At 41.2% G+C, this 72,089-nt stretch overlaps 1 protein-coding gene across 2 annotated transcripts; it reads right to left on the reverse strand.

Annotated features, from left to right (window-relative positions):
- Positions 1–7,449: 7,449 nt before the first annotated feature.
- On the reverse strand, positions 7,450–45,961 carry PIANP (PILR alpha associated neural protein). 2 transcript variants are annotated; one of them, XM_087716429.1, is made up of 6 exons: positions 45,733–45,961; positions 20,053–20,120; positions 18,597–19,168; positions 18,227–18,308; positions 11,896–12,123; positions 7,450–7,616 (listed from the first exon to the last, which is right to left on the reverse strand). In XM_087716429.1, the coding sequence occupies exons 2-6, from the start codon at positions 20,067–20,069 to the stop codon at positions 7,595–7,597; spliced, it is 921 nt and encodes a 306-aa protein (XP_087572555.1). In that variant the 5' UTR covers positions 20,070–20,120; positions 45,733–45,961; the 3' UTR covers positions 7,450–7,594. The 2 variants fall into 2 exon arrangements, with proteins under 2 accessions (XP_087572555.1, XP_087572556.1); XM_087716430.1 differs by lacking the exon at positions 45,733–45,961 and adding an exon at positions 45,551–45,676.
- Between the last annotated feature and the right edge of the window lie 26,128 nt (positions 45,962–72,089).

Raw genomic sequence — 72,089 nt, forward strand, 5'->3', positions numbered from 1 at the left:
GATAAATGAACAGCAGTTTTCACCTCATTCTACTACTCTTCCTCTGTTGTCACATTGCTTTCTCCCCTTCTCTGAAATACTTACCTGCATATCTCTAAGCCTCACTTGACTTTAGTTACAGCACAAACAGGCTCTGCAACCCCATTTTCAACATCTTTTGGGTAGTGTGGGGACATGTTCCCCTCTGGTCCTTGAACACGATTTTATATGGCCTTTATATGTCATAGAACCCTGAACAGCCACCATCTAGGTGTGGTGATGGGGCTGCTGCATGGTGAAATGGGACAGAGGAAGTCAGCTCCCTGCTGCTTCATTGCACAATTCTTTCCCCATGACTCTCAGCTATTGTTCTGGCTGCTTTTGAACCTGGGTTTAGTGCTCTTCTGTGCATCAGCTGATATCAGGAAGCTTTTTAGTACACTCACAGAATGCAAGTGAGTTTTGATAGATGGCTAAACTGACTGGTCCAAATATCTGTTAAAATTCACTTCCTTTGCAGCCCCAATGTTAAAGAGAGTGGGTGACAGATGCTTTCTTGCCAAGTTACGACCTTTGGTGGAAGGGGAGAGATATAAACTAGAGGAATTATCCAGTCCTTGTCCTTAACTTGCTCTGTACATTGTAAATACGTTTCATTTGTAGATCTAAAGCCTGGCATTGTGCTTCTGGGAAGATAGGGATCACCAGTAGGGCAGCAAATGTTATGCTATTATAATTTTCTGTCAGCCGAAGGATAGCCCTTTAAGATGATACGAGGAAGCACCTGCAATCAATCTCTTCCCCAACAATGGACAGTTTGTCATTGTTGGAATGACTGATTATTTACCATGAGGGAGGTATAAGAGGAATTTGAAACTGCAGATGCAATTGGGACAGTGTCAGAGTCAAACAAAATTTTATTGTTTTATCATTTGTGAAAATATTTATAGTGAAGGGCAGCATAGACATTCATAAATGAGTAACTGGGATCCATGGGACCTTTAGCTTCTTCTCTTGGTTCAACTGAATCATTGTTCAGAGGTGCAGATTTAGACTTAGTGCATATATAAATAAAAAAAAACAATTAGTGGGGACTTCTAAGGAAAAAAATGGCAAACTAAAGACAGCCCTGCAAAAAGCAGAGCTGCTGGCCATAGTGGAAGAAAGAGCTGGCGAGTAAATCAGCTCTTCACAATTCCTCTATGGATAAGGAGAGGAACTAAGATCACCCATAAGTGCTCCAGCCAGTTGCCATCTGCAAGACACTGGTGCTCGTGGTTTAGCATTCTGGGAGATGAGGGAATAGCCATCTTACTCAAACCATAGTCAGTGCTTTTGAAACACTAAGTTTATATAATTCCTTTTCTAATAACTTTCAGACATTGCTTCTTAATTGTTTTTCAGCTGTTAGGATATTTCGATCCACATGTTTTATAGCACAGGCTGAGTTTCTTTCAATACTTAGCAGAATAAATTTTAAATTCAGTTTAAGGACCTTTTTTAATGGAATGAAAAGAAAAAGGTGATTAAAACTTTGGTTTTTGAAAGTTACAAACAGCCTGAGGGACGAGATAAATTTAAAATAAGGTTTTTGGAATGAAATATAAAGAATCCTTCCTTTGGGAAAGTGCTTCTATTTATTTTATTTTTTTTAAAAAAATGGATAGACTTTAAAAATTGGACATTAGAGGGAACAAGAAAGAAGTAAGGTTTACAATTGAAAATGAAGCCCCAAACTCAACTTACGGTAGTAATGCAAATGAAATGAAGCATTTTAACCCTGAACCTGTTGGAGGATATTTTTGAACTATGGACACAGAAGTTTTACGGAGGTTTGTCTGTGTAGATAGTGTTTAGAAGATGATACAGAACAGGAACAAGTGTTACTTTGCATGATTGAGACTGATTTCAAAGTGGATTAAAAATGACAGGCTATAAGAATGAGAAAAAGAAAAAGGTGTTACACTGGCCATACTAAAGAAACCAGTTGGTGCCTTAATAACTAAAGATACTATAAATAACAAATCAAAAGGGTGAACTAGATAATTTTCCTATACTAGATTTAGAAAAGAAGTTTGTTAAAGAAACTGAAGAATTTTGTGAGAAGGGGCAAAGAAAAAATGAAAAGGATTCAAGTTCTACACCACTATTTGAAGGGACTAAAGATGAAAATTGCTGGAGGTGAGAAAAAGGAATATAAAGTCGGTTTATTTGATCAAGGTTAAAGTAGTTTTTTTGTTATTTCTGGCAATCCTTATTTAGACTTTTGCTGACATCAGGATTGAAATTACAACATTTTATGGATTTGTTTATAGATAAGAGATGAGTTATGGGAAGAAGAGCTCATGTGTTGTATTTTAAAAGAAGGTGATAAATTACTAAATTGTTTATACTTATTGGGATAAATTAAATTATTTAATTGACAACAAGTAGACAGGAAAAAATATAACTTTTCCTTGGAAAATAAAAACCCAGATCGTTTTTGTTTCATGGGTTATTTGGGTCCCAGTTGGCATTTGCCTGATGCTACATTATAGCTCTCATGTCTGCAAAATGGCCAACAAGAGAATTAGCACCCGACAAAGAAATCTGATTACACGTAGCAGGAATAGAAAGTACATTCATTGTGCAGTGTAACCACCCCCATTGGGAAGCTCTGCATAGTTATGCACTTACAATTAACAGCATTTAATCTATTATCACTGATGCAGAGGCCAACAAAAATAAATAATGACATAGAAGGCTCTGAGGGCTCCAATGCGGCAGAGTTAAAGAAGCTTTTTATGCAGCTGTACATACCGTCACGGAGGCAGAACTGCCTACAATATGTATCCTTATGGCAGAGTCATTCTCCCATGATCAGATCCGTTAGACCTCAGTCATAACCTACCATAGTAGTCATTGTTGGCTTCTTTTCCTTCCTATTAGGTAGCAAAAACTCTTTATCTTTATCCATTCCAAGTACAACTATGGAAGGAGAAGTCTCCTTCTGCTCCTCTGGTTTAGCTGGCTCAAGGCAAGGGCAGGAGGAACCATAATGAATAGGAGGTGAGACCGCCCAACCAGGGTCTTCAACCATGCATTTCCCCTGAAAATCCTTGGAGCAGCAGATCCAGGGCTTGTGCATAGCTTTGCCATGTGCCAAAATGAAGTATGGATCCAAACCAGGAAGATACGAATGCTGGCTGCTGCCCACGACATGGCTTTTCCTCAATCTCACCCACTTCATTTTTCACTTTTGCCTTACCCTGCCTGCTTCCTTTGGTGGCATCTCTGCTTTGCCTGCCTGACAGTTTCCAGTGTTTCTCCTCCTATTCCTGCTGGGAGAAATTATTTTAGAACAACTTGGCTAGGATCGTTGCAGCTGCTTCGTCTCTTTTCCCCATATAAATAACCCATTGAATGCTAACATGGATTGTGTTTAATGTCTTAAAAGTAACACTTGAGAGCTATTTTAAGCTATGAGCTGCTTGGAAGCTGGGGATAAAAATTCTTCTACCTCAGGTGACTGGAGAATCAGTGGAATTCCAATTATTACCCAAGAAAGTAAAGCAAAGCGCAAAAAAGGAATTTTGGAAAGAAAAAAATATAAATAATTGTAAAACACGTTAGATTTTGGACCAGTTATGTTCAAACAGCTATACCAACTGTAGTCCTGGTAAAAACGAGTCAAAAAGCCCTTAGAAACAAGCACAGTATATAGTTATATATTGGCCAGGCTTTTTAAAGCTGGCTTAGAGTCAAGCAGGCATGACCACAGGACAGGAACAGCTCCAATAGTAAGCACAGAAATGCCCTTAATTACAATGAGGCATGTAGAAGAAAAGTCTCTGGTGAATTTAGCCAAGGACTGAATCCCGGGCTAAAGATTTTTGCATTTTCCATTTCATTTGCCAAAACATCTTTAGTCAGACTTGCTGACATCACTCTGATTTAACAGCATGAGGATTAATATTTTTAAAGGTTAGAGAACACAATTTTTTTGAGGAAGAGTCCTCGTCTTCTGCAAACACATATAGATGGAGGAGAATAACAGACATAGAAAAGGTAAACATCTACTGTAAGTAGTTAAGCACCTAACCAGTTTTTCATTTTTCCTCCCAAAGTTTAGATTGGCACAATTTTTTCTTAACTTCCAGTGATGGACAATCTTAACAATATTTCTGCATGCCTTTTTCTTTCTTTACTTCACATGCTACAGCACCATCCATTCCAACTTCTCTATAATGTCAGTGGCGGTGGAGGCATTAGGTCTTAGGTGTTGCCAAAATAAAAGCAGCTTTGTGTACACATATATGAGAGTTATAAGCAAGCTGAAAAGAGCTCAGCTGATCGATTTTGGCGTATCAAATTCAGGCAAACAGGGTGCAGTTATGGTGGGGGGTTAGGGGTTGTTTTTTTGGTTACTAAGCATGCCTGGGTGGTCTGTAGTTTCCACTAGGAATCTTGGTAGTCAAGTTCTAACTCTGTGCTATTGATACAATTAATAAAATATAGAGTTTTATAGTACTTAAGTAACTAGGTGATGATTCCTTTGCCCCAAACAAGCAGAAGGGATTACTAACTTCATATTACTACATAAAAATAAACTGTAAAGTTATTTCACTTGAATAAGAAATTTATGCTGGCATTATTATCGCAATTAATTCTTAATTTAAAAATAGTTGTAACTCCATATTGAAATAAATGGCACTTAAAAATAAGTCTTTTCTGTGTATCATATATCCTTAAGCAGATGAAAGAATGCAAACATTTTAATTGATATTAAGTATGCTACAAAGAAAGGAGAGGGATCAAACACAATTAACAATGGCAAGTTTCCTTCATTTCTTCCTTAATTAAAATAAAATGACAGCAGCCCTCCTCCCACCTTTCCATCCCCCATTTTCAATACTACAGGGTCCCTATACTCCTTTGTTACTTGGTAATTCTGAGAGTGGAATTCTAAATGCAACAATGCACTTTAATTCTGAGTGAGTGTTCAAAGGATAGAAGTGACTTGAGATATGAAATGTTACTTATGCTTTTTTCTCCAGAACTTAAGAGGACCGGTAAAACCCCAAATGCCTGGCTAGATCTCCATTCAGGCTGGCTTCAAATCTCTGATTCCACTCAGATAAGTGTGGGCCACTCTTCACTTTCTCACTTCACAAGAGTTGTGAGGCTAAAATTGACAGGGTGGCACCTACTCATTCAATGAGTTTCCTTGGGAAAGAACAAGATATAAACATTACAAATGTTTGTACAGAGTATCTCATAACTATGCAATCTAGTATCTGGGAAGATGGGTATAAAGGAATCTGCCCCTTGTGGATTTATCACAGAAAAACGGCTTTACGTTGGAAGCTCAGATATAATTACCGGAGGAGCCTTTGATAAAGAAGTTGTGCTTGTCAGAAACTGAAGTAATAAAAAGAACACATAAGTGCTTCCTCAGGGCTTTGGAACAGATGCCCGTATTTCAAAAAAGCAGATTTTGGTTTTGTCCCGCTTATACAACACAGTTCTGCAGATACTGTACAAAAACTATAAACATATACCTTTACTATTTGTTCTAAGCTAGAGAATCCACTGCAGAAAATATGAAACACCCAGGGATAATGATGTTGGCATTGCAAGGAAGTAGCTTTTTATCCTAAAAAGAGTCAGACTGCTCAGGTAGCTGGTCTGTGCTTTAAAACAAAAGCAGACCCAACGAAAATGAAATGGAAAATAAAAACACATTTACAAAAAAAAAACAAAAAACCCAAAAGCAGACCCCAGAAGGCTTCATGATGAGCCTAAGGTTAGGACTGAAATGTTTAGCAATGCAAATTTAAGGGGCTCCAGTGGCTACGTGTGGTTTATAATCTTTGGTTTGCCCATCTTCAAATCTCTACCTGAAACTCTATCTCTACTACTTCCCTACTTGGAAGAGCACAATACACACTATATGCACCACCTAGCATGGTCAGGAGTGATAGCTCAATTTTGGAATCCCTTCCTAGAAGAAATGCATTTGGCACTGACTTTACAATGCTTTCGGAGGCCACACTTATTGCAAACCAAAGTTTTCATTGGGAGCATCAGGACAGGTAAGTCTCATCCGATAATTGTAGTGGGGAACTCAGAAGTAGAATGAAATGCTACGGAAGGGCAAATGAAGGGGGACATAAAAGAAATGTACCTTCTTGGCACCATAGCAATAGCAAGTAATGTGCTTAAAATTCAAGAACAGACAGATGGTATGGGTTTCTTACATACCACAGTGCATTATGGTGCTAAGGAATTACCTTTCTGCAGTTGGCAGTAAATTTAATTAATCAGAGATTTTACATATACAAAAGGAACAACACTTGCTGCTATCAAGAAAATGTTATCATGTTTATGCACAAAAAGGTTCTGTTTAGTGAAAGTTCCTAGCAATATAAACAAACAATTTCTTCTTTTAATTCCTCAATAGCTAGTTTTCTGCCACAGAGGGAAGGGATATAATTCCACATTTTTTAAAGACAAAAAAAAAAAAAGCAACTAACAAACCCGTCCGATGCATTTTTGTTCTTCTGTCAAAACAAAGGCTGCATTGGGTTGAAGAGAAGCTATTCAGAGGGCCATTAATAGCTTTTCACTTATCTCCCATTCATTCTCATTATGAAGCAATCAAGCATACCGCACCTGCAGCCAGGAAATATTTGATGGGAGGCACAAGACCCTATCAAAGCTTCAGTTATGGTTAGCCTGTCATTGGTAGACAACATAGTCTTGCAATTGTTCCATCAAAATAGCCATTGGCTTGTTTGTTTACGGCCATGTTCTCCGATTATCTCTGGGCAGAGGTTTTTGTTCTGTGTCAGCTAACTATAAACAAGCAGTGGTTTTCAGAGGAAAGTGAGTGGCCTGTAAGTGGCACATTTAGATTAACCAGGTCCTAGGTTCAAAATGACACTTGAACACAATTTAAAACAGATGAACAAGGGATGGGAATTCTAGAGACAAGGTTAATCTGAAAACCACCATAGGAAATTGAGTGTGGTATATTTGTGTTACTGACCCTTTGTAACTAGTTGCCCTTCATTGTACTTTTGCTTCCTATATAGTATGTTGATTCATCCCCATTCCACCCCACCCCAAATGATACTAAGCACTGCCCTTTTGGAAGACCCATCAGATAACACGAAGGGGAAGAGAACAAAAATTGGGAGGGAAGGGAAGACACACAGCATCCTGCCTCTTGGTATCAAGCATGCTTACTAATAAATATCTGTATGCAACTGTTTGTGTCAAGATACAAGGGAGACATGTTAAAGTTATTATGATACTAGTAGCTTTCATCCACTTGTTCCTCCCCCCGGCTTTGCTGGCATGACACTGCCCTAATCACCGTGCACCATGGGGCTTCTGAAAGCCCAGCCTGGCAGGCTGCGCCTGACCTCATCCTTGTTTCTGTCGGGTCCGCAGTGATGATGGAAGGACGTGACACAAAGGGATCCACAATAGCTCTTCTGTTGCACCAGAAGTGGCATTGCAGGAAGATGGGACTAAAGAAAGGGCTGCCGCTTCTGTGGGACTCCCTCGAAGATTCAGCATTTGAGCTCATTACAAGGACATCAAGCCTTATTCCTTCTAGTGCATTCAGTCACAAGTTCACCAGTGGGATCCTGGGGGAGACAGAAGTAGAAATGGAGTGGGAGAAAATTAGAGACATAAATAAAAAGTATTCCCCAGTTCTTAGATGGTAAGAATGGAGTGGCTTTATCTGCTCTCTTGCAATGCTAACATAGCCTGGATGAGATTATCCCTAAAACCTTCTTAGTTCTCTATAAAAAGGGGTAGCATGTAAGTCATTGCACTATGCCAAAATGATAATTTTTAGGAATGTTGACCGTATTTCCATCAACTGCTATATTTAAATGAATTTACATTATCCAACATTCTGTTCATGCTTTCATTGCTGCATCCTATTGCCTCCCGTTTGTTGGAAGAAGCCCCTATAAATAGGCATCTTCAGAAAGAGGAAGGATATAAAACTACCCATGGGACAAGGAGATGGCCCCCTGATGGAGAGGGGGCACGGTCATGTTATTCCCATGTATTCCCAAAGAACCCAGCACACCACACAGGGCATCAGGATGGAGAGGTCTTCCCATTGATGACAATAGCAAGGAATGGAATATCCTGATTAGAGGAATGGGTGGTCAGAAGATATTCTTTTATCAAAAATACTCTCTCATAATATGGATGTCTGTCTTTAACCTGTGATTCTACCAATAGTCCTTGACTTATGACCACAATTAATTCCAACATTTCCATTGCAAAGAAAGATAATTGCTAAGTGATTTTTCTCTCCATTTTACAACCTTTCTTGCCACAGTTGTTAAGTGAATCTGGATTCCGCATTGACTTCGCTCGTCAGACGATCACAAAAGGTGATCATATGACCCTGGGACACTGCAACCATCATAAATACATGACATTTGTCAAGTGACTGAATTTTGAACATGTGGCTATAGTGATGCTGCATGAAAAACAGTCACAAGTCACTTTTTTCAGTGCTATTGTAACTTCAAATGGTCACTAAACAAGGTGACCAATACAGGTAACTCAAGGTCTACCTGTATTAATATTTGATTCTTGCTAATTAACTGTAATTTTTGATGGATATCCAGCTGCTGTTATATATTTACTATATAGAAAGTGAGCGGTTTCCGGCATTCACTACAGTTGGTTTGCTCATGGGCGTGCCACGCGCACATGCACAGTGCAATAAAAATTGCTCTGCACATGCGCAGAAGCAAAAAACAAGATGATGGCACTTATGGCGCCATCCGGAGGACCAGTTCGGGGGCGTGGCAGGCCTGGGCCGCTGCTGGTTCCAGTGACCCAGGCCGCCAAACCACTACCGGTTCGGCTGAACCAGTCCAAACTAGTAGGAACCCACCACTGATATAGAACCAAGATCCCCATAGAAGTTGTCAAATGTATTACAGTATTAGTAATATTCACCTTCAGTCACTTTTACCCTGATATATATTAGAGGTCTAAGTAATTTTGTTACCACCTATTTGCATGGTGGCAGTTAATCTCTGATTTGGCTTTGGGAACCCAACCCATGATACAGAAACCAATGCATTCTGCTTACATACTATTACAAGGGAGGTGGGGTGGGAAATGCAGTCAAGTAATGTAATTCTTGCTACCTCTATTGCCTTGCCTGGCGTTTTGGACTCTGCTTGTGATAGGAAAAACGAAAAGTAGCGAGATTTCTTTTCCATTATTTGTAAAACTCATAATTTTTTTGTTATTCCTTCTAGTGAAGACCATTTTTAAAAGTAGTAAAATAAGTGTTCTGACCCAGCTCCACAAACACGACAAACCCTTTGACGTGAACTCAAAAGATTAATTTATTAGGAATGCTGGCAGTCCCAGCAAAAAGTTTCTCTTGCAGGCTAATAAGTCCATCAGGCTGGAAGATGAATAGTTGTCTGCCACATCGATTCATCTCCACTCCCTGCCTTTTATCTCCAGATCTAGGGTGGGGCTTTGCTAGCAGTGGTGGCTCTTCCTTCCCCAGGCTTTCCACTGCTCTCCTCTCCTCTGCCTTCTTTGCAGCCGTGCATTAAGCACCAGACCTGCCAGCTATTCTTCTTCTTCCTCCTCCAGACCTGGGGTTGACTCTCCATCTGAGGGCTGATGGATGGCCCAGGCTCTGCCCCTGTCTCTCTCTCTGTCAGCTCCATTGCCTCTTCCCCCCTCGGAACTCCCAAGTTGCCCTGATGCTGACTCTGACTTCCACGTCGTCTCCTCCTCCTCCTCCTCCTCCTCCTCCTCCTCCTCCTCCTCCTCCTCCTCCTCCTCCTCCCTCCTCCTCCTCCTCCTCCTCCTCCTCCTCCTCCTCCTCCTCCTCCTCCTCCTCCTCCTCCTCTGATTCGGCTGCTGGAGGGGCCGACCTTAACAGGCCACAACAATAAGACTACTGCTTTTGCTATATCAACAATGGGACCTGCAACTTCCAGCACCCTTTATCGTTGCCAACTTGCATAAGGCTACTTATGAAGAGCCGAGGTGGCGCAGTGGTTAAATGCAGCACTGCAGGCTACTTCAGTTGACTGCAGTTCTGCAATTCGACTGTTCAAATCTCACCGGCTCAGGGTTGACTCAGCCTTCCATCCTTCCGAGGTGGGTAAAATGAGGAGCCGGATTGTTGTTGGGGGCAATATGCTGATTCTGTAAACCGCTTAGAGAGGGCTGAAAGCCCTATGAAGCGGTATATAAGTCTAACTAATTGCTATTGCTACTGGGAACTATAGTTCATCCGTCTCCAGGGACATGGCCTATCCCAAGCCTATCACAGTGAGGCATTATTTCAGGACCATTTGAAAAGTGGGAGGAAAGAGAAGAGGTCCACCATGCCGCATGTAGGTAGGCTCAGTTACAGTGGCAGTGAGGGCACTCGTGGGAGAACCGAAAGGCTAAGTTAGGGGTGGAACCTTCATGAAGAAAATCTATATGGCTGCTAAGAGTCAGCAGCAACATAATCAATCAATTGCTTTTTGATTATTTTCCTTGAGGTTTCTGAAGTCTTTGTATCCCTATGTTTGGTTTGTACTCACAGAACTTAAAGTTGTACAAATACAAAAATAAAAAGTCAACCTTCCCTCTCCCCTAATTCTTGAGGGGATCTTTGCTAATGGTTTATAAGTAAAATGGAACCCGGAATAAAGTGACAAAGCATAGTTTAGGTTTAGGTTTCATTTTATTTATATGCCGCCCTATTCCCAGCGGGACTCAGGGCGGCGCACAAACCCAAGGAGGGAAGGGGGACACAAAAACTACAAATACAAGGCATTTAAAAATGACCAACAGCCACACAGATCGAGAGGGGAAGGGAACTCATCAACCCCAGGCCTGCTGACACAGCCAGGTTTTAACGGCTTTTCGGAAGGCCTGGAGAGAGGTGAGGGTCTGAATCTCTGCAGGGAGTTCGTTCCAAAGGGCCGGAGCTGCCACAGAGAAGGCCCTCCCCCGGGTAGTAGCCAGATGGCATTGGCTAGTAGACGGAACCCGGAGGAGGCCAGCCCTGTGTGATCTAATGGGTCTTTGGGAGGTAATTGGCAGCATAGTGCGTACAGATTAAACAACTGAAGCGCTCTATCTACAACTTGTCCTCTCTAGGGCATAGTTTTTCAACCTCAGGGTTCTGTGAGACACTAGGAGAAAAAATATCACTCCAGCACAGCCAATCCATCAGTAGACTGTTTCCTTTTGTTCAAGGTTTCTTTTTCTAACAGGTTCCACAGCCTAAAAGAGTTTGAAAAATTCTGCTGTAGGGATATTATTGCTAGTCTTTTTTTTATTACCTTCTGAGTACAAATACTGCTACCACAAAGATGTCTGTGTAAAGTTTAGCAAAGCATTTCATATCATGGAATAGAGGAGGAATTTTAGTACAAATTGATGACTTTCCATGCCACTTGAAAAAAGCCATAGCATAGATGAATGTACTGAAAAGGAGAACTGCATATCTTCCAAGGAACAAAAGCTAGGGGGAGGGGGAAGAACAAGAATAGATAAAAATGGTTATGTAGTTTGAAAACAGTGAATGAAATTATCATATTCCCCATGATAGTCTTTAGAACTGTGTAATAAAATGGACAAAGATTTTACAAAGTCCCTCTCTATTTAGAAACCATCCCTTTTCCATTGGTTTCTTCCAAACATCATGTCTGAGAAAACCTAGAGTATAAACATTAAGGGGGCACAAAATCATCATCGAAAAGTCGAATCTATTTTGACATGTGGTTCAAATAGAGGTTCGTTAGCCCTGCACACAAAATCAGCTGCTCACATACTTCTGGGTTTGTTTGGTTTTTTGGCTCTGATTTTAACCTTCTCTTCTTCTGCCAAAAGCAACATCCAATTATTGTCCATGGTTCTTACCTGTTGAGCTGGAAGGCACTGGACTTCCCGAGACCCTCCAGCTTCTCCAAGCCTTCCAGGACTTGTCCACTTTCCACCATCTCTGGCGTAGGAACCTGTGAATCGCTGTAGGGCCCAAGGATGCTGACCGTGGCGGGTGACAGGTCTGTTAAAGGCTGTTGGCTCTCCTGCTGCTGCAATTCGCTTTGCTGACTAGAATGGCGACGGCGCTTTTGATTCCGGTCCCAGCTAAGGTAGGTGGAGAAGAGGATTACCATCAAGGCAGCATCCACAGATGACCTCCAGGGGGTCGTTCATTGCTTAGTTTTAGAAAGGCATTCCATTATCTTTCTTCTACATGTTATACCTTTTGAAAGGACATTATGTCTCCCAGCGTTCAAACTATTATCTTGATTAGTGGGAAAATAAAAAGGCCATTTGTATAGCTGAGAGAGAACCTGTCCTCTTTTTATACCATACAATACAATACAATAGCAGAGTTGGAAGGGAACCTTGGAGGTCTTCTAGTCCAACCCCCTGTCTAGGCAGGAAACCCTATACCATGTACCAACCCTAACCCTAACCCTATACCATTTCAGACAAATGGCTATCCAACATCTTCTTAAAGACTTCCAGTGTTGGGGCATTCACAACTTTTGGAGGCCAGCTGTTCCACTGATTAATTGTTCTAACAGTCAGGAAATTTCTCCTCAGTTCTAAGTTGCTTCTCTCCTTGATTAGTTTCCACCCATTGCTTCTTGTTCTACCTTCAGGTGCCTTGGAAAATAGTTTGACTTCCTCTTCTTTGTGGCAACCCCTGAGATATTGGAACACTGCTATCATGTCTCCCCTAGTCCTTCTTTCTATTAAACTAGACATACCCAGTTCCTGCAACCGTTCTTCATATGTTTTAGTCTCCAGTCCCCTAATCATCTTTGTTCCTCTTCTCTGCACTCTTTCTAGTCTCTCCACATCTTTTCTACATCGTGGTGACCAGAACTGAATGCAGAATTCCAAGTGTGGCCTTATCAAGGCATTATAAAGTGGTATTAACAACATTTTTGAATGCTTCAATACTCAAACATCTCAGAGTATTACAATACAGGGTGCTGCTTGTGGAAGTTTGATAGGCATCTATTGAACCGTCCCTATGAAATGCACACCATGGTGTGTGGGTCAAGCTCAACAGAAAATGGCTATTCAGGTAGTCCTCAACTTACAACAGTTTGTTTAGTGACTGTTCAAAGTTACAATGGCACTGAAAAAAAATGACTTATGACTGTTTTTCACACTTACAACAGTTGCAAGATCCCCATGGTCATGTGATCAAAATTTAGACCCCTGGCAACTGCTCATATTTATGATTGTTGTAGTATCGCAGGGTCATGTGATCAACTTTTGTGACCTTCTTTCAAGCAAAGTCAATGGGTATTCACTCAACAGCCCTGTTATTAACTTAACTGCGATGATTCACTATTTAATAACTGTTACAAGAAAAGTCATAAAATGGGGCAAAACTCATTTAACGTCTGCAATTTTGGGTGGTCATAAGTCAAGGACTACCAGCATTCAAAGCTCCTTTTACCCATGACCAGAATTTTGTATATAGCAATTAAAGGAGTTTGTCTGTTTCTTTACAACTTATCTATTGTTTAAAAATATTTTTCATTTGGAATATACTGTATATCTAAGAAATATAAGGGGGGAAAGGGTCTCTAGAGGGTGGGGGGGTGCACTGTAATATGTGTTTTTTCCCTTTCTCTTTTGTCTTTCTTTTTTTGTATTCATTTGTAGATGTACTATTTGTATTATTTAAGTTTTAAAAAAAGTTAGTGACAGGAAAAAAAATAATTAAAGCTCAGGCATTTGAGAGAGTTTTACCTGGGATTTATTTTTTAATTCTTATTTGTGTTAATCTTGTTAGTTTTATTTATATATTTGATTGGTTTTCATTGAGCTTTACCACAGCACTTTATATATTTGGAACAGAAAAACAAATAATGAATTTCATCAACAGCACCAATTTACAAGCGTAGCAAGTTAGAACATGGAAACAGTGTTTCCTGCTTTTCCTTTAGATATGATGGACAAACAAACCAATTGAAAAACAGTTTGCGACGCTATTTCTCTGTATGTTGACTGCTGCGAGGATTGTATGTGCTAAGTATTGGAAAGAAAAGATGAGGCCAACTTTTAAAGTAGATTTTCAAATTGACTGAATTAGCAGAGATGGCAAAATTAACTGCCTTGATTAGAGACAATACATTAGACAACTTTGTAAAAGACTGGAAAGAGTTTGTGGATTTTCTACATGTTAAAATACAATAACAGATGGTTAACAGAGGGATTTGAAGATTAGTTTTACGTTTGAGGTAACCCGTTGACTGGTTATTTTTTAATATATAGATTGTATTGGTCAATTTGATTGCTAGGTAAATAGATTTCCACATTGGGGATATTTGTGTATCTAATATAGCATTTTTGTTAAATATAGATGGGAAACTACATAATTATTTGTAGATCATTACGTAAGGGGAGGAGAACATATTATTTTTGGATGTATCTTTTAGCAATTCAGCTGGGGTGGATTCTTTACGTTTAATGTTAGATTTAATTGATATTTGTTTTTGTTTTTTTAACATAAGATCTTTTTTTTTGTTATTAGTGTTTGGTTATTAGTGTTGTCCATCTGTTTTCCCCCCGTTTTTCTGTTTTGTATTTTATCTTTGTTAATAAAAGAAGAATAAATATGTTATAGAATTCATAGCTTAAAGAAACAAAATCGGTGCATTTACCCATAAAGAAAGGGAACAGTGGTTCCCAAATTCATTTAGCAGGCTGAGGTTTTTTGTTTTGTTTTAACACTGTACAACAAAAGTATATGAGTATTTCTAAAACTCTCTCAGGCTACTTCCTTAATGACAACAGTAACAGTAATATAGTTGAGATTGCTCTTTTCTCTTTAGAAAGTACATTATTATTTCATGGACCTCTTAATTATTTATTCTTCTCTCTCTCATCTGGAAATTGTGTGGTTCACCACTTTACACCACTATCCCCCAACTCCAGTCTCTCTTATTTCATAAGGATAGTATCTTGTATATTTCCTGCTACCAGAGAAGGATTAAAATAAGCATAGCCAAGTGTCTTTAGTATGTAAAAATCCCTACAGAGAGCTTCTCTTTGTCTACCTCAATCTTAGATTACTACCTTTGTTTAAGCCTCACAAAATCTGTGATGTAATTTAAACTGAAGGCAATTTCCTGATCAGCTTCAGGACTGAATGGGGAATTGAACCTGGGTTTCCTCTTATTCTAATACTTAAAACACTATAATAACCTTGGCAAATATCATATCTTGAAGACATGCATGGATCCATCTACCTGCCTGCCTAAGAAACAGATTAAGAGGGTATCTTAGAGTTTGCTGCCATTAAAAAAAAAGTGATATGGGTCCCTATAACAACCTGGTTACTCTATTGTCAGGAATCCCAGAAAACATTACTTTTATCTGAGCCTACAAATCAATTCTTGTGTTCTGTCAGCAAGAACGTATGCTCAGAATTACTAAACATCAAATCTTTATGCTATAATTATAAAATAAGTTTTCATTCATTTTGTAATAACTAAACTGCTTCATGTTGCATCATTGTACCAAATCAGCAACCAACATCAGAGAGATCCACAGCCACTGATTAAGCCTCTCCATCCACACAAATCCTTTATTTTCATTTCTATGTGTCAGGCAAAAGCTGTCAAGATCTCAGTAGCATTTTCTTGAAACTTTCAATCCTTCAGGAAATACAGGCTACCATATTGCCTGAAGGAACACCTCAACTGGTATCATGTGATGCAAATGATCATTAACAGAATTGTCAAAGCTTCCAGATCATGTTTACTTCCACATGTTCCCTAATGTAGCCGAGACTGCCAATTTTAATTCTGATTTCAAGAGTACTGGGCCTAGAATTAGTGCTAGAAATGCAGGTGGCGGATTTTAACAGGAGCTGAGCTAGCAACAAAAGGTTTTTGTTGCTTCCCTGGGAACGGCTGCTGACTGATACTGTGCATTGTGTTGACACTTGAATTCTGGTGCAGGATAAGGAAGAAGGAAAGGAACTGATACAAAAGAATTACCCTGTTAGCTAGCCAACCTGCACGCCCACCCATCTGCCTACTTGAGCTTTATGAGCTTGGACAAAGCTAGTCACTAAGGAGGAAGATCACCCATATAACCATAATCCTCAGTCCTGGGGCTGACCTCCAAAACTTTATATGCTGGTTCCGATTACAAGGTGTGAAGAGACAGCTTCTGATTCCTGCAGTCCCACAAATGTGGGTTAGCAGTCCAAACATTCAGGAAAATAACAGGCCTCCTCATTTCCCTTCAACTCCCATTGATTCACAAAGCTTGGTATGGCTTAAATACTCTTCTAGTAGTGGATGAATTAAGTATTGTGTAGGTGACAGTAACTTCTCCTTTCCTCCCTGTGTCCTAAGGGGGCGGATGAAAGAAGAATCAATTTTGTTTCTTATCCATACTAGATCGGATGTGGGCAGTCCATTATTTACAACACACATACAGCTTTAAAAGCATATTTTTGGAACCCCCAGGTCCACATACAATTGCAGACTGAAAATCAGCAGAGATCTGAAGCAGGTTTTCCATAATTTTTCTGGCCGGGAACTGAAATGTTGGTTAAGACTTAAGAGTATACAGTCAATCAAACTGCAAAAATAATACGCCAAACATACTCTAGAAAGAAAGAAAAGAAAAGAAAAATCCCAGTGCTGCCTATTTAGAAACATTTTGTTTCTCTTGGTACCCAAAATAAAAGATATAGCTTCCAGCAGTGAAACATTTTATATTGTACCACATAAACGTTGCCTGCCTCTGTTCTACAGAGGGAAGATAACAGGTTTGGAGCAAAACTTTTAAAGCTACCTCTTCAAATAGTTCTTTGGCTTATGAAACAAGGAAAAATAAAACATAAAATCACTTTGCGCAAAAAAGAAAAAAAACTCTCTACAGTGGAGCTTGAATTATGGCAACTGAATAAAAGATTCAATCAACCCCTTACATGGTGACTGCCTTGGGAATACTTCGATGGCATCTGATATGAGCACAGACCAAATATTTAAAGAAAAGTATACATTCATCTGCAGCATCAATCCAATTGTCTCTTGGTTTTACAACTGTATGGCAGATCCATTCAAGAGAAACCCAGTTCAATTTGTAGTTTTGTGTTTCTCCATTATATCAGTGAGCTGCTTATTTTTTACGTTATAAATACATAACAAAAAACTATATTTTTTTTTCAAACAAAGCAGCCTGTTTTGCATATAATATTAAACCATATGGATAGCTTTGTACATCTCACTAAGCCAAAAACAGAAAAACCTCAACATTATGATCTAATGTTACATGTAAACTAGCTACAGCTTTTGAAAAGCGAACGAAAGCTACATGAAACTAAATTAGATATTTGGTTCATTTAGCTTATATTCTTTATGCAGCCTGGCAAGGCCTCTCCAGAGTTTTAGCCATGTGTGTTCATACACATACCAAATCACATTTTGTCCTCTGAATCTGGATCACTGCTCAGCCTTATTATGAACACAGGCATTGCCTTCACCCTAAGCTGAACATTGTAGGACACAGAGGTTATTTTCATTATGTCGAATGAGATTGAAATCCATTCTTAACTAAGGAAAGAAGCTAATCATTTACTACAACATAGCATATATTAATAAAGCCATTTTATCATTTGTTATATACGGTGCTTCTAATAATCTATCAAAAAAATTATTTAGAATGGACCTATTAGGGATTTATTCTGTACTTTGAAACCATACTGCACATAGATCCGATCCAAATATTCAGCAGAAAATCAGCTTATTTGTACAAAACTGAAAAGAGAAAACGGAAAGCATCCATTGCTTTAAAGTTGCTGAGTTTGACCTTTAAATCTTCTCCACCCTAAACGCCACTCACAGTAGTAAAGGACGAGGCATTAGAGTAACTACTAACAATTCCTATCGTTTGACAGGGCAGTGACCTGCCATTTGCAGCCTTAGGCATATTATGGGCTTCATAATACACAAAATGCTTCCCGCTGGACAGCACTAACTTTATTCATACAGCCAGACTGCTGCTTGTGAGATAATTAGGGCAACAAAATACACTTCCAAGGCAAATGAATGGATAATTGAAAAAATGACCTCCAAGGCATTGGAATTCATTATCTGCAATTATAGCCCATTCCCTGGACCATTGCTACATCCCACAATACTACTTTTGATTTCAGCAAAGGTCTGGAAAAACCCTTTACACCTGTGTAGAATCTACTTACCAGAATTTGAGTATTATTCCCATGGCAACAAGGATGATAATGACAGAAATTGTAATGGTGACGTAAAGTTGGGGGTCCACACCTGGAACAGACAAAGGTTGCGGAGTCATACAAAAGAAATGAAGTGGGACAAATTTTATGAGGAGAAGCACTAAATTTTAAGCTCCTTTTAGGAAGGTCAACTGTTTCCTAGATTGATTTCTGTTCATCTGTAAACAGAGTGGCACAAAAAACTAGCAGCCACAGAAGGCAGTTTTTGCAATGACAAAAATAGCCCCTGCCTAATTTTGGCTTGTTACTCAAGCTGTTAGTTACACAGAGTCATTAAAACAGTTTCTAAATGAGTAAGGGAAAGCAACTGATGGTTTACCTTCTCCCCGAGGTCCAAAGAGGAAGGGTGGTAGTGTGGCTGGGGTCTGACGCAGGTTGAGCCCTTCATTGTGTAACAGTGAGTGGGAATTGGGTTGTGCTGTTGCCATTCCGTTGGATGAAACAAAGGCATAATCCAGAAGTGGAAAGCCTGGGTTGGCAGAGCTGGCATCCCCTCCCTCATCAACTGAGACTGTGGGACCCCAAACAATGGCCCAGGGGTACTGAGATGAGGAGGGACCATCCTCAAAGCCAGATGGGGTAGCAGGCCGGATCCCTTTGGCTTGACGCCTCAGCCGTATGGCATGGCGTTGGCCAGCCCCTTTGGAAACCATAGAGTGCAGCCGCAGTGAGGTAGAGTGAAATCCTGTTTTCTCTGTGGGCAGATTCTTATCCCAGATGCAGAAAGATCTGGATGCTGCGGGGCTCCGGTGGCTGCACAATGGCCGGGCTGCCAGAAGACCACGGGTCCGAAGAGACCAGGCGTTGTGCAACGGAACTGCTGAGGCTAGGAGGAGGAGTAGCCAGAAGTGCAGCAAGTGGATGCAGGAGACCAGGGGGAACCTCCTATGGCTGTTGAGAAGAAAGAGAGATGTCCCTTATTCATTGGACCACTCCTCTTTCCGTGCTGCAAGATGGTTCTGTTTCAGCCTAGTGGCTTTGTATAGTTTCTGATTGCTTCATGAGATAACTAGGAGGGGCCGCATGTTAACAAGTAGAAGAGCAAAGAATGTCTCTGTTTGAGTTTATTGCCTCAGACATGAATGTGCCTTAGGCTCACCATGAAGGTGGAGCAGCAGCGTATTTCTCAACCAGAATTAAGTATCATTTTACCTTCTTCAATTAAGGCCATGCCTGTAAGGAGTTGCACGGTGAAGAGGAAAGATTTTGCTATCTTCCAGCTCAGATTCAATTATCCCTTCATCTCTTTTATAGAGATCCTTGTTTCAGTCTTTCTTAGGATGTCATGTCGTTCAGCGGGTACTGCCCTCCTCCTCCCAGGAAGCCTAGTGGTTGCATTCAGTTACCTGTGATGTCATTGAATATGATTTAAGGAGCATGGCTATACACTCTTCCCTTCTTAATGGACCACTACTTTGGTGAAGAAATCCTTACATCCTGGATTATCAATACTAATCCAGAATCTCTTCCTCTAAATGCAATGGGAAACTTATGCTTAATACATTGCAGGGTGAAAGAGGAAATGGAGGAGCCTGACTTTGGGAAACTGCAACCTATTCAAGCCTCTTAATTCTTAATCGAGCCACCCCTTCACCCATTCTTAGTGCCAACAGAATAGCCTTTTTATAGCACCTGAAGTTACTGGTGCTAAGTGTTTAATCCCACCTCTTTCTGATCCTGCAGCTGTTAGATTAACTTTTTCAAAATAGTCCCTTAGATGCCATGGTCAGGCTCTCATTGCTATCCTACATTCCAAAATAATACTATGGACTTACCAGAAACTAGTTTCCATAGCTAGAGGCAACAGTTTTTCCACAGGTGTAAATGAGTCTCATATTCTTCACTAAAACCAAGAAAAAGGGGGGAAAAGGGATGAATGTTAGATGTTATCTACACCAATACTTCCAAATCCTTAGGCACTATCATGGGCCTTTCCTCCTTTGCAGCAGAAATATGTAAGTAACAGTATAACAAAGTTGGAAGGGACTTTTGGAGGTCTTCTAGTCCAACCCCTTGCTCAAGCATAAGACAGTTCCAGACAAGTGGCTTCTAATCTCTTCTTAAAAACCTCCAGTGATGGAGCATCCACAATTTCTGAAGGCAAGCCATTCCACATTAATTTAATACACTCCTGGAATAAGAATGACCTCATTTCTGAAAGGAGTTTGATTATCAGTTGATGTCTCACTCTCAGGAAACTTCTCCTTGATTCTAGGTTGGATCTCTGTTTGATAAGCTTTCGTTACTTCTTGTTACTTCTTGTCCTGCCCTCAGATGCTTTGGAGAAAAGCTTGGTCCCCTCCTCTCTGTGGCTGGAATATTGGAACCCCGCTCCTTGAATATTGGAACCCTACTAGCGTGTCACCCCTAGTCCTTCTCTTTGTATGACTAGACATAGACAGATATTATTCATAATATTCATTAGACTAGACATGACCTGGCAACCTCTTTCTTTCCTGAATGTCTTCATGATGTTGATTTATTTTTTATCCAAGACTAGAAAAGGGGCTACGTTAAGCCATGCATGTTAGTACCAATGTTAAAGCAGACTTTTCCCTTTTACACCAAATCAGTTTCCCAGTGAATATAATTCAGTAAAACTCCTACTCCTAGTACAGTCAGGTGATCCTTCCACTCATTGGCCACTATAGCCTGGGCATGCTTCTCCCTCCCACTTTAATTCCACAGAGGTAGTAATTTCAAGCCAGGTCCTGCCCATATATCAGCAAGCCTCCAAGGTGATCCCTGCTTTAGAGACTTAACAGCCGACCGGTAGTAATGGTAGGAGGGATACGCATGGTGGACTTGGGGAGGAGAAGAGAGAGAAATAAATGGCCTTAACTCTGCTGGTTCATAGCATAACCTTCCTGGTACCTGTCAGATGTTGCTTTTGAACATTGATTTAATACACTCCTGGAATAAGAATGACCTCATTTCTGAAAGGAGTTTGATTAGCAGTTGATGTTAATGTCCTACTGGAAAAATACTAACCTGTGTTTTCTAAAAGAATTTTAATCTCATTTTCAGGGAGAGTGCTAAGCTCATGAGATCAGCTGATAGTTGGGTTCCTTTTGGACAACACACCCCTGCAAAACACTGGAGCAGCGAAACTAGAGGGAGGACTGAGAGATGGCGAATCATGCCATTTTAGCCATCTGTCAAAATTTGTCTCCTGCCCAACTCCCAGCCCATTCCCTTGAGGTAAATGTTATGCAGGAAAAAAGACACATAATTGTGGAGGAATCCTTCAATATTTCCCTGTAGTGTCCCCTGTATGGCATAAATAAAACAAACCCCATTTCTCACATCATGGCTGGGGCAAGGGGAGTTTGCCAGGTGAGGCAGCAAGTATTAAGTCAGTTTAGCTTTCTGCAAGGTCAAGGCTTGATAGAATCCACATTTGGTAGTGGGAAGGAAGGAACCTTATGATTATCGAGTGATTCTAAACTTCTTACATTTTCCACTTATTTTTTCAACTCTTACGCAGATACCAAGTGTTATAAATGTACATAGGCTGTAGCTTGATGCATACAGCAAACTTGACCTAAGTTTCCCATTTTGTGCATATATTTGTATTCATAAAAATGGAGGGGGGGTGTTAGTATGTGAAGACCTCACTATCATTAACATTACCATCACTGCTTCTGAGATTGAAAAAAGAAATTTATTGTCATGGATTTTTTTAGCACTTAAAAACTTAACAGTTCCGCCATGTATTTATGGTATGAAATGTGTAATCCACTTCATGTAAAGAACCATTTTAATTGTGCATGCAGACAAGAAAAGAAATAAGAATAAATTTAGAATGATAAACACAGGAGATTGTGAAAGGGAATGAATCAGCAAGAAAAGATTCCAAGCCTGTTTAAGAATTTAAAGAAAAAAAATGTGCCCATAAAATATTTAGTATTTACTTTCTGGTTGGCTAAAATGCTTTTCAACATTCCTTTTTGCCTTTTTCATAGTTGTCTCTTCTTCCTCCACTTTCCTGCTACACATAAAATAGAAGTGGATTATATGTTCTGACTTGTATTTTGAACTATTGTTCAGGTAGACTAACATGATATTAGACAATGTTCTAAAATTTTAGAATTCCATAACTGTTCGGTCTTTTACAGCCTGTGTCTTCTGAATAATCTCAGATACAGTTTATCTGTCCTTAGAAAATACAGGATATTACAAGCTTGTAGTTCTTTTCAAAGACTAAGATACTTTTCCAAAGCCTCTTCTCTCTAGGCTGCCTTACCCCACCTGTTGCTGTTCGGTATTCCTAATTTTAGCTCCTACAATCTCTACTCAGCATAACTGAGAATTATGCTACCTGGGGAGTATGGGAGTTGAAGTCTAACAGATTTGGAGGGCAACAGATTGAAGAAGTTGGCTTTATGCACTGGACCATTGTATGGCTGGTACATAATTTACACACTGAACTTAGATGGAAAATCACTGTAGGTAGTCCTCAACCTATGACCATATTTGAGCCCAACATTTCTGTTGCCGAGTGAGACAGTTATTAAGTGAGTTCCGCTCCATTTTGCAACAGTTCTTGCCACAGTTTTTAAATGAATCACCGCAGTTGATAAGTTAGTAACCTGGTTGTTAAGTGAATCTGGCTTCCCCATTGACTTTGCTTGTCAAAAGTGATGACTTGACCCTGGGACACTGCAACCTTCATACATATGAGTCAATTGCCACATCACCATTAGGATGTTGCAGTTGTTGTAAGTGTAACAAATGGTCATAAGTCACTTGTTTCAGTGCCATTCTAACTTTGAATGGTCACTAAGCGAACTGTTGCAAGTCGAGGACTACCTGTATATTGTTAGTATTTTCCTAATTTGAGCACTGAAGCTGAAATACTCAGCTGGGGCAACACAGACAATTTTGGGTGTCCGTTATTTAAAAAAAAAAAATCCTAGGATCCACAGTCATAGCTAGATGCAAAATAGTAGCTTATATGGGAGGCCAAATGTTAAAATGAAGGAGCTGCTGGACACTAATTCAGTCCAAGCATATGCACTCTAAAAATCAATTCACACACAAATCTGTTCCCGATTCTTGTCCTCCCATTTATCTTTCTGTATGTGTGTATAGATACACGGTATGTACTTCCTAGTTGGCTGGATGCAGCAATGGCTTATTGGATTGCAGCATACTTTAGAGCAGTGTTTCTCAACCTTGTCAACTTGAAGATGTCTGGACTTCAATTCCCAGAATTCCCCAGCCAGCAAATGCTGGCTGGGGGATTCTGGGAGTTGAAGTCCAGACATCTTCAAGTTGACAAGGTTGAAAAACACTGCTTTAGAGATCCTAATTTGTGTACAATATCATGGGCACATGTTGAGATAAACTGGCTTTGTCTGCTTCTGTGCTGTATGCTCCAAATTTGCCAAAATTGTTCTTACTATTAACAGGGGATGCTGTATGTAACATAACTAAGGCTCTAACCCAGTTTATTCATCTTGCTAAAAAAAACTTTATTTGAAACCTCTGATTGATCAAAACCATTTATGGGAAATGAAAGTTAATTCTAAGTAGCCCATGTGGTGATAAGTATGGCATGTGGTAGTTTTTGACTTATAAAATAAGAAGAATATATGGCAAACAATATTAATTTACTAATGAAAGAAAAGGAAGAAAAATGGATACACTTGGTGTTTGAAAAATGCAGAGAAGGATATAATAGATATGATTGTTCTAAGTGCATATGAAAGCATGAAGTCATAGTTTGGTTATAATTGCATGTTACAGTTCAGTGACTATGATAATAGAACAACCTGGAATGGTTTTGGGGAGAAATTGTACAACATTCTAAATGGATGGAATTCAGAGGGAAAATATTTACTGTTACATGAAATGAACAACAGATGGGAATGAGGTGAGACAATAGAGAAAAATAATTGTGCCTTTTTGAGAATAAATGAGAATAGTGTTTGCTTGGCATCTGCTTAGAAAAATGTGTCAAATATGTGATTTAAGCAAAAGATGATCCATGCTAAATGTTTGGTTGATTTGGTTGTTTATACTGAAAGTCTGAAAACAAGTGAAGATACACCAGTGGTGCAACTTTTCTGAATGTGGAATAGACTTATTTGGTAATATCATGAGTTGATCTAGGGAAAAATGGATATGAAGGAAAAATAAGGAAGTGAAAGAAATTAGAGCGCAAGTAGAATGAGAAAGAATGAGTTTTATTAGAAGAAAACATTAATCATTCAACAGAATAAATTAATGGAATACAAAGAAAGGATATGAAAGTTGCTAGAAACAGACCAAAAAGATTTATATTACAAAGTGCCAAGACAAATGTGACATTTCATTAAAAGGAAATTTGAAGGTCTCTTGAAAAGATGAAGTGAAAGAGGCTGTGGATGAGAAAAATGTATATAACAAAATCATCATAGCAAAAACAATAATGTGCAAAGAATGTAGTCAAAGTTCATTAGGAACAGTTAAGATTAAAAGTGGCAAAGAAAATGAAGAATGCTTTTAATGGAAACAAAAGGCTTTTTGGGGAAATTGAATAAAGATGGTGAAACAAGGAACCTCCAGCAAAGTGAACCCAATTGAAGGGAGGGAGGGAGGGAGGGAGGAAGAGAGAGAGAAGGAAAGGATGAGTGGAGGGAAGAAAGGAAAGAGGGAGGAATGGAGGGAGGAGGAGGGACAAATGGAGGGAGGAAGAAAATAACAGGAAGTAAAGAAGAGGGAGGGTAGAAGGGAAGAAGGTAGAAAGGAAGGAAGGAACAAGGAGGAAAAGATAGAAGATTTCTGATGATCCCTGCCAGTTCCCACAAGGAATCTCAATAGCGAGGTTGACAGGAACTTAAAAGTCATATTGGCTCCCACTGATTTTTTCCTGCTGATTATTTTTCTGTCTACCTACCTTTTTTTCAGGAAGTAGTTCTGAAATCATTTAACAGGTCAAAGATTGTCCAATGGGGAAATAAAATGTAAGACATGCAAATGCTAGTCTATTTTGAATAATGAATGTATCTTTAAAAAAGTGACAATAGTTCTATGTAACAGTATATCTCCGCCTGTTTTGTTATATGCAAGTGATAGCTGGGTATGTCAGGAGAAAATATAACTTGCATGTAATGAAAATGGATTATTTTAAAAAAAAGTGTAATAAAGCAAGGAGAGATAGGGTCAAGAGTGAACGAGGGAAGAATGAATGTGGTTTGAATACAAAAAATGAGTAAGAAATAAATATGCGGAGGGATTTGACGTTATTGAGAATAAGTGAAGATCAAATCACAAAATTAATATAAAGAGCAAGAGTGAATTACTTGAGGGGAAGAGAGAAAAAGTGTGATATGTTTAAATTACAAAAGGCTACCAATGAACTTGTACATCAACATGGTGGAAGCAAGGATGTTCTGCATGGCTTGGAAAGGAGTCAGTAGTGTAGAAAAATGTGTTGTGCGAACTAGATTTAATTTCTTTTATCTCCTACTTCTATTTTCTTTTTCTGCTTACTCTCACTCCTTTTATTGTGCTTTCCATAACATTGCTTGACTTGAAAGGGAATAGCATAATGCATATGCTATTTTAGATATTTGAGAATCAGAACCCTCTGCAGAATAGCGCAGAAATCTATCCAAGGGTCCCACTCTAGTTTCATCTGCCCATCCCAATATGCAAAGAAGGAATATTAATTCTCCTTTCTCTTCCCCTCATTTATTTTTCCCAAGTGTAGACATTCAGCATCTTTTCTAGGCAGTTGCTTTCCATTGATTTAACGCAGATTGTTTTCCCCAATATTAGCTAAAAGCTTCAAAGACAAAGCTTCCCGCAATTCTAGTTCCTTGTGATGGCATGGTCTGATATAATCTACCGATTATTCACTTCTTAATTCTGTTTTGATTTTCTTGCTTTTCTTAATGGGCAAACATCACCTTCAGATTCCTAACATATTGTGGACAGGATTTTATTTTTAGTGCGGCACTAACTGAAATATCAATGCAATGTCTTGTATCTCATAATGTTGTGCAAAGGGAGGGAGGTGTGTGTCTGTGTGTGGGAGGGAGGGAAAGGGAGAGAGGGGGAGGGAGAGAGGGAGAAGGAGGGAAGGAGAGAAGGAGGGGAAGAGGGAGAGGGAGAGAGAGAGAGAGAGAGAGAGAGAGGGAGAGGGAGAGGGAGAGGGAGAGGGAGAATCCAGAGGCTGATAGCGGTCCATTGTTGCTTTGGAGAAAGAGGTGTGCTTTGTGCTTGAGGAGAGGCAAACTGACTTGAGAAAAGGATTAACCTAAGATGCTATAAGTCACATGGGTGCCAATCCCTTCTGCTTCTCCTGATCTCTCTGGATCTACATCCATTGGGTTACTTATGTTCTGTGTTGCATGCAAAGCAGACGCTGAAGGAGTATTGGCAATGGGAAGACACATGGCAAGAATGACTTTTGGGGGGCATTGCTGCTAGGAAGGGGTGGTCTTGCTGTCTTTCTGTTTAAAATGTGGTGGGCTGAAATAGGAACTGTGGTTGAATTACCTTATGTAATCTTGCTCATGCACACGTGTAATGCTGCCATATGTTTCTTTAGGCTCATAGACGTCATTGGTTTCTATTTCTCATGTATCATCATCCCGGATGAAATTTTTATTATGGGCCATTCAGGGCCCCTTAACTGATTATTAGAGTTAACACCTTGAGAGAAGGCCATAGATTCAAAGTGTTTCCTTATCGTTCTTCCTCCTGCAGTGAAATGCAAGGATTGCTTGTTGGAATAACAATTAGAGACTGGGAATAAGTCGTATATCAAAGCTGTTATGTTGCATTTCAAGGAATGCATCTGTAATCTTTTCACACCATGAAAGATACCGAAGTTCACTTTTGTGGTTATCTTGTTTCTTTTATCAGTGGCAAACCAATTCTTTCTGTGGAAGGCTTCCCATCTTCTGGGACTGTGCTCACCTTCTCACTCTCTTTGATCAACATTTCATATAATATCTATTTCACCTTGTGGTTCTTGCTGTTCTCTCACCTGAGTGCAAAAGACAAGAGACTCCCTGGAACCTCTTTCTCGGACTAATAAAAGCTTGTTCAGACTTCTCCAGTTTGTTGGTTTTCTTAGGGAGTTGTTTTGCCATGACGAAAAGATGCATGAGTGCACACTACCTATCTGAGCAGTGTAGCAGGAGAAACACTTTCTCTCTGCAGATTTCTTTAAAAAAGGTACTCATAAAAAAGGAGAAAAGGAAAAATAACATTTCAGTGGCAGAGTTTAGAGAGAGAAGGAATAATGCACCACTCCATCCCAGAAATGCCAATGACACTCTGCTACAACAATGGCATTCACCATGCTGCATTCAGTAAAATATTCCAGTGTAAAGAAAGCATATTATTGGTATGTGTATAATAGATTAACCCAAAAAGACAGATCTCTGCTCCTTGCCTGAAGAGATTTGTAGCTAAAACCTCTGACTAAGATTCAGTTTCAATAACACATCATGAACAGCCCTGTATGGAAGCCTACAAGCACCCGCCTGCATCAAGCCTTTCAGCCACTTTTCATTTTGAGTTCTGCTTTTTGGATCACTAAGCCGCAAGAAACAGAGAGGGGGAAGAATGCGCAAGACAAGGGAAAGGAGGATAAAGGAATCTGGGCAGACGTATATCCTTTTACCTACATTAATATTTGAGGTGAAGGTGGAATAACAGTGTTTGAGAAAAGACTCTTCAGAAAATATATGCTCCTCGTTTCAAGCTTTAGATGTGAGATTGCTTGAATGAAAGTTTATCTCCATAGAGAGATCTAAAAGACTAACCTGGAATGGTATGGCAACTTAAAGGCTAAAATGTAAGCTTTCGTGAATCACATCCATTTTCATCAAAAATATTGGCAAATTCCCATGAGAAGGCTGAGGGAAAGAATTACTGCAGTGGGGAGGGAGGCAGTGAGACATAATTATTTAGATAGTATTCATAATAAAGTTGCACAATGTTTCTCAACCTTCACAATTTTAAGATATGGGGACTTCAAATCCCAGAATTCCCCATACTTGCTGGGGGATTCTGGGAAGTGAAGTCCACACATCTTACAATTGTCAGGGTTGAGAAATGTGGAAATACAGGAAGTCCTTGCTTAGAGACAATAGGGACCAGCAATTCAGTTGTTAAGCAAAGTGGTTGCCAAGTGAAACCACAACTATGCTCATGATCTTACTTCAGCTTTTCTGTACAAACCCGTGAAGGTCAAAAATGCAAGGATTGGTTGTAAGGTTGCTTTTTAAAAAAATCACCATTGCAACTGTGAATGGTCACTAATTGAGGGGTAAAATTCAGCAGGTTCTGAAGTGGAAATTTTGAGTAGTTCAGAGAACCGGCAAATAACACCTCTGGCTGGCCCCAGAGTGAGGAGGGAATGGAGATTTTGCAATATCTGTCCCCCAGGAGTGGGGAGGGAATGGGGATTTTGCAGTATCCTTCCCCTGCCATGCCCACCTAGCCATGTCCACAGAACCGGTAGTCCACTAGGACTACCCATAGTGATTTGGAGTATTCATAGGATTCCATCAGCAGCATTGGGGATTTCCCATAAAAGCCAGAAAGACTTTTAACCCTATACCTGCTATTAGTGCAGACAAAATAGCCATAACGCTATACTGCCATTAGAGCGTTCTAAATTATATATTGCTGCTTAATTAATTCTAGTAGGGCAGGGTGATTTGTGACCTTTTTTCAATTTGATTGATGGCTATGGTTACAGTTACTCTAATGTGAGCTGTTAAAGTTGATATTATTAATAGTGATATTTTTTCCTTTGGCTTCTGCTTATAGAGTTGTATGTCACCCAGCACTGCCACAGTCATTGTGGTAGCCTCCAAACGTAATGAATTTTAATAAGGTTGAGAAAATAAAAGCCCTCCATTTCTTCTAACCTTTGGGAGAAGTGTCTTCTTTGGAAAAAGCCTGTTTCCAATCCATTCTCAGGTTGCATGGCTGGTAGAAAAATAACCACCCTTAGAACAAAGTGCATGCCTCACATTTAAAGCTTTGAGGGCTTATTTATAGGCTGAATGATTAAACAAGATTCTGTAAGAAAGAAATTGTTCCTGCATCTACTAATAGTTTTCCAACTCCCACACATGGCAGGAACATCAAATGAAGAAGTCAGTGTTTGGAACCTCCTGAGCTCAGAAAGAGGCAGGTTGCATTTTCCAGCTGTCCCTTGTAGGATGCCGAATTGGGGTTTTTGAAGATGTTGCATTTGTCTTGATTTATATAACAATGAGTTTGGTAGGATGGAGAATGTGGGGTAATCAGTTGTGCGCAGTTGTTCATATTCTCAGCTTTGTATTTTTATCATTTCTTCCTTTTTAAAAAATGCATCAATATTTTAACAGGTTAAAAATTTAAAAAGAGCATGTAACTTTCACAGAGCACTTTCAAGTTCCTATGCATTATCAGAGTATAATGTATTATCAGTTGCACTAGTGGGGCATAATTCTTACACTATTTGAAGTCTACTGTCAATCAATGTGATGAGTGTGTCAACAAAGGGGGAAGTGATGTGATGGAATACAATAACCCAACAGGTTCCCAGGAAGGAGGGAGCACATAAGTATAAGTATAATCTTTATTGTCATTGTACTTAAATACAACGAAATTGGTTATCCAATTTATTGGTTATTCCAAGAAAGAGGGTTAAATATAGTCCAGAGCTGGATGCTGAGAACATTAAGGGGTTTAGGATAGCCACTCCCTAGGATCTCGCAGGGTATGTCTGTTAAGTTAGGGTAGTCTAGGTTTAGTCTGGCAAGATTCAATCTATCCAGTGTGGGCAAATGAAGACTTTTGGCTGGATTGTGATACATTGTTCCTGTGCTAGGCTTGACAGCTGTCATCATTCTGTATCTCTGACTTATTTCAGTGGTTGTCATCAGTCTGTTACAGCAAGTGATGTAACTGGACATACAGTTTATACCTCACATCTCATTTACTGCAACAATCTCCCAGTAACAATCATTTTCTCAACCTCCTATTTCTCCTCCCCCACTTCCCTTGTCTAAGGCTGGTGGAAACTTAATACAAGTCCTAAATAAAGACCTAAAATTATTAAGGAAGTGACTAAAAATATAAGCAATTCCAAGCAGGATGGAGGTGTGTTTTTTTAAAAAAAAATAGGATGTTCAAAGCTGATAAATTCAGTATTTTGAGATGTTGAGGAAGTCCTTCAGGTATTGTTTTGAAGACTCCAATCATGACAGTGATAACAATGGATCCCCCCCCCCATTAGCATTCAATTTTGATCTGCAAGTCCTACTATCTTGTAATTTTATCCAATTGTTTTTTCTCAATCTTAGCATCACTCAGAATAGCAACATCAATGAAACAGATTTTCTTCTTTTCAAAAACTGCTATATCAGGCATGTTATGAACAAGGTCTATCTGAATGGATCTTAAAGTCCCTAAAGATCTTAACCCACTCATTTTCCAGAAACGTCTCAACTTGATAGTCCCAGTAGCTTTAACTATATTCAAATCCAAACCTCTGGCAAAGCTTCCAATAAATGATTCTGGCAACTTGGTCATGAGGTTGCTTATAGTCAATTTGTGAAATTTTGCTGCAGCCATTGATCAAACAGCCAATTATTATTATTATGGTTTGTCCTACAACCAGCCATTTTTATCCACCTTTTGAATCCTTCCCAAGGACTTGGGAAAGGGATATGTTGTTTGATGGTATTAAAGGCATCAACACAAGATGTAGGCTGTTCCAAATAAAGCTGCCTTTTGCAATTGACAGGTGGTGATTCTGTCAATGTTGATGGTGTTCAAGTGAAGCTCCAAATGCACTCAAGGCATTTATTATTACTTGTACTGTCTTTGTCTTCTCTTGCCACAGTCATTCTACTTCTATGTGCAGGTCTTTCTACAGTATTTTGTGCTTTTCTCCTGTTCTTTTTCTTATTCTCTACTATCTCCAAGTATTGGCAATAACCACTATCCATACTTTTTTGACTTTCTTATCAATAGCAATTAAGCCTGAAATGTTTTGTGGCAGTTGCTTGCTTGTTTGAATTCTAAAATCCCCGCTTTAGCTTCTTCATTTTCTATTATTTTTGTTTATTTTGTGGTCCCATTAGTTCTTGCTTGTAGGCAAATGATATTTCTTGCAGATACAGTACAGTATTCCAATTCACCATTGTTGCTACTTTGCCATGCTGTTTTCTATAGTCAATCTGTTGATCTTCTTGCAGCAGCAAACTAGGCGGTCTGCTGTTTCTTCAGCTTCTTGGCAGAGGTGGCATTTGCTCTCTGTTTCTGTCTTTTCAATGTTGGTTTTGCATGTGTTTATTCTTAAGGCTTGGTCTTGTACAGCCAGAATTAGCCCCTCCGTCTCTTTCTTCAATTTTCCTGCTCCTAACCTTACTGTTATCTATTTGTCTGTTATTTTTTATGTACTGGTAAGATAATACCTTTTTCATGAGTTATATTATTATGTTTCATTGCACATATGCTACTACTGTATATACACAACAATATGAGATCACAGCTGCCAGTTTTTAAGCTGGTGTTGGTCTTCATAGACATCAAATTCTTTCCAAGAACCTGGCATATCATAATGCAGTGATGGCTAACCTTTTTTGGATTGTGTGCCAAAAGTGGGGGGAGCGCAGGGGGGTTGTGCACAGGCGTGCCCACACCCATAATGCTGTGTGCGCGACCCCAGCCACATGGGAGCGTGACCAGTGTGGACACCCCCCCCTGCTTTTGGCACATTTTTTTTGCCCTCCCCAGGGTCCAGATGCTTTCTAGGAGTCTGGGGAGGGCGGAAACAGCGTTCTCCCCCCCGGAGGCCCTTCAGGAGCTTCCCTGGGGAGGGCAAAAAACCGGCCCTTCGGGCAAACCACAAATTCAGAAATGGACTTCTGGTTTGCTCAATGGGCCAGTTTTTTACACTCCAGAGGCTTCAAGGAACCCTCTGGGGGGCAAAAAATGGTCTTAAAAGAAGGTCAAAGTCAGCTGGCCAGTGCGTTCATGCACGCTGGAGCTGACAAGGCAACACCTCATGTGCCCTAACAAATGGCTCCATATGCCACCTGTGGCATGCGTGCCATAGGTTCGCCATCATGGCATAATGTATTGGCATAGTATATGTGTGTGGATCCAAGCAGGGTGTCCATCTGTATTAATAGAAGGAAATTTTGTCAATGCAGAGATTTTCTAAGTGATGTCAAACATTTGGGGGGGGTGGTATGGCATTCATTGTCAATAATCACTGGCACTCTAGAGACAGGTTATGCCATAATCTTTCAATTTTGATTTTTAGATCTTGATACTTTGTGAACTTCTCCAATTTTCTGTCTTGTATTCTCTTTCCTGGCATTGCCACATCAATTATCAACACTTTCTTATTTTCAGCCACAGTTAAATCTGGTGTGTTATGAGCCAAGATTTGTTAGTATGTATTCAGAAATCCCACAATTTTTATGCCTACTCATTTTCAACTATTTTTTTAATGACATATTCCCCCAGTTTTTTATTACTAGCACATGGTAATTTGTATGTTATATTGCTGTTTATAATTATCTTCTTGCATGGGCTGAGTATGTGATATTATTATTATTATTGTTGTTGTTATTATTATTATTATTTTACATGAGAATGTAAACATCCAGTTCTTTAGATGATGTTGGTCTTTATGGGCAGTGAGTTATTCCCAAGAACCTAGGATGGGGTAATGCAGGGGTGTCAAACTCGATTTCATTGATGGCCACATCAGGTTTGTGTTTGAGCTTGGGGGGCTGGGGTGGGTGTGGCCAGGGTGGGCGAGGCCAGCATAACATCATTTGTGTTGGTGGGCAATAGTGGTGGCCCGAGTGCTCTGTCAATGAAAACGGGCTCCCAAGCTCCATTTTTGGCTGCGATGGCCTCCTACAACCCTCTGCCAGTGAAAATGGAGTTCGTGGGGGGGGAGCACACCTGCCCCTCGTGAGCTCTGGTTTTGGCTGGGACAGCCTCCTACAACCCTCTGCCAGTGAAAACAGAATTTGGGAGGGCCACATGCGGCCCTACCGAGCTCCGTTTTCACTGGCAGAGGCACCATGGGCCGGTCCTTTGCTATTTCCAGGTTGGCTCCATAGGCCAGATCTAAGCATCCCGCTGGCCAGATGCCACCCCTGGGCCTTGAGTTTGACACTGGTGTAATCTATCCACATAATATATGTGTGGATACAAGCAGCATGGCCTTTTATAACTGATATATAGAAATTTTGTCAATGCATACTTTCTAACTTCTATCAAAGATTTTTTGGTATGGCCTCCAGTGTGCCAATACCAATGGGACCAACACAGTCAGCTTATGCCATAGTCTTTCCAGGGGTGGGTTCTGGCGGTGTTACTGACAGTTTGCTGTGCGCGCATACATGGTTCAACTGAAATTGTTCTGCGCATGAGTAGAACTAAAAAAAATAATGGTGGTGGCGGCGACCGGGGAACTGGTTTGGAGGCATGTCCAGCCTGGGTCACTGCCGGTTGTGTGACCCAGGCCAGCATACCAATACTGGTTAAGCCGAACCGGGCCGAACTGGTAGGAACCCACCTCTGGTGCAGATCCAAGAAGTGTTGCCTTTTGTAACTTATTGGTGCAAATGTTGTGGAAATGAAGATTTTTTTGTATGGCAGCCAGTGTGCCACTGGGACCAGACATTCTTTCTCTTCCATTCTGCTGCCTCAATGTGCTTATTTTATTATGATATTTTATCTTGCCTTTTCAATATATATGACCCAAAGCATGGCAAACAATATTCCTATTTTCCCTTTGTGGGATGGGATGGGCTGAGAGAGAGAGAATGACTGGCCCACAGTCACCCAATGGCCTTCATGCCTGACAGAAGCCTAGAACTCCCAGTCCCCAGTATACCAAATTGGATCTCTAATTCAGGGGTCTCCAACCTTGGCAACTTTCAGCCTGGTGGACTGGGGAATTCTGGGAGTTGAAGTCCACCAGGCTTAAAGTTGCCAAAGTTGGAGACCCCTGCTCTAATGAACTCTGAGCCATCCCCTTCTTGCCTGGATGCAACCTTTTTGTCTGTCAGTGGCTTCTTCTGTTTCATCGATCCAAAATACGTGAATATGTGCATTTTCTGCCATGCTTTATTTATTCCCTTCATTATTTTACCTTACATACATCATCTATCCTTTTCTCATTGCCCTCTGATGACCTAAAGAAGTAAGTTTTTTGTTCTGCTTACGGTTTTTAAATCATATCCTGTTAAATTACAGGAAAATTGCACATAGAAATTCCCTTCGGGTTTCTTAGGCCTGGCTGGGTTCAACATGCTCAGAACCCGTCCACACTAAGAATTTATAGCATCGCTCAGTCATCACTGTAGCAATATAAAACCTGCCTGCAGTCTGCTTCTGTGTTAGTGTCCCAGCCATGATTTGATGATGCTATAATTTTCTACTGCAGAAGACATTTCACTTTGGGGGGTGGGTGGGTGTAATTCTTATAAGAAAAATATCCCAGGTCCCTTTTTAAAATCATAAACATGCTATTATTTGTTTAATAATGTAGTTTAACACATTAAAATATATTGATATATGAGAGGCTTAGTGTGTCAGTTGGAGTGTTGTTCTCTCTACAGAGCTGTATATATTGTATTTTGACATCCTAACACTGTATTTTACAATAGATTTTATACGTGGCTTCATAATTCACCCAGGTTATAACTTCTTCCTCCTTCATGTCATGAGAAATGGCAAGAAAATCTGGGAAGGAAAACTAACACCAAATCTTGCTCTCTCTTATGGTTTCATTTCCAGCACAGTCTCCTACAAGCCTCTCTTTATGGCCGCAAAGAGTAAAAATGTAAGTTCTTAAAGTGCAAAAGAAGCAATGAAATCTGTGCCAGTCGTCTGTGGAAGTGAAGATAATTTATAGGACCCGTATTAGATCATACACTCAATGAAGGCCCGTCTCTAGTTAAGTGGCAATCGTGTTTTAAAGAATATATTAATTGTGTACTTCGTGTGCATTAAGAACATAACATTATTAATAAATGTTCTGCACAACCTGCACAAAGTAGCTGGATTCACACATTAGTTAAGCTCAAACATGAGTTCATATGAAATGTTAAGCGAAAATTGTGGTTTTGGCTTAGCAGATTGTGCAAATCTACTTAGTTTATGTTCAGCAAATGGGTTTTTTCCCCCAGTTACACCATGGTTATATAAAGCATGGATTCATAAAACGTGTGAATTTTATATGTTTCCTAATATGTGAATATAGTTCTCTACTATATTAGTAGAGAACTAAAAGCAGCACTTTCTTAATAGAAGATAAGTGCTTTGCTACCTAGCATAAATTTGGGTTCCTAGCTGATAGAATTAGAATAGGACAAGCTGCTCAATCTATATTCTCGGCTATTAATTTAAGCAAACAAAACTTTTGTAAGTGATAACATGCAAATACAACCATTTGTGATTTATTCAGTAAACTATGGTTAAACCAACCATTTATTAGTCAGACGTGTGAAGCAAATTATGGCTTCACTAGCCCATATTATTGGCGAGTCAATCGTGTGCTGAGCGTAATGAATTGTCAGTTGATAACCTAGAGTAGATTTTTCTGGCTTGGCCGCATCAAATGAAGTTTCCTGAAATGCTTTCTGACTGCATCAGCTTTTACCTAGATTTATCACTCTGTCAATGAAAGAAAGTACAGTAGTTAATTTTTAGTCTACTTGACTCCTGAGATGCATAAATAAATACATTTGAAATAAATTATGCTATTTCTGCCCAGATGTGCTGATTTTACCATGCCTGCTTCAACTTTTCCAGAAAAGGGAATTGTACTATGCAGCTTATCAATATAAGCTAATTTCCCCCCCAAAATTTCTTGAGAAGGTTGAGAAGGTATGGTCATGTTCCAATTATTTTTTATAGTACAAACTCAGAAATGCCCATGAAAAAAGGGGGCAACATTTCACTGTTGTGTCAGAGTTTGCATTACAAAATGCATGGGTCCGAACAGAGAAGTTTGGAAATCCTGATAGATTGTAGCTTTTACACTTAATGCTTTTCCAAGGTCAGCTATATATATATATATGGAGAGAACCAAGTGACTTTCCACACTTTCCAGATTATAAATTTATTGTATTATGTTCTGCTGTACTGGGAACTGTTGTGACTGCGTGACTAGGAAAGACAGAATGTTTCTAAAACATATTTGGAACATGTTTATTTTTAAACAATTAATTCAAAACATGGGCTAGAGTGCTATTTCATTTAAAGTGCTACTGCGTAAATATTTAAAATTTAAAATATACATTAAAAGAAAGCATGGCAATTGAATATATATGTTTAGAAAATACACATGGTGCTAAAATTGGAAAACATACTAACTTTTATAGTTTGTGCCAAATTGCTGCTGCTTTGTTTAAGCATGCAAGTATTTTAATTATTGTCCTGTAAATTAGTTAGCACAAATTTGGATTTTGACTTTAAACATGAATTCCATTGCTACAGTCTTTACCTTTGTTGCTACAAATGTTGTAGCTCAGAGCTGCTATAGAGTTGAGCCGTGCAAATTGAAATAATAAACTATTTGAACACTATCACCATTCACACAATCACCATCAGTCAATTACAGCTTCCCTTGGAATAGCTTACATGCTGTGACGATACCTTTAACAACATCAAACAACAACATCTGCCTACTCCAAATCCTTGAAAAGGACACAACAGGCAGATAAAAATGCCAAATTCCATCTAAACATCTAGCTGACTGTGGGACGAACCACAATAAAAATAATACTCTATAGGTGGATAAAAATGTCAAACCCAGTCTAAACAGCTGGTTGACTGTGCAACCAACCATAAACACAACAGACCTGACAGATAAGGCAATTTATAGAGATATAGTAGTATCAATTACCTAAAATGTCAGTCTTCCAACTGAAAAAGATGAAACACAGATGCTAAAGTGAAATTATGTCTCTGTTCCATTCTTTTAATTAAAAGGATTCTGTGAACTTTTAATATAAATTTAAAAAAACCAAGGAAAATATAAAGGAATGGTAATCAAAGGTATAACATAAATTAGGCAAACAGAAACTCCTGCAGCTATAGTTACCAAAGGTGAGCAATAGAGCCTCATAATTTTCTATTAACACATGAAAATTATAATGTAAATCTCAACATAGTTTCAATAACATCATTTTGCAAAACAAGAAAATCCCCCAAATTCTCTCAAGGTACTTAGGGGGGGGGGAAACTAGACATTTTAATGCAAACCACATGTGTGGGCAACTTTACAGCTACAGCTCTTACTCTCCCAAAAATGTAAATTGCCATTTTCTGGCATCCATAAACTTTTTTTTCAATCTCAGTGTAGATGCTCCATAAAAATGGACAGCTCCTCTGCACATAGCATTTGAACCAATCTGGCGTTGTGTCAGGCTTCACACCAGGCATGGTAATAAATCTCAGCACTCCCGACATTCAACCTTTTATTCAGGAATTTGCTAACCACAGAAGCTTCACAGACATGACATGGCTGAGTAAGTTGCTTTATTGCAGATAAGAAAGAAGTAATATATGCACAGAAAATCTGCCTACTGCAGTAAGCAGAAAGCAAGCCCAATGTGCAACATAGGTCTCTCTAAAGTTTACATTTCAGGTCTTTTCCTTTTGCCTGTTCACATTCATGGACTCTTGCCCGTTCTTTTTCTTGGCCTTGAGAACTGCAGATATCTGCTCAATATTTATAAAACAGATTTGTTTGGCCTGAGAATCACCAGCTCTGGCCTTTGCTCATGAGTGATCAGCCACTGTATTTATCCTTCTTGGGCAGCTGAGCTCATTTTTGAATATTGCCATTGGGGACCTGGAGGAAGTATTGGATAACTTTCTGGTCAGTCTCACAATCCTTCTTTCAAACTGCCTAGATTGATTTTCCCAGCTTATATAAGCAGGGTGCATAGGCTCTTTTGCTTTATGTCGCCTCTGGCTGAAGCGAGCTAGTAATCCTTCCCCACTGCCAACAACAACAACAACACATACACATACAGATGCTCTACACTGCAACCTACCATGGTTGTGGCTGTTGAAAGAAAAGTGTGTGTTGACAACTATAATGTTATGCTACCTTCGCAGCTCTCACTGGGTATTTTATAAACAGGAAATATGATAACTTGACAGCCAGTAATTCAGATTTTGCTAAAATGGTCAAATGAACATCACATGTTCAGAAAGTGCTGGAGAGATACTTTCAAGGGATACACAACAACATCTGAGATATAGGGCCCAAACTGTTTTTTAAGGCAGCAATGCTTTTCCCCACCCTCCTGAATGAAACAAAAATAAGGGGATTTTTGTTGTCCCAGAAGCTGCCATAACTCAAGGATGGTCCCTTATTGGGTGAAGGTTTCGTTACCCAACTTTTCATTGCTGGAGAGATCACTTTTGGTCTCTTGCCATTCCTTGCTGGGTCCCCTCATTCCATCATTTGGGAGAATGTTTGTTGAATGTTTCTATAAAGCATTCCAATATTCCTTTGGGTAACTTAGGGGTGAAAACTGGTGCCTTGCGGAACTAACCTGAATGAACCAACCATGGTAATACCCCACTGAATAGCTACTGTGAGAACAAACATTCACCCTGCTGTATAAGAATACAGGATTTAATTACCAAAGAAAGTTTTCCTCCATTCCAAGCTTTTAAAAAGTGGTATGAATGTGATCTGAGGCAGCCCTGAGGGCATACAAGAGAAAGTCAGTTCTGCTTACTGTTTTCAGAACTGGGATCATTTTAAAATGCCCTCTTTTTTACGCCCGTGTCCATGTAGCATTTGCTCCAGAAATTTTCAGAATATGCATTAAATATGGGATTCTTCCTAAAATCTGCTTCAAGACCTATCCCAACCTATCTGCTAAAAGAACAAAACAAAAAAGGAATCATAGGCATGGAGACTTCTTTCTACTGGCGTATTAGAGTATCCGCAGACTGGACTGAATGGTTTGTGCAAATTATGTTAACCTGTGACCCGGCTTTCACCCCCATCACATCTTAATTTATTGCCTAACACAGGCCAGCTTGGCGCCTTTAGCAACTGACCTATCTAATGGAAGTTCCATTTAGCTACCATAGCAGCCAAGTCTAGGATTACCATTAATTTCTCTAATACTCCTTCAAAAAGCAACTAAACTAGTGTTTTTTTCTCCATCTTATTTTCTCCACCCTTTCTCCATCTCAATTAATTTCGTGTATTCTTCATTGTAGGATAACTGAACATTCTTCAAAGGCAACGGGGATAAATTCAGGTTATTTATTTATTTAATTCCCCATCCCTTTTTCATGTCTTTCAGAGAGGCAACTGATGAACTCATTCATTTTCTTTGTTGGATGAGTCAGTGGAATAAAACATTTGGCCTCAGTTCTTAGATTAAATTTGGCCAAGGCCTGTAGGTGAGAGGAAAGAGAGGAGGGTGAACCTTGCCCTACATCTCAGTCTAGCAGGTGAAATCCAGTGGGACATAAGAATTAGTCACCATGTGCCTTCTCTAAGCTCTGTTAAGCAGGCATGTTTATTCCCAATTACACTAGTTTGGGACTACAGCTTTAAAAACAGAATTTCAGCAACACCAGAATCGACCTAGGCTGGGAAGTTAAGCAGAATCAGGTCTAATATTTAGATGTCAAATGTCCAGGAAATTCCCTAGGTGTAGACATTGACTAGGAGATTGAAAGGCATCCTAGAAAAGGACAAGGCAAACTATAATTATTATTTTTGACATATACATGAAGTCACTAGGAAAAGCTCAACTGGAAAGAGATTCCATTTCAGGAACTGGACTAAAAATCAACAAGTCCCTGTTTCTCCTCAGGACCCTCCCCACAATATGAGAACCACCATCATATTTTTTCTACTTGACAACAAACATATCCAACTTATCCTATTTTCCCCTCAACAAAGAACCCAGTCGGGTGGGGTGGGCTGAGAGGAAGTGATTGGCTCAAGGTCACTTGGCTAGCTTTCATGGCTAAAACAGACTAGAACTCCTGGTTTCTGGCCTTGGTGCCTTAATCATTAGGCCAAACTGGCTCTCCAAAAAGGGGTTTTACAGGTAATATGAATATTCAGAAGTGCTATTCAGTACAAAAATTTAAGTGTAATTCCTAGAAGGGAGGCAGTTTGGTGCAGTGGTTCAGCCACTAGGCTAATAAATCGTGAGTTCTAATACTGTCTTGGGCACAAAGCCACCTAAGAGCTTCTTACAGATTAACAGAGTTGGAAGGGACCTTATAGGTCATCTAGTCCAACCCTCACCCATCCCCACCCCACTCAAGCAGAAGACTCTACATTATTTCTGACAAATGGCAGTTCAGTCTCTTCTTGAAAGTCTCAAGTGATGAAGCCCCCACAACTTCTGAGGGCAAACTGTTCCATTGGTTGATTGTTCTCACTGTCAGAAAGTTCCTCTTTATTTCTAGGTTGAATCTCTCCTTGGTCAGTTTCCATCCATTGTTCCTTGTCTGGCCTTCAGGTGCTTTGGAAAATAGCTTGACCCCCCCCCTCCTCTCTGTGGCAGCCCCTCAAATATTGGAACACTGCTGTCATGTCTCCCCTGGTCCTTCTCTTCACTAGACTAGCCATGCCCAGTTCCTGTAACTGTTTCAGCCTCCAGTCCCCAAATCATCTTTGTTGCTCTTCTCTGCACTCTTTCTAGAGTATGATATATTTTTTACAGTGTGGTGACCAAAACTGGATGCAGTACTCTAGGTGTGGTCTTACTAGGGCTTTATAGAGTGGCATTTGTACCCCTTGGACCAGTCATTCTCACTCAGCCTTAGGAAGCAGGCAAGGACAAACCACTTTTGAAAATGTCGCCAAGCAAATTGCAGAGACTTCTCCAGGTAGTTGTTTGGAGTCAAGTCTAACTCAAAAACACCCATCCACCTACACAGATCCATAGACTTGCCACTATTTACCTGGGTAATGCTGCCAACCTGGTTGAACAGACTTATAAACAAACTAGACTACTAATTTAAGTTGCTGAAAACAGTTCCATTGCACCTTTCCAAAGGCATTTTAAGAGTTAAACTGCTCAACATATATGAAAAACTTACCTTTTTGAAGTTTTATAAAGTATTGCATTAGGATCTTTGCTTGGTCACCTTTTTCCAAATGAGTAAATTCTCAGATTAGGTACCATTATCAATGCTTTGAGATAAATGAATGGGCTTTGCCAATTTTTTATATATGGCAGCTGCTTCTACCTGTCTGGATCAGGTAGGCCAATCAGAAAAAGGCATATATTGTACCATCAAACAATCCTGGTTGAGATGGAAGATTTCAGGCACACCATCTTAATATAATATGTGAACTATGTGCTGGCTGGGAAATTCTGGGAGTTGAAGTCCACACATCTTACAGTTGCCAAGGTTAAAAAAACATTGAATTAGACTAGCTAATTTCTATTGATACTATTTTTCTTTAATTTTTTTAATTGAAACTACAATCCTATTCCCACTTTGCAAGGTACAAGCTTCAATATAAAGGGTCTTCTTTCCGAGTCAATGAATACAAGATTGTGCTGCCAATTCTTTTTTTTTAAATTTCTCCCCCAATACAATAATACTTTGTGGCAACAACTCATTCACAAATCCAACTGAACTGAAAGCCTCTCTGTGCTTTGACAGGCATTTCCTTGTTTTATTTCATATTGCAAACAAAGCAAAATTAACAACTGCTTCTTGTTAACTTCATAATATCCATTGCACGCTTTTGATCATTTAGCCCAATGAAAATATCTTTTTAGTCTCAAACCTTATGGCAACAATTTTTGCTGCCTTTCTTTATATCTTTGTTCCCATTTTCTACAAATCAAATTCTACAACATTCGCAGCATATGATTTTAGCATCCGCAAATCATATGCATCTTCTTACTCTGAAAATACTTACAATAAGGATTTTTTCCTCACACTTCCCCCAGCATTTTGCAATGCCTAACACTGAATTTCATCTGCCATTTTATTGCTAAAGTCACCCAGTTGTGTAATGACCTTCCAGAGACAGCAATCTGTTTTCAAGTGCAAAGCTTTGCCTGTTGTGTTTCCAGCACAATATTCCTTCCTTCCTTCCTTCCTTCCTTCCTTCCTTCCTTCCTTCCTTCCTTCCTTCCTTCCTTCCTTCCTTCCTTCCTCCCTCCCTCCCTCCCTCCCTCCCTCCCTCCCTCCTTCTCTCCCTCCCTCCCTTCCTCCCTCTCTTCTGTGCCCCCTTCTTTCTGTTGTTCAGTGCTTTCTTTTCTACTCTCCTATTCATATTTTTAGAATCCCACTTGATTTCTTACTCATTTGTCACTCTGCTTCAGCATAGCAGTCCTAACAAACAGAGAAGGAGTTGGAGGCATACTGGTCCATTAAGCAGAAAATCCAAAAAGCAATTATGTGTGGGGCTGGATTGGGGAGAGAGAATCTGCTTTTTTTTAAGTATCCCACATTTTGCCAAATGTTAAAGTTGACCCTGATCAAAACATAACTGGGGTGGGGGAGGTCAGCTCAATGCTCTGGAAATACAGTTGCTTGGATCTACTAAACTCTACTAAACCTCTCCCCACCTCCCATTAGTAACTGACAAAACAACAGTCCCTCTTATTCTAGGATGACTTTGTTTTCTTAAGAGACTTTGAAGAATGGTTTCCTGAAAGGCTTCTGAAAATCCATTTGTATAGAATCAACTGGAGCACCTTCTTTTACAGGCTGCCTGAACATTCTCCGAGAATCTGGGGAGATGAGTGAGGTGTCACTTTCCCTTATTAATCCCAGAACTGACAGTTTCCTGACATAACAACATTTATCTATATGTTTCGTGTTTTTGTCTAGGCTTCAGAATTTCTTTGCATTTTCAAGGGAAAACAGATATTTAATTTAGTAGATAAAGATGCAAAAATCAACGCCAGGCAAAAAAACTCAACTGGAGACAAAAGGTATATTGGAAAAAAAAAAACCCTTACAGTTATTCACTTGGTGATTTACCCAGGAATGTGTTGGGATTTGCATTTTGAACATTTAAAATAATCTGTGCATGCTAAATTTTTATTCCAAAAGAGCTACTTTCAGAATTCATCCTCCCTGAGATTTTTGTCACTGTCAGGACTGACAAAACAAGGAAGAATTCTGACCTATAGGAGACCAGTTTAACTAGCATGTTCCTAGTGTAAGGACAACTCCTTTCATCATTTTTAACAGTTCTTCTGCAGGAAAATCTTTTCTCTAGCAAATAATATAATCTCTTATATTACTTAATAGAGGGAAGAAGTCTGCCATTTGGATGTTCTGCTTCAGATTTCAAAATGTCTGAGGGAGACCATCGTTCCTGTAAGCTCAGTCAGAGGAAACCACTTGAGTTCCATTTCAGCTCCCTTCTGCTTTTTCCATGGGATGCTCAGTAGTTACACAAATACATTATTATGGGCAGAAACAAAACAGCCTCTGAAACCAAGAAAAGACAGGCAGGATTCAATATTCCAAACCCCACATCAGGCAAACAGCTACTTTTCACCAAGACTAGTAGGAGTAGTAAAAGCCAATTGCCAAAATATATGTGAGTGAGGTTTACTGCAATAGATCCTGCCATGTAGCAAAGGGGATAAATATAATAATATAAAAATATGTCTAAGATGCTGCTGCTTGGAGGTGTGGGTGTAATCGGGAAACTTCTTTAAAATTTCTTTCCCTCCATAAAATTGATTGGCAGTAAGTCTGGGGCAGGAATGGAAAGGAATTCTTTAACTAACTCATAATAAAGTTGCAGGAGTCGTCACCACCACCACATTCAAGCAATCATCTTTAATGCAGTCTTTGTTTAACAAAGAACAAAAAGCAAGTGTAGCTAAGACAAGCCATTGAGAACCTCCACAGTTAGAGGTTCCCAGGCGTTTGCTAGCCAGATTTGGAAGCAATGAAGCCTTGCTTTGATCCACGCAGGCAACACTTACAGAGGTTTAAAGAGGCTTGGGGATCTTAGCCTAGGAATAAAACTGTGTTATTCAAAGTATGGCCCTGCTATATTCCAAGCCAGGCTGTGATTTCACGGAGGTAGTAGTTAATGTGTTGTTTAGAGAAATTCAGCAATATTTTCTAGCTGGAATAGTGAGACTGGTGGTCTCTCACCCTACAATGGTGTTGCTGATGCCGCTGTGAGAAGCTGGAAGGTGTTTTAATCCCAGTAGGGAAAAGAATATGTTTTTCAAGGACTGACAGTGTGGTCCAGAGTGAATCAGATGGCTTAGAATAGCCTGCTCCAACCCAGAGCCCTCCAGGGAGTTCGGGATCAGGAGATTGTAGGACGGCAGACTGTAGAAATATGTGAACTTGATTTAAAAAAATATCAGACAGGTGTTGTTCTTCCAGAGATTTGAAGGAAAGAAGTTGTAGCCCACTGCACTGCAATCTCCTTGGGCAAGTAACTTCCATGTTAACTGCTTGGGAGCAATGTAGGTGTGCTAAGCAAGCATACCCAGAGTCTAATGAAAATCCTGGGAGCCTAAAGCATTTTCTTCTCTTTAAAAAACGAATTGTCAAATGTGAGGATTAAACCTGCAGGATGTCTGAATTTCCATCTGCATCCACAAGCTATTAAGCTTTTTGAGATGTCCCCAAAGGACGACCAGGTGGACAGGACCTATGTGGCCATTCTCTGAGGTACTGGGGCGGAGGTGGTGAAGTAATTGCCTCACACCTCTGTGTTGTGTCTGTTTGTCTTCTGGCTTACCACAATCGCTCCTGGGCACAGCAGATCTTGGGCGTCTGTGCACAAGGGATGGAGCCGAATAGGCTCAGGGCACGATTGGACAGGGCTGCTGGAAAAGGCTAGAAGAGACTGCTAAGACTCACCGCCCAAAGGGGTTGCCAAATCGCCGTTCTTTAAGGGACACGCTTTCCCCTATCACAGAGAACATCCTCGATTTCTGCCAGTTTTCACAACACATACGCACACACACACGATACACAACCGTACGTCCCTCCTCTTCAGCCCGTTAAGAGCTACCGATAAGACGTCCCGCGTTCTCCCCCCTCCCTCCGCACGGTCAGCCTTCCCTGGACATCTCTTCCCACCAGAAAACCCCGCAGAAGCCAGCCGCGGAGCCCACCGAGGAGACCGGGCGCACACACTCACACGCGTCTCCCTCCAACCTCCCCTCCCCGCGGCTCTTCTGGGAGCTCCTCCGCCGGACCGGAGCCCCCCACCCAGGTCCCCCGGCTCTCCCCGCTCCCTTGGCCCCCGAGGACGCCGCCCAGCCCCGCTTGGGAAAGGCTGACCTGCGAGGAGAGGCGGCAGCTCCTGGGCAAACAGGAGGCGGCGGCGGCGGATCGCGGAAGGAAGTCGGCGGAGCAGGCGAAGAGCCGCAAGCGAGTGGCTCGCAGTCTCCGGGCAGTGGCGGGCGGGCGGGCTGTGCCTCCCACCCTCCAAGCCCAGAGGACCGAGCCAGCCCCCAACTCACCTTGGCCGGCGAGCCGAGGGACCCGGGTAGCAGCGGAAGAGTCCGGCTGCCGCTCTCCTGCTCCCAGCTGGCGTCGCCTTTCATGGCCAGGCGGGCTAAGGAGGCAGAGGCGGCGGCGGCGGCGGGCCGGCTGCTCCAGCCTCTTCCCTCGCCGCGGCTGTCTTGTCTGTCCGTCTCTCTGTCTGGTTCGCTCACACCTCGGTCCCTGTTAACCCTCCGACTGCTGGCTGAGCCCTGCTCTGCGTGCCGCGAGAGGCCGCCCCCTCGAGCGACTGACTTGCGCGTGGGGTGGCTGCTGGAGAGAGACCGAAGGGGCGGCGCAGCGGCGGGCGGAGAGGGGCGAGCCGCAGGGCGCGGGGGCAGGCGGGGTTACGGGGGCAGGGGGAGACCCTGGGGGTGCGGGGCGCAGAGCACGTGGGTCCCACCTTTGAGGAAAGGGCGTGTGGCGCTTGCAGAGGAGCTCCCCTCCCGCCGCTCGAAGTTCCCTTGGACGGCTGTGCCTGTGTGGCGGGCTAATATCTTTGCAAGCGATGTTCCTTTCCCCACGGAGAGAAACCCTCCCTCCCGCTTCATTCCGCTTGTTTGTTCAAGCAGAGACGGATTCTTCAGTGTCCCCCTCTGAGCACACGGAAGTGAGCAGCCTCCTGTCCGCACGCCAAGACCTCTGGCTAGCTAGCGCCAGGGAGCCCTCTTCGCTTTGGGGACGATGAAGACGCCCTCGCTCCTCCGTCCAGGGCCAAGGGGCCGGGCATCCCCCTTTCCCAGGCTGCAGGCTGACTTCAGCCGCGGATGGGACTTCTTGCGAGAGGATCCGCCTGTAGTGATACTGCCCTGGGTCTCTCCCCCTCCCTCCCCCCTCCCGCCGCCAACTCCCCCGAGCCAGTCTCGCAGATTCATTTGGGCGCCCCTCTCCCTGCTCTCTCTCTCTCTCTCAGATCCTCCCCGGCAGTCCAGCCTCTTTCTCTTGCGTTGCTATGGAGCGAGGCGTCTCCAAGGGATATACCAGGCAGCACCTGTGGCTGAAACTGTCTCGGCTCAACCTCCGAGGCAGCTTGTCCGCTTGGGAAGGGCTGGAGCTGAAGCCCCCTCCTCTCGCCAAGGGAAGAAGAGACCCAGCACGGGCGGAGGGGGGCAGGCGAGGCAGCAATTAAACGGAAGAGCGAGCTCGGCCGTCCGGCTCTTCCTTGCGCTTTCTTCGACTCCCTTCCCTCCGCGGTTCCGATTTTTTTGCGCAACAAATGCCAACCGTTTCTCTTCTGGTCCTCCGCTGAGTTCCGAAGCTCCAACCTCGCCTTTCGCCTCCATCCCACCCTCACTGGTCCAGAAGCCTCTCCCAAGCGCCTGGCCGTGGGAGGGAATGTTTTTCCCCAAAGCATCCCTCCGTTTTTGCCTTGCCAAGCCCTCGGAACCTGCGGTTTCAAGCCTTCTCCGTGGGAAGGAATGCCGGAGCGAGTGCAAGGAACCTGCAACGCGAGGCCGAAGTCTGAATTGACCCGGTCCCTGCCCCTATGCTGGAAGGATCTCAATCCTGTGTTTTGTCCCCCTAAAATACCAGTATGATCTGGTGAACTTGTTATTGGAAGACACCGGGCTTTCCCGCTACCTAGCTGGAGCTTCTGGGTTCAGAAATTAAGCGGGGGTTTGGCCTGGCTCCTTCTTGGACGGGAGATCTCAAGGGGATATTGGAGCTGTCGGCAAAGTAGAAAAACAAACAAGGTACTGAGGCGAGGAAAAAATGAAATCACCAGGACTTGAGGGAGGCTATGTCATTCTTGGAGAGTGAGAAGTAGTTGGATCACTTTACTTTGTCCCTAATGGACCCTTCAGATATGCATTAAAAATGCAGTGTAAAAGTGCCAAACACATGTTTACAAACCCCAGGGCCATGAGTATTTAAGGAATGATGAACCACTGCAGTATGTTGTTAGTGATACCATTAGTAGAGCCAGTTTCATCTAATGGTTAAGGCACCAGCTAAAAACAGGGAAAATGAACAGATGGCCTTTTGGGGATATATATTATACCTGTATTGTTTGGGAAACTTGTGGTTTACCCAGTCTTTTGAACACTTGCGGCTTAATTATATCTTATTTTGCTTCTTTGCACTTGTGCACACATGGAAGTACTGTCTGCTGGACAACTTTACTGTCCATGATGAAAACTGCAAACGTTAACTTTATGATTAAGGATCAAAGGATCAAGTCCATCATCACATCACAACCCTCTCTCCAAACACAAGGATGGTCCATGACTTGAAAATTGTAAACAAAAATCCATGTTTTTGTACAATGATGCCAAGAATAAGATCTATGCCAAGCAGAGAGAGGCTATGATACAGTGCTTTTAAAAAGATTCTCTTAAAAAACTAAATGCAGGGCTAGTCCAATATTAACTGCAGCCAGTTTTTACTCGTGTGTTTGTATAATGCTTTTCTTTCCCCTTTCTTAGCTTCTTGTTAAATTTTCTGCTTTTTTTGTGCCCCAATTCACCCCACAACTGCCAGTTTGCCCATTCTCCTTCTATCTGCAGATCATTGATTTCTGCCACTGCCCAGTTGTTTTGCGCTGTGCTTCTCTTCCATTTGCAGAGTGGCCAGGCTTTAAAAAATTTTTGCGATGGTGATGAATATCTGTATTTTTAAAATGTATGCATTCACTATCTGGCAGGGCTTGCTTTGAAGCCCACTGCAGACCCAAAAGCATTCTGGGGGATTATACAGCAGGAAGCTGAGCCTTTGTAATGTTTTGTTTCGCTGCTTTTTTCTCCCCCTCCAGCCTTCCCAGTGCTTGCTATGTGGGGGTGGTGGGGGGTGGTAGAAGACTTATCAAATCTTTCAATGCCTACTTTGTTTGTTAATACACCTTATCACAACTTTACAATGTTTTTTTGTTCTCTGTGTGCATTTTGAATTAATTTCCTCTAAATTCTTTGCAAAAAGCCAACGGTGATAATTATAATTTACTCTGCTTCTGTTAGATACCTGGAAGCAGTGGCAGCCCTCCAGCTGACTTAAACCTTGCTTTCTTAGCCATTTAAAAAAACCCAGAGACTACTGTTTCCTTTAGAAGCGCACCATGCCATCTCACCAAAACTAACACACAGGAAAATCATAGGGGCTAGAAACTTTTTTAGAAAGTGAAATCCCAGGAGTAACATCAGCGCCTAGTCAAGGTTTCTGCACTCTCTCCAACCTGCATAGAATCACACCAACTGAGCAATACTGTATGCAGCCAGTCACATGATATTCCCCTTTACTGGAGGATAAGGGGCTAATTACTTTTTACTCACCAGCACCAAGCCACAGCTGTTACATTACAGTGTTTGTTACACTTCACATCACTGCAAAAGTGAAACAGCCACCAATTTAGTCGACTTCGCTTCCTTTGTTCTGCCTTCTTTCTACGTTGCGGGGGGGTGGGGGGAGTGAGAAATAATTGGGGCAGAATAAGGCTTGGCAGAGAAAATAATTGTGAGTAAAAGCTGTTGCATTTTTCAGCCGCACGGCCAAGCCCTTCCTGGAGGAATTAAAGAGTTATGTTCATGTGTGCTGCTTCAAGAAGGAAGGATAACAGTGCAGTGGTGGCTTGGTTCATTATGTACCGCTGTGGGATTTCACATCCACTGTGGAAGATTAGATGCCTGTATAGGTGTCTGAGACAAGGCCAAAATTTTGCAATTCTTCTGATCCATATTGGAAACTGAATTGCATGCTGGATTGGGATGCATGGATGGAATACTGAGGGAGCATTTGGGCTGTTTAGGAAAGAGGACTTGGATGAGGGACACAGTTGTTAGCAATTAAAGCCTTGAAGTGCCCACCGGGCAAACTGGTGAGGAAGCCACTTGTCCCTGAATTTGATTACAATATGCGATCCATCTTTTATACTTTAATATGGCATGACAAGGCCTTCTGTTTGGCCCTATGTTCGAACCAGAAGAGTCCACAATGTGTCCTGGCAAGCATTTTAGACAAAAGCTCTTTTCACACATTTATTCAGCTAGAACAGGTTGACCCTGTTGCATTATGTTAGTCATTTAATAGTAGGATCATTGGGAAGGTGGTTGGAAAAGCTGGAAATTTTTCTGCTTTTTAGCTAGATCTCTAACATTAAAGAAGGACTGCAATACTTGCCTGAATCACAGCATGCTGGTTTTCATCTACCTTGCTTTTTTTGAACAAAATGTATGTAACAATTGCTTTAAAAGGAGAAAAACAGATGAATGTCCTCTTTCAAACCATCAAGTCTGAAATAAAGTCAGCACATGCTCTGGAAATTCTATTGAAGCAATTAATATAAGCTAGATGGATTTAGTTTACTTTATTTGAGATTCTGTATATTGGTGGGAGTTTTCTCACTGCCAGTTGACACTGGTGGGAGAGGGGAAAAGCCAGGAAAGGAAGGAAAAGAGAGGAAGGGAGGGAGGGGAGGGGAGGGAGGGAGGAGAGAGAGAGCGGGAGGGAGAGAATTTTAAAAATACTTGTGTATTTTTAAAACTTGTTTTCAATTTGAATTATGATAAAATTGGGTGATGGCCATGGGAAACAGCTTCAGATGATGGACAGACCCTTGCACTCAAACCCACCCTCTTCCTCCTATTCACTGTGATTGATGGATTTTTCCCTGCCTGAAGAAAAGGGAAGACAACAAAGATGTGGGGCTCAGTCAATCACTTTACTTATCACAAGTTGCGCACATATGATCAGGACAATGCCATTCAGCAGTGAGTCAGAACAAAATAGGAATTAACAATAGCAATAGCACATTTTATGCCATAATTGGTATAGTTTTCTATCAGCTGAAGGATAGGTGGACAGCCGTTTAACCCAGCAGCAGAGAAAGGCCTTTTGTCTTTATTTACTATTTGCCAATGGTTGGAGTCATACAATGCAGGATGTTGCTTCCTTATACATTATTTTTCAAAGTTTGTGGTTTTTCTTATACTTTTTAAAGTTAAATTGCTCACTGGGTTGAATGTAAAATTAGGAAATGGAAAGGTAGGCTAATGTCAGTCAATCATGAATGAGTGCTTTGTCTGTCAATAGTTTTGTAATAAAGAATTAGGAAAGTTAGCTGAGATGCACAGAAATTACATTACAATAGTTATTAAAATAACAGAATTTTCTCATTTAAGATGCAGTTGAATCCCTCTTGGATTCAAATGTATGATTGTGATTTAAATACTAGAGTTGTGCAATGATTTTGATTCAGGAACAACCTTGGAATATGTAGACATTTATGTCATCCTTGGGAAATGATGCAGCTGCTTTAAGGAGTTGCAGACAGATGTTCTGTCCATTTGCTGTATACTTCAAGGCATCTTCTGGTCACAGAAGCATAAGCATTGCACAGCGATAAGTGTTGCCTCCAATATTATTTCAGATAGGACATTGCTCTGACAATATTAATCCTATTAACCAGTGCAACAATGATGGGATGATGCTAGAAGGCATTGTAAATCACTATCATGGAAGTGGGTCTTAAAACTGTAAAGAGTGTAATTTATTTGTAAATGCAGCTACTATTTAATAATAGCTGTCTACTTAATTCAGCTTCTCTCCCTCTCTCCCTCTCTCCCTCCCTCCCTCTCTCTGTGTGTGTTTGTGTGTGTGTGTGTGTGCATTTCTCTCTCATAAAAACATAACCTTGTTTCCTTGTTTGAACTTGATGCAAGAACTTGACACCCAGAGAAGGAATAGCAAGTAAGAAAAGGTGAAATTTAAAATCAAGTTGACTTGTGCTTGATTCCTGATTATTCTATTGAGCCATTTCTGGAGTTTTCTTGGCAGCAATATAGAAGTGATTGGTCTGTCTTCTTCCAGGATTTTTTAAAGAAGCTTCATTCTTTACCGTAGTTTGCAGGCCAGATTTCCTGATAGTGCTCCATCTAAATACTAAGTCTGATTATGTAGAGCAGGCCGGGGTGTCAAACTCAAGGCCCACGGACCAGATCCAGCCCACAAGGTGCTTAGATCTGGCCCGCAGGGCTACCCTGGAAACAGCAGACTGGCCTGCAGCGCCTTTAACAGCAAAAACGGAGCTCGGGAGGCTGCGATGGCCTCCTGCAACCCTCTGCCAGTGAAAATGGAGCGTGGGAGGGCCTCACACAGAGACCATTGCAGCCTGCCGAGCTCTGCTTTTGTTGGCAGAGCACTTGGGCCACCACAGGTGCCCCCAATGCAAATGATATTGAGCTGGCCATGCCCACTTTGGCCACGCCCACCTGGCTCCCAAAGTCAAACACAACCCTGATGCTGCCCTCAGTGAAACCAAGTTTGACACCCCTGATGTAGAGGATCAATCAAACTCAGCTTAGTGTTACCTAGTCATGGACAGATGCATCTCGATTTTTTAAATAAAAACCTGTGGTATATTAAACACAAGTAATTTCTCCCCTGAGTTAAATAAAATGTAATGTTTTTGTTTTTGTTGAATTGATTTTTTTTACTCAGATACCTCAGTTTTCATTTAATTCATCTCAAGTATCATTTTCTCTTACGAATCTACATTGTCAGGACAATGCAGTTGTAAAGAGAGCAGTTTTTGTTGGGAACACAGGCATAGTAATGCCTTCTGTAAAACTTCTCTGCCACTGACAGACAATAGGATTGCAAACGTTGGGTCTTGACTTGGAATCAACCCCATGGTAACTGTCTGCTGTGGAACGAGCAAAGAAATATAACTCCGCAGTTGGAAGAAGCAACTTAAAAATAATTCAAGGAGAACTGCTTGAAATGCTCAGCACAAGCTGCCAGCAGGAAGACCCTCCTTGTTATTTGCAAGGAATGGAGCTGAGAACTTCTTCCTGGGTCTGTGGACGGGAACAAATTGTAGGGGTAGGTGTGGGTGCATCAGATAGGAAGCGGTGCAGCTTATTAAGGTTGGGATTTTCAAGAGGGACCAAGTCAAATGATATTTTGATTTCTATGCGGAACAAAAAAGGAAAAGATTGAATCATTGGTTGTCCTTTAGAATATTTATGGAAATTTACTTCCCTCTACTGATGTATCTTTTTCATAGGAACAATATTCTATACCTTTGAAAAGGTACCTAGATCTTTATTCAGAAGGAACAGGTTTTTTTTTTTTTTACAATACAGCTTTGGATATTTTGTCTGTGACTTCAGCCCCAGATTTGTTTTATACAATTTTTTATCACCAGTGGGTGGAACTACACGAAGCTTCTGTTTCAGAAATATACTGCAGATTATTTTGATATTGTTTTCTTTATGATATGTCCCTTCTAAAGAAGATAAAAACTAATACGAAATAATATAGAGCGAGAAAAATGAAATGAGAAAGAAATCAAAGAGAAGGCTAAAAATGCAAGAAAGGAAAAAAGGGAAAAGAAAAATAGAAAAGAAAAGAAATAGCTCCAGGTTTTCTTTATAGCAGTTATAAATACAATAATACATTTACCCTTTACTCTATGGTTACAAAAATAAGTATCTTTATAACTATTCTGTCTAACCATCAAATCATTTTTTCCTGTTTCACACAAAAAGTACAGAAGGGGTTTCTAGTCAGCAGTAAATGTAGAAATTGTTTTTTTTTCTTAAAAATGTAACAGATTTTCAATAGATAATCAGATAGTTTTATTATATGCTGTCAAGCAGATGAAAGAAATTTCTTACCAAATCTTGTAGGCATTCTACTCTGGAAGGAGAGTAATTAACCTAGTGCTCAGCTCTTTTGTTTATCAAGTGTGAATTGCAATAGAAATTGACTTTGGGGAAATTATTCATTATTTTTAATGAAAAGAACAAAACAAGGATGTTTTAAATGAACAGGTTTATTTATATATTTGCAACCACATCACATAATTAAAATGATTAAAAAATCAAAAATAAAACCGAGAATGCTGCAAAATAATAATTAAATGTTGAACTTTAGGGTCAGTTCTACAATAAACTAAAATAGATTAAAATGGCATTTTTGCTATGAACTAATGGTTCTAGTGTTGATGCTGGTAATTTGAAATATATACAAAATACAGTTTATTTTCAGAACAAACGTGTAGTAATTACTTTTGAGACATGAAAATAATGGGATGGGATCCTTCTGTGTATGTCAGAATGTTTTAAATTTTGTATAAAGGTTCCCAAATTCATGCTTACCATCTACCTCTGGGATAGCAGCCTATGAAAAACAAGAGAAAGGCTATAAAGAAAGAGCAATAAAGTTAATTATAGCATTTGTCTTGTACTAGTATAGGCTATTGTAATAGTAATCCCTGAGTGACTTTCTGATCAGACAGAGTCTGCATTACATCCTTGTATTAAGAAGAATTGAAATATGAAACAGAACAGATGATGGTGAAGACATGCCTTGCATCTTCAAGTAGTCATCCATCGTAATTATTTCTTTGGTTTGGCATTTGTTAACATTTGCCCAAGTGCCCCAGTCCTTGGCCTGAGAGTAACAGATTTGCTGAATCCAATCCAACAACTGCTCCATTTGTCAAATCAGTTCAGTTGTTTCAAAATAAAAATTAGACAAGGTTCTGATAAATATATTGTCTCAATCCTGGTCCTTTACAACCATAGGCAATTGAATGAGCATGAGGGCTTGGTGTGTTCAGATTGTGTTGAACACATCATTGCATGAAAGTCTGGAGCATCATAAAGGAGACCTATAACCTCTCCTGAAGAAGACTATTCTGGTCCCAGAAGCAGTAGATGCAAACTTGTCAATCTCTGTTTGTTTACCCCTCATTTTGAAGGAAATAGCCATCCATCTCCAAACTCTTATAGGAAAAAAAGATTCTCCCCAGTAGTATAGAATATAGGCAATAAGTAAAAGCCGGCCATGTTGACTCTGGCTGTTATTCAAGGATTGCTGTTGTTAATTGCAAAGTTGTGTCCGACCCATTGTGACTCCATGGGCAACATTCCTCCAAGCTTTCCTGTCCTCTACCATCTTCTAGAGTCCATTTAAGCTCCCGCCTACTGCTTTGGTGACTCCATCCAGCCACCTCATTCTCTCTCATCCTCTTCTTCTTTTGCTCTCAATCTTTCCCAGCATTAAACTCTTCTCCAGTGAGCCTTTCCTTCTCATTAGGTGGCCCAAGTATTTGAGTTTCATCTTCAGGATCTGGCCTTCTAAAGAGCAGTGAGGGTTGATCTCTAGGACTGACCAGTTGGATCGCCTTGCAGTCCAAGGGACTTGCAGGAGTCTTCTCCAGCACCATAGTTCAAAGGCCAAATTCCTTGGCACTTTGGCACTCAGCCTTTCTTATGGTCCAACTTTCACAGCCATACATTGCAATTGGGAAAACCATAGCCTTGACTATAGGCACTTTTGTTGGCAGGGTAATGTCGATGCTTTTTAGTATGCTGCCTAGATTTGCCATAGCTTTCCTCCCCAGGAGCAAGCGTCTTTTAATCTTAGTTTTCTTAATGTTGAGTTTCAAACCAACTTTCATTCTCCTCCTTCACCCACATCAAGAGGCTCTTAAGTTCCTCTTCACTTTCTGCCATTAGAGTGGTATCATCTGCATATCTGAGGTTGTTGATATTTCTCCTGCAATCTTAATTCCAATTTGTGATTCATCTAGCCCTGCTTTTCTCATGATGTGCTCTGCATATAAGTTAAATAAGCAGGGTATCAGTATACAGTCTTGCTGAAGTCCTTTCTCAATTTTGAACCAATCAGTGGTTCCATGTCCAGTTCTCACTGTTGCTTCTTGACCCGCATATGGGTTTCTCAAGAGACAAATAAGATGGTCTCGTACTCCCATCTCTTTAAGAACTTGCCACAATTTGTTGTGATCCACGCAATCAAAGGCTTTAGCATAGTCAATGAAGCAGAAGTAGATGTTTTTCTGGAACTCCCTAGCTTTCTCTATGATCCCGCATATGTTGGTAATTTGATCTCTAGTTCCTCTGCCTTTTTGAAATCCTGCCTGTACTTCTGTTGGTTCTTGGTCCACATACTGCTGAAGCCTAACTTGTAGGATTTTGAGTATAACTTTGCTAGCATGTGAAATTAGTGCAATGGTGCAATAGTTTGAACATTCTTTGGCATTGCCTTTCTTTGGAATTTAAATATTCAGGGATATAACCCAGCAAATCTGAAGTTAATTAGATGTCAACAAACCTTCTTAGCAATACTCAGTTGGTGAAACCTACAATATGCCTTTTTCTTCTCTTTATTTGTATAAATGTGATTACAATGGAACAGGGTCCTTTAGAATACAAAATTTATATTTCATCTATTTTGGCCTCTATTTTGGCACGAGGTCAATATATCAAATTGTTAGATCGGATAAAGGAGGCACAAAAGGCTTCAGTAAACAACAGCTCTTTATTGCAAGTCAAGTAAACATCCGGCTGAGGAATGGTCGGACAGCATCCCCTTTTAAAGGAATCTGTCAGACCTCTCAGCCAATGAGATTCAACCTCTGTTCCCACCGGAACAGAGGACCTTGATGGAAATCTCTTGCAGTCTGTCAGTGGGGGGGGGGGATATCTAACACCCCTCCCCTCTAGGATGGAACAATCTAATTAGTGATGTAATCACACAGGTACGCCGGCTTCTGCGTAGTTCTGCCTGATCTGCGCAGTTCAGTCTTGGTGTTTCCTTTGCGCAAGTCGGACAGATCTGTTGCTCCTGCAGATCTGCCTGGTGGAACCTCCTGGAACTTTTCACAGGCCGCAGCTGGAGCTTCTGGTGTTGAATTGCTAAGAGCTCGCTGTGGGCCTGAATCGCTGTCAGATAAATCATCCAACATTCTCGGGTTTTCCTCAGGACTGTTATTTTGTGTGTAACTTCTATCAGTTTGTGCAGAAAAATACATTTTGAATTCAGACCCTACAGCCCCTTGGGCCACCCCCTCCACACCCAGTTCAAAATCTGCTTTATTGCGGAGTCCTTTGCAAAGTGGCGTGCAACGTCACTGGATGAGACAGGTCCGGAGTCCAGGCAGTCAATAAGGAGGACCAATGCCTCGGGGGTGGGGTTGGCGAGAATTTCGGGCAATGGGCAATGGCTCAATGCATCCGCGTGCCCTAACGTGGTGCCCGATCGGTGGATGAGGCGGTAGGAATAGGCTGCCAGAAATATAGTCCATCTGGTCATCCGGGGAGATAGTGATACCGGGGTGGGGCGGTCCCCAGCCAGCAATCCTAGCAACAGCTTGTGGTCTGTGATCAGTTCGAAATCTCTGCTGTAGAGATACTCGTGGAATCTTTGTACTCCGGCTACTGCAGCCAAAGCCTCGCGGTCCAGTTGGCTGTAGTTATGCTCAGCGGCAGATAACGTCCTGGAGTAAAATGCAATGGGGGCATCAGCACCATTTGGCATGCGGTGGCTAAGGACTGCGCCGACACCGAAAGGCAAAGTGTCACAGGTCAGCACCAAAGACAGGGTCTGACTGTATTGTACTAGGAACGAGTCTGCTGATAAGAGTCTTTTTATGGCGGTGAATGCGGTGGCCTCGGTTTTGCCTCAGGACCACTTTGCATTCTTTACTAGGAGACGATGTAGTGATTCAGCAACTGTCGCTTTCTATTTGAGAAAGACGCTGTAGAAGTTAAGGAGCCTGAGGAACGCCTGTAGTTCAATCTTTGATTTTTTGTGAGGTTGTGTGAATCCCAGACCCATCGATCATGTACCCTAGGAATTCGACTTTTGATACATTGATTTTACATTTTTCTTTTTTTGAGGCGGAGGCCCTGGTCTCTGATTCTAGTCAGAACTGTTCATATGCATTTTAAAAGTTGTGGTTCATTTGTGGCCGATATCAAAATGTCATTGAAATAGGGGAGGACTCCTGGTATCCCCGCAAAAGTCGTTCCATGACGCTTTGGAACAGTCCAGGGGTGATACTAACGCTGAATTGTAGGCAGTTGCATTTGAATGCACCCCTGTGCGTCATAATGGTTTGGGCCTCCGCTGTAGCGCCATCTATTGGCAATTGCTGATATGCCTGTGCCATATCTAATTTAGCAAAGATTTTTCGCCATCTTGAATACTTTGCGGCCACAGTACCCTAAGAATAAGTTCTTTTTCCGGGCTTCTGGAACGCCCGTGAAGTCAGTCACTTCCAGGAAACACTCAAATCGTAGCATGTACGATTCCCAGTGTTCGGTATCTGTACTGAGTTGGTGGGGCGTGCATGGCCATTCTGGTTCTCTCTGGGTGTTCAGTGATGGCTAGCTTATTGCCTCACGGAATGCTCCGGGCTGGATGTACTTGCAAGGCTTCGCTCTCTTTTTTGCCTAGTTGCCTTCCAATCCCACCTTTATTGCCAGTGTTAGATCGGGTAAAGGAGGCACAAAAGGCTTCAGTAAACAACAGCTCTTTATTGCAAGTCAAGTAAACATCTGACTGAGGAATGGTCGGACAGCATCCCCTTTTAAAGGGATCTGTCAGACCTCTCAGCCAATGAGATTCAACCTCTGTTCCCGACGGAACAGAGGACCTTGATGGAAACATCTTGCAGTCTGTCAGTGGGGGGGGGGGATATCTAACACAAATGGTCTAGGGAGCATTGTTGTGCCATACTAGAACTAGGGGTTTGTCACACACAGCTTCTAGATCTTTTATGGTGTGGTTTCAGATCTGAGCTAAGTCACCATGGTAGTTCTAATCAGATAGATAATTTTATCAGCATGAACATGTACGGCTGTTTTTTTTTAATTTATTGATGTCTTTTTAAATCACTGCCCTTTATTAGGGAAGGGAGAAAGAGAGGGGGGGGAAGCAATCTGTTTCTTTTGATTGATTTCTCAGTAATGTCATTAACCATGGTTCTTTATTGGATCATCACTAAGAGTTAGGATCAGAAATATTATTTTCTATTAGCATCATTCTTACTTGCAGCATTGATTGCAACTAATGTGGTGACAAAAGTAGGAAATAGCATATTTGTAATATCTTTTAACGTTTACATGAAATCCCTGGAATTGTCGTTTGAAGATATTGAAGAATATCCCAGAGATTCCTCGCAAAATGTTTGTGTCATAGTTCAATTAAGGGAAATTGTGGACATGCCTGGTGAAGTGGATGGGGCTAGGGTGAGCTTTCTGAATGGTTTCTATGGAGGTATTGCAGATGGTTGACTTTCCAGTCCAGGAAATAAGGAATTTTCCTCGCCTAGATGAGCTAGTATTAGTATTTGATGTATGGCACTTATATCAAGTGCAATGTGATACCTAAGCGTAATATGAAAAAGGCAATAAAAATATAACACAGTATTGATTGGTACCAACAATATTATAATGTAATAATCAATCTAAAACATTTGCTAATCCCAGGGTACCATAATTTAAATCTCTATCAAATTCAGTCACAACTTTAGATATGTCTTTTCTAAATGTCAGGAGACTGGACTCCGATTGTAGGGCCATCCATTCCAAAGGGTAGGAACTAAATAGGAAGTGCCATTCTGAAATGGCCTTGATTGCATATATGAGATGAGCAGCGGTGGGTTTCAAAATTTTTAGAACCTCTTCTGTAGGTGTGGCCTGCTTTGTTGGGGTGGCTTGCCAGCCATGTGATTGGGTGGGAGTGGCTTGCCAGCCATGTGACCAGGTGGAAGTGGCTTGCCAGCCATGTGACTGAGTGGGAGTGGCTTGGCAGTCATATGACTGGGTGGGCGTGGCAACCTGTAAAATGTGGTGAAACTCACTTAACAACGCTCTTGCTTAGCAACCAAAATGTTGGCTCAGAAACTCTGGCATTTGAAGCACGCAAGTCTTAAAGCTGTCAAGTTACAAGACCATTGCACCCCTAACCCTTTAGAAAAAACAACCCAGGGGTGTTCAAACTTTAAGACTTGTGGACTTCAACTCCCAGAATTCCTCCTCTCGCTCTTCATCTTGATGATGTGCAGATGGGCGGGGGGAGGGTGCTGGAGCCGGTTCTAAACGGCACTGTAGATTTCTATAGAAGGGGTTAGAACTGGCAGGAACCCACCCCTGGAGCTGAGCATCTGTAGAGATTCTCAGTCATCTAGATCACGGTTGTCCTAAAGGTGCTTTTTCAGGAGGCAACTGAACTTTCTTGTTTTTTCTTTAAGATGTTTCGCTTCTCATCCAAGAAGCTTCTTCTGCTCTGACAGGATAGTGGGGAATGGAAAGATTTATATTCCTTGCATTCCTTTTTCTTTGAAGACATTTCTTTAGGCTCAAGAAGGAAAAAAACAAGAAAGTCCAGTTGCCTACTGAAAAAGTACCTTTGGGACAGTGGTGGGTTTCAAAAAATTTTGGAACCTACTCTGTGGGTGTGGCCTCCTTTGTGGGAATGGCTTGTCGGCCATATGACCTGGTGGGAGTGGCTTGCCAGCCTTCTTTCTTTCTCTCTCTCTCTTTCTCTCTCTCTCTCTCTCTTCCCTTCCTTTTGTCTCTCTGTCCCTTTTTTCTTTTTTTCTTTCATCTCTCTCACTTTTTCTTTCTTTTTTCTTTCTTTTTTTCTTCCTTCTTTTCTCTTTCTCTTTCTCTCTCTGTGTGAGTCTATCTGTCTCTCTCTGTGTGTGTATGTGTCTTTGCCTCTCTCTCCCTTCCTCCCTCCCTCCCTCCCTCCCTCTGTATCTATGTGATACTCCCTTTGTGTCTCTGTCTGTCTGTCAGTTGCTCTCTCTCTCTCTCTCTGTATCTCTCTCTTTCCTCCCTCTGTGTCTGTGTCTGTCTCTCATTCTCTCTGTCTCTCTGTGCCTCTGTCTGTCTGTCTGTCTGTCTCTATCACACACACACACACACATAGACACAGAAACACACACACACACACACATTTCAATCACATTTGAAACACTCAACAACTGGCCTGTATTCATGGTTTTTTGCAGCATTCTGCAGACATGGAAGCAAAATATATGGTTAAAAGTACCTGGCAATGGCGTTCTTCCCTGGGGGGCTCCACAGAACATCCCAAGACTAATGCCACCACATCTGCCCTCTTTGGGGACATGTCCTCTTCAGAAGGACAAGGCCCCGCTGGTTCCCCTCACATTCCTCATGTTCCAGCCATGGCCCCACACCGTGGAGCAACTCCAGAGCCCATCCGTGACCCCTGTGGAAAACATATGTGCGCACACACAGCCTGCACAATTACAGGCCCGGAGAGTGAAGCCTCTACACAAGCCCGGGTGAATGAGAACAAGTTCTGAAGGCTCTGGGATGAGGGACGGAATCTTTGCCATGGGCCAGTAAAGCTTCATCCACGAGAGGCAGCAGGACCAGAGCCCCTCTCCCAACTGGCCCTTCCTCCCTCCAAGGCCAAGGGACCCAGCTGCCCTGCTGCCTCTGGCTTCCTTCTGAAAGTCTCCACTCTCAGGGGCTGTAATTGTGCAGGCTGTGCGTGCGTGCTTATGTTTTCCACAGGGGTGACGGATGGGCTCCAGAATCGCTCCATGCCTTGGAAGACATAGGCACACGCGGGCAGTGGGGCAGCCGGGACAAGGGAGTGCAACCCACGTGGCTTGTTCAAACAGCAAAAGAAGGGACAGGAGAGGAGTTCGGCTGTTTGAAAAGCCCCACTTGGAACTCCTCTCCTGTTCCTTCTTTTTCTGTCTGTACATACAATGTGGGTCGCACTCCCTTGTCTTTCATAGCCAGTTCATTTCCACTTGGGGTGGGGGAGAGGGACGGAAAAAATCATTTTCTTTCCCCTCCTCCAATTGGAGACGAGTGGCTGTGAAAGAAAAGGGAGCGCAACCCACACAGCTTGTTCAAACAGCAAAAGAAAGGGACAGGAAAGGAGTTCGGCTATTTGAAAAGCCCCGCTTGGAACTCCTCTCCTGTTCCTTCTTTTGCTGTTTGCGGGTTGCGCTGCCTTGTCGGCAAGGGCGCTTTGCAGTGACAGGGGCCAGGACTAGTACCGGTGTTCCCGGAAGTTAATTACTTCCGGGTTCACCAACCAACCAGTCCGCTTTGGGACAACCATGACCAGGATGGTTGAGAATCTCTACAGACTTTTAACTATACAATTTGTGATGAACACCCTTTGAATGGTGTGGGAGTAGGAATGGATTTCCAGAGAAAATTATTAGAGACTACAGGAACCAGGAGCACTACTCAGGTGACCCTGAGGGCACACATAAACATCCAAGTGCTTCAAGGACCCTCTAAAAGGACGCAAATGACCAGCTGTCTGTAAGGAATATAAATCCTTCTGTTCCCCACTATCCTGTCAGAGCTGAAGAAGCTTTTTGGATGAGAAGTGAAATATCTTCAAAGACAAAACAAGGAAGTCTAGTTGACTCCTGAAAAAGCACTTTTGGGATATGAGCTGAGCACACAGAAGCATAAATTTTATAAAATTATTGAAATACTAAGTATGCCTGACCCAGAAGATCAGTGCCAACAATTTTAAGGAGTAATGCTTCTGAAGACTCAACCAATGTATGGGTTGATGGAAAGAAGTAGAGATCAATTGGAAGCAGAACCAGGATCATACAAACCAGAAGACAGAGCACAGAGTCAGATATTTTTACCAAAAAGCTATTGCAGGAGACCAGGTGAGGCATCCCTTAGGCTTAGGAGCATTAAGAGGCCAACGTTTCCTAACTGACTGCTTAGCTGTTTAAAAAAATACAAATGGGTTTTCCAATATTTAGAAGATGAAAATTACAGGATCCTGGTTTTTTTATTGATTAAAGACTTTTTTACAATCCTTATTGATGATGAGTAAAATTTTTGTAGATGTTTTTATTGTTTTACTGTTTTAAAAAATTGTTTTAATTATTTTAGAATTGTAAGCAGCCCATTTGGTTGAGTTGGGCAGCTATAGAATGGAGTAAATAAGTAAGCAAGTAATAAGTAAGTAAGTCTCTATCATGGAAAATATCCACATCTGATGATCTCAAAAAGAAAAAGAGGCAAAAGAAGGGGAGGTGGGGGAAAGAGATTGTTCTGGATGAAAAGCAATAAGCTCAGCCTTACTCAAGTTTAAGGAGGTGGTAAAGACATCCTGTTGGAACTTCCAGTGAGGCATTTGGTGAGGAAAACATACCTCTTATCCAAAACCAGAACAGAACAATAGACATGGATACTGTCAGTATAGGTTTAACAGTGAAAACTGACTGAAATTGGAGGGGATGGGGAGAAAAAAAGAAAAGAAATGAAAGAACTTAGTAGCATGTATACTGAGTACTGGTCCTCACAGCCAAGTTGTTCCATTGTATTTGCAGGATAACAACTGTTTCTAGTGGATAAGATCCAACATGTGTGACCTCACTTTCCCCCAGCTCACCATGTGCAAGATCTGCCCATATATTCTTACTCTTTGTCCAAAGTAGGATTTTCTTCAACCCTCTGCACCAGGGGTCTCCAACCTTGGCAACTTTAAGACTTTTGGATTTCAACTCCCAAAGCTCCCAGAAGCTTTGCTGGCTGAGGAATTCTGGGAATTGAAGTCCACAACTCTTAAAGTTGCCAAGGTTGGAGACCCCTGCTCTGCACTTTGATTGGCTGCTATGTGAAGCAGTATCAGAAAAACACCCCCACCCCCTTAAACTCCTAGGCCAAGCACAGGTCTGCGACTAAAAAGCTGTTTGATTATTTTCATCTAATTTCCATGTATTTTGGTGTGCTGAAAACAAATAAAATATTGAAAAAACTCCTAGATGTCATGATTTGCCACAACATGCAAAATTGTCTTCACATTTATCTTTTTTAAAAAAAAAATTGGTATTTTTTTAAAATTATGGGTTTTTAACCAAATTTAAAGTCCAAATTATGATTAATTAATTCACATAAGTGCATTTAAGATATAAAATGCCAAAAAACCCTTAAAGGATTTGTCCAAGTTATGTAAAAAAAAACATAGCATTGTAAATCTGATGGTCAGCAATACATACATAAGCTAAGCAAGTTTTAAGTCTGTGCTTCTAATGATAGAAGGGGTTAATCTTTCCTGAAGAATCCAGTGGGAGGGAGACACATGGCAGATAGCAGCATCTCCAGTCAGTGCAGGGGGTGTGGCCAGCACTGTGATGTCTCATGTACAGACACAGAGCTACTCTCTCCTGCATGCTACACTTGTGCACGAATCATCATCAGGTTCTTGGTTCTAGGCTGTTCACACTTTTTCATCGCAATTCATGTTAGCTCATCATTCTTCAACCATTATGTTATGCCTCCACGATAATGTATTAATTCACCAGACAGTTTCTGTTTCATCTGTGGTGAATATACAGTGTTGAAGCAACAGCAGAATATTACAGACTTTGTGAAAAAGTATACTTTGCATACTGAAATTTTTAGTCCAATTAGACATCAAGTTATTCCAGATGCTACTCACAAGTGTAAATGCACCAAGAGGAGCCTCACAAGGAAGAAGAATTGAGTTTAGTGTGTGTAGGTGAGCTCATTTCAGTTCAAAAAAAGGATTTTCATGAAAATATTGTAATAAAATTTTAACTTTATAAGTCTATTTCCATTTATTTTGAGGTATTACCTTATTTAGCATAGTTACCTAAATTGTCAGGAAACATGATGTCCTATGACAAAATGGAGGTCATTTTTGGATTCAGCGCACCAAAAAACATAAAAATTACATGGAATAACCCAAACAGCTCTCGAAAAATGTTTTTTTGCAGACCTGTGTAATCATTGCCCTGCAGGGTCTTTTGGATCTGGGCTATTGGCTCTCTTGTTTACTCTTGCTTCACAAATGAGCTTCTTTCTGTTTTTACAAGTTCACAAGCAGAACAATGAAACACTTTCCCTCTCACCCCCCTTTTTAATGATGTGAATGTCAGAGAGAAGGATCAATCAGGTTTTTTTCTTTCTTTTCTTGAAAGGTTGAAGGGACGTTTAAAAGAAGAAAGAGGGAGAGGGAGAAAGAGGCAAACAGATTATGTTCAAGGGAGTAATCTCTGCTCTTTGCACACTGGAATTTATAATATTCAACTGAGATGGAACTTTGTAAGTCTTAGGTGGAAGGAGGCAGAGGGAAAATGATGATGTGCAAACAAGGAAGATGAGATCTAATTGAATATCGAGTTCTAGGTCTTCCCTTTTGGAATAGAGGTCTTTTGTCTTCTAGCAATTGTTCCCTTGGCCCCCAGAAGTTTGGAAGGAAGAGAAGTCAGCTGTTTTACAAGCCACCACCCTTCTGCTCTCATGTGCCATCTCTCATACAGCCCTGCAGTTTATCCCAGAGGCTGCAGAAGAGAGAAAGTGGCTGCTAGAAAAAGGAAAGAAAAAGAAATATCCTTGCAAATAGTAATCCTCGCATGCCTGCCTACATGGAGATGATCCATGGATGGGAAGGCACAACTGAGTGTTTTCTCCAATAGAAGCCTGAGGCATTCTGCAGCCCAGCCTGACTGAACACTTCACCAGCTGCCTAACAAAGCATCCAAATTTGCACAGAAAATTTCTAAATGAATTTAGGATCCAGCTTACATCCACACTGGTCAGTTAGAATGGGGCAAGGTGCAGTTACCCAAACAACCACAGATAAATGGAAGAACAAAAAACTCTCCATGAAACTAAACTTATGCAATAGGAAATGTAGAATAGAAACCAATGAGAAACTGGATCAACAGTGCTTACTGAACTAAAAGAACATAGTAAAATGTTTGGATCAAATACTATGAATAAATCCAGCAGCACCGGTCTTGATGATTGATGATTTGCCTTAACCACTGGCAAATAATTGACAACTCAAGCGAATGCCAGCTCAGTATAACGGACCTCATAAAACCCTAATTAAAATGTGTCAGTAAAATTATTCACCGACAAATAGAGAAGAAATTGGGATGGAACAGCTTGTTCCATAATCATACAGTTCTGTAGAGAGCCATGGATATGGCCTAGAAGGAAGTATTCAGAAGCTGTTACGAAAACAAAAATAGCAGAAGCATGCCTTGAGCCCCAGGAAAGGAGGTAGAATTAGGAAGGGATTCAGGCTGCTGCTCCTTGACTCACTGGGGAGGAAAAATACAATCAGACTTGCAAGAGTATCTTAAATAATCGCAATAAAGCTTAGTTCTGGTCTTGTGGAGTCCCTTCCCTGATCTGGACACCCACAAAGCCTATCAGATTCCATCTAAAGGGTCAGGTAGGAAGCTGAGGTGAACTGAAGGTTCAGGGATCTGTGTTGACAAGCAGAACCTTTATTACCTTTAGTTGGTAACATTGGCTTTGGACCAATCAGGGATAGCTGTGGGCTGCTGTGGGTCCGCAGGGGTTTGGGAGAACCGCTAGCTAAAATTCGGTGCAGTTCAGAGAACCCACAAATTCCACTCCTGGCTGGCCCCACCCACCCAACCCTGCCCCTTGCAGGAGTCCTCACGTGGCTCGTTTTGGATGCAGGTAAGTGCAGGGCGCATGGAGGCTCAGGGCAGGTGAAAAACAGGCCTACAGGAAGTTCGGAGGGTCTCTGAAGGTTGGGGAAGCCTTTTTTGTCCTCCTGGAGGCTTGAGGAAAGCCTCCAGAGTCTGGGGAGGGCAAAAACGCCCTCCGCTATGGTGCAGGAGGCTGACTAGGCCACGCCTACCCCACAACCAGGCATAGAACCCCTTGCTAAAAATTTTGAAGCCCACCCCGGTGTTAGGCTCTATGGTCGGTGTGTTGATATAGAGAAGTGAAGATGCAACCTTGACAAAGAAAGACAAAAGCCATCAGAAGAAACTCAATGACAACTCAGTCCGGAGACAGGAAAAGGTATGAGAAAGAAACCTGAAATAACTTTGTTTTGAATCTGTTTGGCATCAGAGGGGTAGAGAGATATGTTGGAAGAAATGTCCTTCAGGGTTCAGCTTCAAGTGGGGAAAAAGACACTGGAGACATGGAGGCTGCTTGGAAAGATGGTTTAATGTTGGACAGGACCACATGGCTTGAGTCCTAAACAGAAAAGGTGATCACATGCTTCAATTTTGGGTGAAGAAGAAGAGAAGCGAGCGAAGAAGGGGCTTGCTGGGGTTTTTATTCTCTGTTCGGCCCCACCTCTCTGTTTCCTGTTCCTGTGTAAGAAATGTATTCTGATTGGTTGTCAGACTTCCATGGGGCCATACAAGTGCAACTCTGTAGGCTGTCTTGAGTCCAAGTTTGGTTGAGCATTGTTTTTTTCCCAGGTGCCCTGTGGTTAAAGGGCTAATACTATCATGCCTTAATCCCATCAACCTGGAGCTGAAGGGGGGAAACTCATTGTTATGTAGAATAGACTGGCTGGGGCATTTTAATGATCCATTAAGGAGAGTGGTGGCTATTAAAGTGAGTCTGTTTCCTGCCTAAAAACATGTTTCTCCATATCTGATCCAGGGAAATATAATATTCTGCCTTTTCAATATTTCCCAGTAGATTTCATTTTTCTAGGAGAGGGTTGGGTGCTAACCTCCTACAGATATTTCAAGATTTTGTTGTTATACCCTAGCATAGTCCAGTGGTGTTCCTGAAACCCTTGCTCTGTTTCGGAACCTGGCTACCTCAGAAGGTTGACAGATGGTAACCTCTCAGCTCTGTTGTTGCAAGGTGCTCTAGATAAGACTGCTTTTATGTAAAATCTGGAAGCTGCAGCTGGTGCAAGCTGCAGAGATGAGATTGTATTTTGCCTTGCTGCAACCATATAAAGCACCCCTGAGAGAACTGCTGGTTTGCTCTCATAAATAGCTGAGATTACCTAAAAAAAAAAATTGGAGCAGAATATTTAAGATTTTCCATCCTCCTGTAGGAAGTTATCACCCAGCCTTCTCCCAGGAAAAAATGAAATGTCCTAGGAAATATTGAAAAGGCAGAATATTTCTCTGGATGTGAAAAGAAAGAAACATGTTTTAAAAGACAGAATAGCTGCCTGCAGCTTCCTGCCCATCCCACTTTGTCAATGAGCCATTAAAGCCTGAGCTAGTCCACTTTACATAATAAAGAGTTCTCCCCTTCAGCTCCAGGAGGATGGGATTAAAGCATGATAATATTGGCCCTTTACCCAACTCACCACATGGCATCTGAGAACTCAACCAAACCTGGATTCAAAACACAGCCTAGAGAGTTGCCCCTGCATGGGCCCATGGGAGTCTGACAACCAATCAAAATACAAGATCAAGATCAAAGGCCAGAGAGGGCATAAAACCAGGGACTCAGCATCTCAGTCCTTCCTTCTCTTTTTCTCCACCAACATTGAAGCATGTGATCACCTTTCTGTTCAGGGCTCAAGCCATGTGGTCCTGTCCACCATTAAAACCATCTTTCCAAGCAGCCTCCATGTCTCCAGTATCTTTTTCCCCACTTGAAGCCGAACCCAGAAGGACATTTCTTCCAACACTCCCATAAAGAACAGCCCAGATCCTATTGTGGTTCTGGTGTAGTTCTGCTCTTGTCCTGTCCACTTTCTCGAATAGCTTTCCCCAGAAACAGAGTAACTGCTGACTCAGTTGCAGTTCAGGCATATGCAGAAAGCTTTTTAAAAATTCAACTGCTAGAAATTTGTGAAGATTAATGCTTTAATTTATGGCTACTTGTTATGCTATATAGTTACACTTGTTCTTATTTATAATTTATATTGATATTGGGATCTTATTACAGGTAGTCTGTGATTTATAACAGTTCATTTAGTGACTATTTGAACTTACAACAGCACTGAAAAAAGTGACTTATGACCATTTTCACACTTATGACCATTGCAGCATTCCTATGTCACATGATCAAACTTCAGATGCTTGGCAACTGACTCATATTTATAAAGATTGTAGTGTTCTGGGATTATGTGATCACTTTTTGTGACCTTTTGACAAGCAAAGTCAATGGAGAAACCAGACTCATGTAAGAAGCATGTTATTAAATTAACAACTGTGATGATTAACTTAACAACTGTGACAAGAAAAGCCATAAAATAGGGCAAAACTCACCTAACAACTGTCTCATTTAGCAATAGAAATTTTGGACTCAATTGTAGCCATAAGCCAAGGGCTGCTTGTATTCTACACCACCTGCATATGGAATACATGACAAGCAATTTGGAAAATATTTTCTAGAAGTATACAACTAAGTCAAGAGATACAGAACAGCTGGAGAAGCGCCTGTTATGGACACAGTATTTGTGAAGGGTGAGAAAATGTTCAGAAGCAGTACAGTACTTGTCCTATCAAATAACAAATCACCTAAATATATTAGTAAACTATTGTATTATTGCAGGAGATGAGAGAGACAATACAAAACATGGTGCATGAACAAAGTTTAATCTGTTTTTAATTCCTTCAACCAATCCCTTCATTACTTCATAATGCTTTTGATCAATGGCCCAAAAGGGAGGTGAGCATTAAGTGAGAAGATGGAATATTACACAGGTTGTCTCATGGTTACTGATAGAGTCTTTTAGTCTCTCTTGGGTTAGTTAGCTGCCAATAGAGTTATTCTTAGAGAGGGAGCTTCTGGTATGTCCAGCTGCTTGATGTTTTAAGCTCTAAATGTCCATTCTCTGATCTTGTCCATTATAAGGAAAGATGTTAGTGCATTTGCATCCCAGATAAGGAGATTGAATCACTGTCTGCTTCCTTTTTCATGTCTATAAGCTGATTGGCTGATTTCCAGGAATATGGTGTTGATCTAGACCAGCGTTTCCTAAAATGTGGTCCTAGAATCCCTGGGGGTCTCCCAAGACCCTCTCAGGGGTCTATGAAATCAAAATTATTTGCCAGCTTACATTAAAGTATAACACAATATTACGTATCACTTTTAACATGGTCAATATCACTAAACATAACCCATAGAAACAAAAGCTCTTTTGGGGTCCTCTAGAATTTTTAAAAAGTGGGAAGGGGTCCTGAGAGGAAAAAAAAAGTTTAATGAACGCTGATCTACATAAATCTTTGCTTCAAAAATGCCATCTCCTGCATGTATGGATAATCGATGGCAGGTGGGAAAAAGTTGTTATAATGAGAATGTTGTTATTCGCCTCGTAATTTGTCTTCGCCCATTCCAGGTGGAACAGTTTCACCCAATAGTCTGATGCAATACTGGCTTCTCTTTCATCTACAAAGGCATTTCTTTCCCTGCCTTGGCATTTAGTTGCTATGTAGAGGTGACTTTGGTTTTATTATCCACAGCTGCTGAGCAGACGGTTCTGACCGTACATCAGCCATTTGATGAGTTTCCACTCATGCCCTCATTTACTCACTAAGATGGCTACCCATAGCTCAATGTCACCAGTTGCCGTAGTATATGTAGTATATTGCTGCTGATACTCATAACAATAGTATAATGTTCTAATGAAGCAGCGTCTTTAGACTTCTTTCTTCTTTTGGCTTCACTGAGAGTAAAAGGTCTGTTGATATATTTAGAGGTACATTTGTAACGTATTCGTGGCATTTCTGTGGCATCGTGTTGGAAAAATAGCTACATGGGGGCAATGAACTGGGGACCTTCAGGGCAATTTCATTGGCAACATGTGCCAGCATAGCTCTGTCTACACGAGCAGAATGACCCTTTTGCTGCTTCCCGAGATCATTCAGACAGTTGCTCTTCAGTACACAACTGCATCCTTAGGCATGTTGCAAATATGCCATTTGGATTATGTGAGCAGAATAATCACAGATATTTGTGATGTACCTAAACTGAAATCAATTCTGTGAAAGCCATTTTTGCATCTCTCTGATATAATGTTCCTTTCCGGCATAAATCAAAGGTTCCCTGAAACCAGCATAAAATTCACTGTTAATTTTTGCATCCCATCTTTCTGTCAGCATCTGGTGACTTACAACAAGATTTTAAAATATAAATGAAATATGCATTTAAAAAATCATTACAACAGTAATAGCAAAATAAGATTTTGGCCATTTGTTCCAGACTTATGCTCCTGAGAAAATTACAAGCAAAGCAGCAGGGAAATGGCCATTTCAGTTGCTTCTCTAATCTCAAGCTCAGTACAAGGTCCTTAACTTTATCTTTCATCTGATCAAATACCTTCCATTTCCTTATATCTCTGCATGAATATCCCTTTCTGTTCCTGCTGCTGTTTCATCCTTCTTCCGAAAGTTCTTATTAATTACATCATTCTTCTTCCCTTGCTGCTCTTATCCCTGAAACTGTTATCTGAAATATATAGAATCATGATGGCGAACCTATTGCATGCATGCCAGAGATGGCACACAGAACCATCTCTGCTGGCACGGGTGCCATCGGTCCAGCTCAGCTCTCTGTGGCATTTTTTGTGTGTGTGAGCTTTTGTTTCCCTGAAAACGACGAAACAGAAACTCATGAAAGAAAAAGATCTTACCTGTCAACTAGATGGTCTTCGGGACTCTGCTGCACATGCATGCATGTCCGGGCATGAGCACATTCGTGCATGTCCATGAATTCACATGCTCGCACATGTCTGCGCATGTGCATGTGCACAAATGCACACAATTGTGCGCACACGCACACACCTTTCAGTTTGGATATGCACGTGCACATCCTGAACCCTCAGTGTCTAAAAGGTTTGCCATCACGGATATAGAATCACAGAGAGAAAGATCATCTAGTCCATATCTCTGAATATGGTAATGAGGAGGGAAACCTTGACGAAGGTTTCCCTCTGGTCCACCTGTCTTGTGGGAAAACTGGTAGTTTCAATTGATTGGTTCACATTGCAGGCGGGAAACTCAAAAAGATCTCAATGGCTGGGCTGTCCAGCAGCTCCGTTTAAAAGAGAAAGCTGTCAGACCGCTAGAGACTCCTTGTTATACTGGGCTACCACAATAAAGATCTGTTGTATTAGCTGAGCGTCCTGCCTCTTCATTCAACCCACACTTAACAAAAACCAAGTAAACTAGAATAGGTTAGGTGTCTAACTTCTTTTTAAAAATCTCCACAGATGAGGTAGGCTGCCTTCGTAGGAAGACTGTCCCATTTTTGACCAGGTCTTAATGTCCCCCATACTGGGTTGGGGAATTGTGGGTGCTGAAGTCCGTACATCTTAAAATTGCTAAGGTGGAGAAACACTACTCTAGGTGTGTCTGGCATTGTTTTGTTTCCTGAAAGCTAATCAAAACAGGTGTGATCCTATCCAAGGCTGTTGTTGTCACTGGTTCCAACAAAGAGATGGTGAACAGGAATTTCACCAACCAAGCACACTTTTCCATTGGGTTGCTGTCTTTTTAATTTTCTTTCCAACAACCTTTTCAGGTCTTTTCACTGACTGTTTACAATGCAGTCTCCCGAATCCTTGGGAACCAATTCTTGTGGCTGCTTTCTTCCAGGCAATCATGCTTTTTGCTACGAAGTCCCATAAGCCCTTCCTTAAGCAAGACAGCCTGGCATAGAGTACTGTTGAGAACAGCCGTACTACAGCTGCTCTGAGAAATGGTTGTGGAGATGTTGCTAGATGCTTTTCTTCATAGCTGTGAGATGACAGTGGCACAGGGATAGAATTAGAAAACATCTTAATATTCTGAGGAATTTGTTACAGCAAAGCAAGTTTGTATCTAGTTAGAAAG

This window comes from Thamnophis sirtalis, unplaced genomic scaffold (assembly GCF_051295495.1).
Source record: "Thamnophis sirtalis isolate CommonGarterSnake01/CBP01778 unplaced genomic scaffold, rThaSir2_p1.2 scaffold_5, whole genome shotgun sequence".
Taxonomy (NCBI): Eukaryota; Metazoa; Chordata; class Lepidosauria; order Squamata; family Natricidae; genus Thamnophis; species Thamnophis sirtalis.

What these genes read in the sequence shown, in the direction of transcription:
- PIANP (XM_087716429.1), bottom strand. An exon ending in GGAATAATACTCAAATTCTG is followed by an intron (nt 12,124 to 18,226) that starts GTAAGTAGATTC and finishes CACCTACCTTAG; the next exon opens with CTGGGACCGGAATCAAAAGC. An exon ending in AGTGCCTTCCAGCTCAACAG is followed by an intron (nt 7,617 to 11,895) that starts GTAAGAACCATG and finishes TGTCTCCCCCAG; the next exon opens with GATCCCACTGGTGAACTTGT.